The sequence below is a fragment of the Humulus lupulus genome, unplaced genomic scaffold, assembly GCF_963169125.1.
Source record: "Humulus lupulus unplaced genomic scaffold, drHumLupu1.1 SCAFFOLD_77, whole genome shotgun sequence".
Taxonomy (NCBI): Eukaryota; Viridiplantae; Streptophyta; class Magnoliopsida; order Rosales; family Cannabaceae; genus Humulus; species Humulus lupulus.
Window position 1 is genome coordinate 19,257 of NW_026908821.1, and position 61,014 is coordinate 80,270.

General features: G+C 33.8%; 5 protein-coding genes across 13 annotated transcripts; 2 read left to right on the forward strand and 3 right to left on the reverse strand.

Annotated features, from left to right (window-relative positions):
- Positions 1-5,884: 5,884 nt before the first annotated feature.
- LOC133811960 (putative phospholipid:diacylglycerol acyltransferase 2) lies at positions 5,885-9,331 on the forward strand. Its single transcript, XM_062246247.1, has 6 exons — positions 5,885-6,784; positions 6,977-7,199; positions 7,278-7,561; positions 7,717-8,059; positions 8,164-8,432; positions 8,506-9,331. Exons 1-6 carry the CDS (start codon positions 6,306-6,308, stop codon positions 8,987-8,989), a joined length of 2,082 nt encoding a protein of 693 aa, XP_062102231.1. The 5' UTR covers positions 5,885-6,305; the 3' UTR covers positions 8,990-9,331.
- Positions 9,332-12,119: 2,788 nt separating this feature from the next.
- LOC133811955 (patatin-like protein 2) lies at positions 12,120-17,826 on the reverse strand. Of its 3 annotated transcripts, none has more exons than XM_062246234.1 (7): positions 17,559-17,826; positions 17,270-17,460; positions 15,725-15,914; positions 14,855-15,016; positions 13,716-14,018; positions 13,050-13,225; positions 12,120-12,641 (listed from the first exon to the last, which is right to left on the reverse strand). In XM_062246234.1, exons 1-7 carry the CDS (start codon positions 17,688-17,690, stop codon positions 12,386-12,388), a joined length of 1,410 nt encoding a protein of 469 aa, XP_062102218.1. In that variant the 5' UTR covers positions 17,691-17,826; the 3' UTR covers positions 12,120-12,385. The 3 variants fall into 3 exon arrangements, with proteins under 3 accessions (XP_062102218.1, XP_062102219.1, XP_062102220.1); XM_062246235.1 differs by having other exon boundaries at positions 12,120-12,638; positions 17,559-17,823; XM_062246236.1 differs by having other exon boundaries at positions 17,270-17,426; positions 17,559-17,697.
- A 10,121-nt stretch (positions 17,827-27,947) lies between these two features.
- Positions 27,948-31,519, reverse strand: LOC133811959 (uncharacterized). 7 transcript variants are annotated; one of them, XM_062246241.1, is made up of 4 exons: positions 31,381-31,518; positions 31,226-31,300; positions 30,695-30,756; positions 27,948-29,438 (listed from the first exon to the last, which is right to left on the reverse strand). In XM_062246241.1, the coding sequence occupies exon 4, from the start codon at positions 29,436-29,438 to the stop codon at positions 27,963-27,965; it is 1,476 nt and encodes a 491-aa protein (XP_062102225.1). In that variant the 5' UTR covers positions 30,695-30,756; positions 31,226-31,300; positions 31,381-31,518; the 3' UTR covers positions 27,948-27,962. The 7 variants fall into 7 exon arrangements, with proteins under 7 accessions (XP_062102225.1, XP_062102223.1, XP_062102226.1 ...); XM_062246239.1 differs by having other exon boundaries at positions 27,948-29,454; XM_062246242.1 differs by lacking the exon at positions 31,226-31,300 and having other exon boundaries at positions 31,381-31,519.
- Positions 31,520-52,747: 21,228 nt separating this feature from the next.
- Positions 52,748-53,747, forward strand: LOC133811962 (putative phospholipid:diacylglycerol acyltransferase 2). Its single transcript, XM_062246249.1, has 2 exons — positions 52,748-52,848; positions 52,922-53,747. The coding sequence occupies exons 1-2, from the start codon at positions 52,748-52,750 to the stop codon at positions 53,403-53,405; spliced, it is 585 nt and encodes a 194-aa protein (XP_062102233.1). The 3' UTR covers positions 53,406-53,747.
- A 4,499-nt stretch (positions 53,748-58,246) lies between these two features.
- Positions 58,247-60,412, reverse strand: LOC133811957 (patatin-like protein 3). Its single transcript, XM_062246238.1, has 3 exons — positions 60,088-60,412; positions 59,401-59,576; positions 58,247-58,950 (listed from the first exon to the last, which is right to left on the reverse strand). Exons 1-3 carry the CDS (start codon positions 60,316-60,318, stop codon positions 58,512-58,514), a joined length of 846 nt encoding a protein of 281 aa, XP_062102222.1. The 5' UTR covers positions 60,319-60,412; the 3' UTR covers positions 58,247-58,511.
- Positions 60,413-61,014: the final 602 nt, after the last annotated feature.

Below are 61,014 nucleotides of genomic sequence, written 5' to 3' on the forward strand. Positions count from 1 at the left end.
AGGGCGGGAGGGCCATAATTGATTTATTATGCCATTAAATGATTATATGCATGTTTATGTGAATTATATTATAATATGATGATAAATGCATGCATATGGGTCCATTTTTAATTATAAGGACATTTTGGTAATTTGGCCCGTTGAGGGCGTGATTGTGTATTTTCATGCATGTGGGTGAATTATGATTAATACCACATTATATGTTGATTTGTTCGAGCCATTATGTAACGACCCAAAATCACTAATATGGCTTAATGGCCTTGATTAGTGTGCCGGGAGGGCATAAGTGGCTTATGTGTGTGTTTATTAATTTAATGCATGATTATATGATAAGCATGCTTGTATGGTTATATGAATGCAAATGTGATTATATGCTATAATTGTGAGAACCACATTATCATGTGGGTAAATCTGCAGCATGCGGCTTGAGGCGATCCTAGGGAGCTAGTTAGCAAGAAGTCACAACGGGGCCTAATATTTTACTTGGGGCAAGTCAAGGGGGTATTTCAGGTACTAGATGATTATTTGGGTTATCAGGTCATGGAAATAAATAATTGGAGATATATCTGAGGTTAGGAAGTTTAGGCGAGAATACTGGGGAATTTTACCATTTTTCCCTCGGGGACGTTTCCGGTACCCCGAGCCTTGGGATTGGTTTAATTGCTTGAGGATAGATAGATAAAACTTAGAAAACAGTGGAAACATTAGAAACCGGCCCTACTCTCTCTCTCTCTCTCTTTCTCTGATTAGTGCTCAAAAGATGTCATTTTATCAAGTTTAAGTTCAAATTAAATTAAGTTTTGAATAATATTTTCTTGAATTTATTATGATATATTCTTTAAATGGAAAATATTAGTTTTAATTTAATTTAAAAATATTTTATATGAATTATAATGCATTTGAGCCTAATTAAAAGAAAAAGAAAAGAAAAGAAAAGAATTAAACTTGAAAAATGAGAGCTGAAAAATAATATTATTGTAGTTAACTTCTCTTTTTCATTCCAGGCCCAACACAGGCCCATGATTCCTACAGCCACATGCATCCTCCTTGCACCACGTGTCCCTGCCAACCTTAAATTCCATTCAGCTTCCTTTCCACCTGCATTGACCCATATGCACATATATGCATATCCTTCAGCATGTTAACGTGACCATTCCACAAAGGCCCAAATGCATATGAAAGCCCAACACACCATGCACCCAAGCAGCAGCTCCAACGACAAGCTTCACTCCAACGTGAACGTGACCAGCCCAATTCTCTTCTCAACAACATCACATGCCCCTCATCATTCCATGTCCAAAGGCCCAAGGCACCCAACGACCCAATCAAGGCCCAAGGCATTTTCTTCAGCCAAGGCTGCCTACGTGGCACTCTCTCATTGGTTGAAAATGGGTCAAAACCCTCTTGTGTCACCAGCCATGTTTTGTGGGTATTGGGCTTTGTAAATTGCTATTTTGAGCTTTATAGATTATGTTTTTGTGGTATTTTAGAAAAAGAGCATTTTGACTATACACAAAAATAACTAGGGTAATATTAATAATAAGATTTGATTTTTCAAAATCATATTTTATTATTAATATTTCAGATTTATTTTGTAAACCTCATTTTGTTGTTTAATTTCTTTTTAGTCATTTTCCCCATCTATAAATAGGGACACTTTCTTCACATTTGGTATGTAATTTTTAGAGTAGATAAACTATAGCAAAATTTCCACTCACTTTCTTCTCATATTTTCTTCTTAGAATTTTGTGAGAATCATGAGCATAATGGCCTAATCTTCCTAGGAAGGTTAGGAATGATTCCATATGCAAGTGATGTTATTTTGCTACTTTGATTTACTATGTTCTTAATGTAATATATTTGAGTTATTTATGTTCTTTCATCTCTATCTTTATTTTGCTATCTTTATTTACTTATGCTAATAGTATATATGATTAGTCATGCTCTTTCTATGTGCTTCTAATTAGAAAAAGTAATATTGATACATAATTTTATGTCTAATCTTCTATTGCATTATTGCCCTTGGGTATTTTGTCATTTTTAGATTTTTCATAAGATTAACTTTGTGCTTTTAAAGTAAAGAACTTTATAACTCAAATGGACTTTTGTTAGAAAAGAATATGGACTTTAATGTTAGATTTTCCAAGTAAATGTTGGGATGTGAACTATTTACTTGTGTATTTTTGTAAATCAAGTAACCAAGTAACTAAGCAAGCATATGGATGATTCTTGAAACCTTTCATTTTCTCAAACTCTTGATTACATCTTACATTTATTTCACTTATCTCATTTCATCACTTTATAAAAAATACAATACCAAAATCTCAAACTTCTTTCCATTTACAATTTTATTTACTTCTTGTTACTAACTTTTTGTGTTATTTTCTACTAACCTTTTGATTTTAGGTTACCTCCTTGTGGATCGACCGCCCGATCTTACTACAACTACCGCTTAGTGTAGCACATTTTGGGCGTTAAACACTCTCCTTCTCTCTCAAGGAAATCACTAAAAACTAATGGGATTTGGCTGGGAATTCAGTGGAAGCTAGGGAATCAAACTAGAAGCTAAGGTAAGCACTGAATTTCATTTTTTATCAGTTGAATATGAGGTTTTTGGGCTGGAATCTAAGAGTTCTTAGGTTCTTAATTTCAAGGTTGAATTAAGGTAGGAAGCTTGGGAGTTAGCTCAGAATTTGCTTAGAGAAGTGGTTCTGCAGTGGAGGTAAGCTCGAATTTATGATCTAATGGTTGAATTATGGTGTTTCATGGCTGGTTTTTATGTTTTTAAGCTTCTGGGTTTCAAAAATTAAAATGGGATTTTAATGAGTTTCTAAGCTAGGTTTTTGCTGGATTATGTTGCTAGAATCATGTTAGAAGTTTTGTGATCAATGGGCTTTGGAATTAGGATGGTTTGGAGTGGTTTTGAGCAAGGTTGGGATGTTAAAAATTGTGGATTTTCTGGGCACGAGGGGCTGGGCCGCGGCTCTGTTCTAGAGTGTCGCGGCTCTGCGAAGCAAAGAAGAGCCAAGGAGGCTCTGCAGTAGGGAAGCACCGCGGCACCACAGGGCAGGGCCGTGGTGCGTGTCTGTGGTCAGAGAGGCCTAGCCTCTGTTTTAAGGGGCGGGCCACGGCGCAACCCTTAATGGAATTTTTGGTTATTTGAAGGTTTTAAGCGCGGAAATCTAACCTAGGGTTCTCGGGATCGATTCCACCACCGTGCTTGGTGGAATTCGATGTCCCGGAAGCTAGAACTTCACCCAGAAACCTTTATTCGAATATTAATTGAATCCCTTATCTTGGTTGTGACTAGGTAAAGGCTTGGGCTCGGGAGACAGATCGTGCTCAAAGGGAATTTCTCGTAATCGAAGCGTTTGGAAATTAAAGGTAAGAAAGCTGCACCTGATTGTGGATTCATAATGGGACTAAGGGTTCCTCTGTTTGTATGCTCTATAGATGATGGTATTATACCATATAAATAGTAGACAAACGACCTAAGAGTGTCGGAGTTTACATTAGCTCTCAGGGCGCGACTCGCCCACTGGTAGCTGAGGACAGGTTATTATGCACTGAGCTCGGTTTAAGCGGGCCGGAGTCAGTGGGGTAAACAGAGGGTGCGACCTAAGGGTGTCGACCCTATTTATTGTGTAATCTGGTTGTTGTGGTTGATTATTGAATATGATATGCTGAATGGCTAAGTGTTAGCTTGTGAGTTCATGTGTTATGTCAATGAGTTACATGTTTATTAGAGATTGCTAAATGTTTAGACATGCTTAAAGAGTTTACGATTATTATCAGTACCTGTGTTATGATATTACGCTTTCTTGCTGGGCCTTGGCTCACGGGTGCTTCGTGGTGTAGGTAAAGGCAAGGGCAAGCTTGACCAGCCTTGATTCGGAGAGCTCTGGGAGCATAATGTACATGAATAGCTGCTCAGCCGCCACAGTTGAGGGGAGACAGGGACAAGAGAACCATAAACATCTGTTTTTCCTTTAGAATGGCTAGTGGTTGTTATACACTGGAAATTTTGTAAACAGATTTTTTGATGTTGTCTCTTTTGGGATCCCATGTATAAAATGTTTAATTATATAAAAAAGTATCTTTTGAAACCAAAACCTTTTAACCCTAGCGCACTAATGACTTTAGCAAACACGTTTTTAACTAGTTAACTTGATTAGCAAGCCCTGCACCTTTATAAATACACAGTGTAACGGTCTTGGCTATCCAGGGCGTTACACATTCGGCATGAGACGATCATGAAATGCAAGTTTTCAATTTGGTCATAACAGAGTTAGTTTCGGGGCTCGAGGTGAGTCTCAGAGTAATTTGGTGATTACAACATTGCTGGGAATTAAAGGGTAATGGAATATGAGTTATTAACATTTAAGAATATTGAGAATAACAGGAATTGGATGATGTTAATTATGATTAACGAAATAGGCGGGAAATGATGGTTTTGCCCTTGGTGGCCTTAAGAGGATTTGAAATGACCTAAGAGTATTTTAGTCTTTTCACCCTAAAGGATATATATTAGCCATTAGATGGCTGTGGAAGTAACCAAAATAGAGCAAATGTTCCTCTTTTCCCGTGCACCATTTCTCCACCTTTTCTCCTTGAATTTTTGAGCTTAATTTGGGGAATCAAGCTAGAGAACCAAGCCTTGAGGGTTTTGGGTTATGCTCTACCATTGAAGAGGGTGGTAAGCTGAGATTGAGGTGAGTTTCTGGCTATTAAAATCTTAGTTCTTGCTCTGTTTTCATTTGAGTTTCAGTTGGGTTTTGGAGTTGGAATGTTGAGAATTTGATTGGAGTTTTGTCTATGGTTACTTGGGTTATGATGCCTAGGACATATGTAGATGGTTTTTGGGTTCAATTGGGACTTAAAATGAGGTTTGGAAGCTTTAATTTATTTATAATGTTTTACAAAATAATTTTCGTGACATACTCGACAAAGTGCTGAAAATTCTAATTTCTAAACACCATCTGAAAGGCTATTTGGCCAAAATTAAATATTTTTTTTGTTTTACAGAATAACAATAAAAATAAAAGAAAATATATTATTTAATAAAGTAACATTATAAAAAATTTAATTTCACTAGTTACTCCTTTTGATTCCATGTGTTCATATACCCAAAATGCCACATTTGGATTCTCTTTCCATCTCTGTTCCCACCTTTTACTAATACTATTTCTTAAAAGGGTCTATGTACTTTTAGACTTTGTATTTTGACTTATTATTTGTTTTGATATTGTATTTTGACAAATTACTTTTTGGATTCTGTGTTTTCTAAAATAATTCAAATAGACCTCTAAACTCGATTTTGATCAAAGTTTTTTGAACTAAAATCACAAATAATTCATCAAACTAACAACTCAGAACAAAAATATAATCATTCTGCCTAAGAACTGTGTTGTTATATTCAAATTTTTATTCATCAAAATCAGATTTATAAGTCTATTTGAATAATTTTACAAAACATAGAATACACAAAATAATTTGTCAAAACACAAAATCAAGACAAATAATGGCCAAAACACAAAGTCTTAAAATGGAATAAACCCTTCTTAAAATCGTTTTCGGCAAATAATTTTTTAAATATTATTTTGTAAAATAATTTATCTAAAATATTATTCGGGAAAATATTAAATCTCAAATGTTTCTAATTTGAATATGAGATCTCAATAATAAATTACACAAATCGTGATCATATGTAATGTCGAACAAGTTAAGGTAAATACTCTATTTATATATATATAGACAAATTGTTACCCTGTTTTACCGGGACTAAAACAGAGGTTTAATCAATGTAAAGGTTTTTACGATTGATCCACGTGAAGATCAAAGAACCACTCCACTCCAAATCAAAGCCATAACATTTTGGAAAAACCAGAGCCACACTGTCTCACTCTCTGCACCAAAACGAAACGGTGACACACACACCCAGCTTATAAAAAAGGAAACTTTGCATGTAAATGCCTAGACAAGTGTCGTTGCACAAAACCAAGGCATAGCTTAGGTGTGAGAGAGAGTCAGTGCTGTTGAATTTACTAGTCTTATTTGCTCCCACCACAACACCCACTTTCAGCAGAAGAAGCTAGGCTAGCCCAGCCTCAATCGGCTGCTCCTTCTCTCGATTCTTCTCTGCCTTTTTCCTGGGTTGTGATGATTCCTTACACCATTACATATCTTTTTACTGTTCCTATATTCTTCTTCTTCTTCTTTACCACGTGGTCTTGCTCTTCGTAACGCCTAGCTTAGCCTCTTAGTCTCGTATTTTGTCTTGATGGGTTGCTCTTGTTCTTCTCTATATGTGTAAAGTTCAAAGCTTTTGGGCCATGGGTTCCGTTCTTCGGTTTAGGAAGCTTTGCTTTGTGGAGCCAGTAGTAGGGTTTCATTGTACTACGACGACCCAAAAGAATGAAGAGAAAGATGAGAACGGTGTCGTTTTAAAAGATGAAGATAAGGAGAATAAGAAGAAGAGGAGCAAGAAGCAACCAAAGGAATGGAGGTGTGTAGATAGTTGTTGCTGGTTTATTGGGTATTTGTGTACCACTTGGTGGCTTCTGTTGTTTCTCTACCACAGTTTACCACCCACAATAACTGGTTTTCATGTACCGGAATCGCCCGGGGAGAGGCTCAGGCGAGAGGGCTTGACACCACTTCACCCTGTTGTTATGGTCCCTGGCATAGTCACTGGTGGGCTTGAGCTTTGGGAAGGCAGGCCTTGTTCTGAGGGACTTTTTCGTAAGAGGCTTTGGGGTGGTAGTTTCACTGAAATCTTCAAAAGGTTTGACATTTTTCTTTATACAAATTCTACTTGATATTGACTTTGATAGTGGTGGTTATTTTACTAGACTAGTACTGTCAACTAAGACTTGAATGAGTTACAATTTGATTGAAAATTACACTTTGTAAATGACTTTTTTTGTTAGTTTCAAATCGGACTGAATTTTTGAACCCTTTTGTGGAATTTTTTTAGGCCATTGTGTTGGTTGGAACACCTATCACTACACAACGAAACAGGGCTCGACCCGCCTGGGATTCGAGTCCGAGCGGTTTCAGGACTTGTTGCAGCTGACTATTTTGCTCCTGGCTACTTTGTTTGGGCAGTTCTTATCGAGAATTTAGCCAAAATTGGTTATGAAGGGAAGGACATGTATATGGCAGCCTATGATTGGAGACTATCTTTTCAGAATACAGAGGTATGTAACTCTGCTTCTCATATTCATTGTCAATACAAAGAATACTGATATGTGTTTTTTCAAACGGGAACAATGCAGATTAGGGACCAAGCTCTAAGTAGATTGAAGAGTAAAATTGAGCTCATGTATGTGACCAATGGCTATAAGAAAGTGGTGGTGGTGCCTCATTCTATGGGGGTCATTTATTTCCTTCACTTCATGAAATGGGTTGAATCACCTCCACCTATGGGAGGTGGTGGTGGTCCAGATTGGTGTGCCAAGCACATCAAAGCAATCATGAATATTGGTCCAGCTTTTCTTGGTGTTCCAAAGGCTGTAAGTAACCTATTTTCGGCCGAGGGTAAAGATGTGGCATTTCTCAGGTTTGTTTTTGCAATCCTTTTCTCATATTTTGAACTTTGGCTATATTGTTTTCAATACATCAGAAAAGTATAAGTAGCAGCAAAAGGACTTTGTGGGAGCAACTCATATTATTATCTTTAGTTTATAATGGAATTTGAACTCTTGGCCCTTGCAGGGCTATGGCTCCGGGAGTTTTAGACTATGACATTCTTGGCCTTCAAACACTTGAACATCTTATGCGAGTTTCTCGAACTTGGGATTCCACCATTTCATTATTGCCAAAAGGTGGAGATACTATTTGGGGCAATTTAGATTGGTCTCCTGAGGAAGGACTTAGTTGTGATTTGGATAAGAGAGGAAATACACAACAACTCTCTTCAAGTGACACTAATTTCAATCACAGTGATGGAGGTAGAGGTTTTCGAATAAAAGAGCCTGTTAAGTATGGAAGAATAATCTCTTTTGGAAAGGCAGCATCACAGATTCCTTCTTCTCATCTTCCTCCTCCTGATTTGAAGGTACATAGAATTGTTGAATTTGGTCACTTGCTCGAAAAATTAATTTACATTGTAACAGAAATGTGGCACTAGTATTAAGTATGATTCTAAAAATTTATTGGCAGGAACTTCTCCAAATGCGATCCTCAACTGGACTTAATTTATCATGTAGTGGTGAGGTTTGGACTGAATATGATGAAGTAAGCAGAGAAAACATCAGAAAATTAGCTGAAAACAAGGCCTACACAGCTGAAAATGCCTTTGATTTACTGCGTTTTGTGGCTCCGAAACTGATGCAACGGGCCGAGGCTCACTTCTCTCATGGAATAGCTGATAATCTTGATGATCCTAAGTACACACACTACAAGTACTGGTCAAATCCACTTGAAACCAAGTAAGTTTACATTGGCTATCATAACCATTTTGAAATCAATTGAAGCACAAAACCTTATAAATGTCTGTTACAGGCTACCTCATGCTCCTGATATGGAGATTTACTCTCTTTATGGAGTTGGAATCCCTACAGAAAGATCATATGTATATAAAATGTCTCCTTCAAGCAAGTGCAAGAGCATTCCCTTTCGAATAGATAGCTCGGCCGATGGCCAAGCAGACAGCTGCCTAAAGAATGGAGTATACTTTGTGGATGGTGATGAGAGTGTTCCGGTTTTGAGTGCAGGCTTCATGTGTGCCAAAGGGTGGCGAGGAAAGACTAGATTCAACCCGTCCGGCATAGCTACTTACATAAGAGAGTACCGACACAAAGCGCCATCGAGCCTGCTGCAGGGCAGGGGTTTGGAGAGTGGTGCACATGTTGACATCATGGGAAATGTTGCTTTGATTGAAGATGTTTTGAGGGTGGCTGCTGGAGCCAGTGGCAAAGATATTGGAGGCGACCGCATACATTCGGATATCATGAAAATGTCTCAGAGAATAAATCTTCAGCTGTGATTATTATGAATGATAATCATCACTAGAAGATGATGATGAAGTTTGAGGAGGGAGTGAAAGAAGTTCCAATGGACTTTGAGGCTGCTAATAATGAGGCTGCTGCTATGCTGCTCAGAAGAGAAAAAACAAGTGTTCAAAGTGATCAGAGTATGAGAATAGAAAGGCATAAGTATTTCACTCTAGCTAGCAATTCAGTTGGTTTTTTTTATTTGTAATTTTCTATATATGAACAAATTACCAATGTGCTGTTAGATTGGCTCAAGCTAACAAAGGATTTTATAACTGCTTGTGCATTTTAAGATTCTGCTTTTATTTTATTATTTTCCCCTAAAAATTTGTATATAAAAGAAAAAAAAGGTTAAAATTAGTATTAATTAATTATTGACACTATATTGTACAAGTGGTTTGAGTATTAATGATTATGATAGAGTTCATAAATGGAGAGACTGATATATTTTTATATATATATATATATATATTTATATACTCATTGCTCAATTTTGATATGTGGGCTTTGGATTGGGCTGTCTTATTGGCTGATCATGAATTAGCAGGCCAATTTGGGTCACATTGACAAAAATAAATTGCTCATTCCTCTTTGGGAAATTAACATAAATAGTATATTATGTGATAATCGTGGATTAATTTAGTAATAGAATAAATCTTAAAAAAATAATGAGTGCAATAAAGTTTACTACATGATAGGAAATTAAAAATGATAATAAGGGAGAATCCTCATAAATTATAATTAGTGAGAAATGAAATAAGTTGCTTTATTTTTGGTTTCAAACAATTTCCAAAATAATAGTTTGGCAACTTACTTTCTTATGAATTGACAAATAACTTGTGATTAAATGACAAATGGAAATAATATCTAACATTTTATAATCCAACAATGCCATATGGATCACCTACTGCAATGAAAAAAATTGAGACTTTTTTTTTTGGCTGAAGATAACTTGAGACTCGTTACATTACACCTTTTATATCACATGATAACACTCAACTACTCTTTAATATTAAATTCAAACAAATAGCATGTTAAGAAAAGTTTATAATAATTAATAAAAAGTCACCATCATTAATAATGAAAACTTAACCACTTAAAAACATAGTACATCGATCGATTATTATTTGGGATTTTTTCATTTATATATTTATGAAAAAAATTTCTTTCATTTATATATATATATAAATATATGTAGGGTTTATACTTTTTTAAACCCTGTGTTTTATCTCATTATCTATTTGGATCCTGTATTTTGACAAATTATTTTTTGGACCTTATGTTTTGTAAAATGGTTCAAATAGACCCATAAACCTGAATTTGATGAAAAAAAAATTGAGTATAACAACACAGTTCTTAGACAGAATGACTATATTTTTGTTTCGAGTTGTTAGTTTGATGAATTATTTGTGATTTTGGTCCAAAAAACTTTGATCAAAAATGGGTTTAGGGGTCTATTTGAACTATTTTATAAAATATAGAGTCCAAAAAATAATTTGTCAAAACATAGAGTTTAAATAAGTAATGAGACAAAAAAATAGAATCTAAAAATGTATAAACCTATATATATATATATATATATATATATACTAAAATTTATATTTTCAAAATTACGGTTTACATAAAAATCATTATGCATTTATGTTTTTTGCATGGCTTTGCTTCATTGTTCTTTGTGACCAGTCACAGTGTAACTTGTTATTTTATTTTCGATAAAATTTGAAGAAAAACTTGACAATTGAGAGTTGGTATAAAAACGCATAAACTGTCCATTTAGCAAGAAGAGAACGGTGTACATTTATCAATATATTGCCAGTAGTAAACTTCTTTCCATCCTTGTACAAATAAAAATTTAGTAAGATATATTTTTCAGTCTTGAATATAAATAAAGTGTAACAAAACATAAAATAAAGAAAGGATAAAATACGTTGACTACTAAGCATACCCATGCCATCAATTTACACGAGATAAATACTTTTCAATACTCTCATAAACAGTAATTGCAACTTATTATAAAAATAAACAATTTTTTAGGGATCGATTTTAAATGGTATTTATTACATAATATGATTTTTTTTTGTAATTACTAATTATTTTTCCAAACATGATAATAGTAATTCATAAATAATTACCATTTGACATTTAAACACACATTGTATTTTAATATATAGTGTAATTACTCAAATATATAATTACTACTCAGTAATTACACAATTACTTTTAAACACGCCCTTAATGTTAATACCATCTAGCAACGAACGCACCAGTTTCATTTACCATATATCTGTTGGGTGTAATTACTTTCAATAATCATTAAAATATTATTATAATCTTCTTCTTGTGTGTACTAGAAACGGCAACTCTAGTTAGTGGGGATTTAACATTGTTAGTTAATTAATGTATTATTATTACCTAAAGTTAGTTAAATAATTTGTATAGTGTCTTCCCAGTCAAGCTTAATTAGATTTACTACCTTCTTAATCACACTTCAAAACATGTAAAGCATAACGTGAAAATTTTATAATATTGTCCTTCATTCGAAGTATATAAAATTAAACGTTAAGGTCATTCATGGCAACAGGTAACATCGACGATTTTGTGGAGGATCTGGTAAGATGATGAGTGGGCTCTGAAATAATTTGTTTGAAATTGTCGCTGCAAAATAGTCATTTAAATGTTGAAAAAATAGCTTAACTTTTTTTGTTTTGAGGCGAGAATTCCGTGTTTTTTATAAAAATAAACAAAATAAATAATAATTTAATTAATAATAAGGGCATGTTTGAAAACAATTGTATAGTAATTACATATATGAGTAATTACACTGTATTTTAAAATGCAAGTTGTGTTTGGATGTCAAGTTATAATTATTTATGAATTTCTATTGTCATGTTTGATAAAACAGTTAATAATTACACATAAAAATAATATTATATAATAAATATTATTTAAAAATTGATAGTAAACACCAAATTCTCATGGGGGCTATGAAATTGGATAGTGTAATTGAGACCTCCAATTACATGATTATCATGTAATTATATGGTCATACAAACATGTCAAATTGAGCAATTACTCCAGATTACACTCAATTCCAATTACGTTGACTTTATTTCCAAACTCATATATCCAAAATAATATTTATCATAAATAAATAATAATATCCTTAAAGCACATACTTATTTACTAGTATTGTCAAATGAAAGACAATATATCTTACTAGGACTCTATATATCTTAGGTTGGTAGTACTGTCATCGATCGCCGTTGTCCTGATCATGTATAAAGTCTCTAAATGACAATGGCTGAGGTTGTGGTAGCCTAGTGCTAAGCATAATCTGTATCAGTTCTTGGATAGTTGCATGCCTTTGAGAATTATTAGGAGGCGCATTCCTATGATGATGATGATGATGATGATGATGATGATGATGATGATGATGATGATGATTGTTGAGACTGTGATTGATGATGATTCTTATTATAACAGCTGGGGGGGAATGATTTTGAGCCCTGATGAGCACCAACTTCCAGATTATATCTATTATCTCGTGGAATAGAAACTTCTACGGTAACGGTAGTCTTTGCCTCTTCTATAGTTGGTCTACTTTCACGAGTCTTTCTCTCCCGGGAAAGCATTTCAGCAAAACTGCTTAATTACAAACAAATTATATATATATATTAATATTATATAGTTATACACAATATATTTACCATATTATTAGAATATATAAATTTTTTAAAACTGTCTACCAATAATAATTTATAAGGATTAAATGATTTTTTTTTTATAAGATTGGGGGAAGAATAGAAACTGTTGAAGAAAAGATCAAAATATATAGAATTATAATATTTACACAAAAAATATACTAATAATCAAAATATATACACTAATTATTAAGACCATAATAAATATATGAAATTTAAAAATTAATTTTGCCAAAATAATAGTATCTATACATATTCACACAATTCACAACATGTCAAAACTTAATAAATATAACATCATATTTAGTGTAATATCTATTTTATTATATATGGATGGATATTTATTATATACCGTGTAAGAGCTTCTCCATTTGTCGTAGTTCCATGTTTAGGAGAATAGATACCAGTTTCTAAGTTAACCATTGAAACAGGTTTCTTCAACAGCTTTTCTCCAATTCCCACAAGGTTCTTTAGGTTTTCTTTAGTAGCAATATCCACCGAAGATTCTTTTTCACTTAATGTGTCATCCTACATAATCAAAATAATTAATATATATATATATATGAGACAATTCTTCACTTTAAGTACTATTGGCAGGACGACCTTTCAACAGTTTTCGGCGCGATTTTTTTTATGACTGTGTATATTGTAGCTATTTAGAACATTTGTGCGATTTTTAGAAAATTCTGAATAGTTTACACTGAAAACTAGGTTTAAACATATTGTTGCCCGAGTGACTAATTTTTTTTATGCGCGTGGAAAACAACATGTTTGAACCTAGTTTTCAGTACTATAAACTATTCGGAATTTTCTGAAAATTTGCAGGATGTTCTAAATAACTACAATATACACGATCACACAAAAAATCGCGCTAAAAACTGTTCACGAGTCGAGAACAATAAAGAGCTTTACCGGTATGACTTAAAGTGAATCCCCGTAAGAGAATGAATTCTGCTATATATATACATACTAACTTTATAATTTGACATTAAAAATATATCTATGTAAACAAAGTAACCTGGATTCGAAGGTAGTTTTTCTCGGAGTTGAGAGCTTGAAAAACAGTAGAGAGAAATAAATCAGTCATGTCACTACTAGCTTGAGTAAAAATATCAAGCAAGGGAACAGAGTTGTGACTTTTCAACCATCCCAACAGACCCCATTTTGCAGCCTCATCAGCACTATATTTGTCCTCTATTTTTACCGAACCAGTTCCTATCGATAGAACCAAGAAACGGCCGAACTCCATCGGCTTTATTTGAAAGAAGTCAGGATTGTTTTGGTGAATTTCTTTCGACACTTCATTTATAGCAACCAAAGCCTAAAATAATTGAAAATGAAATTAATATGGTTATAAAGTCATAACGCCTTTACACATTTACTAATACATAGTAAATATTATTTGAAAATTGCAAAAAATAATACTATATGTTACTGCAATGAAAACTACGTACAAAGAAGTATAACCCTTTGCTACACATATCTCGAAGAACATGCTAAATTTCACTCTAGAATTATCCTTATTAATACTATATATTAATACCTCTTAGAAGCCATCGATCTTAATTTAGATCCATAATTAAGAAATTACATGTTTCTACTATAGCTTATCCGTTATTTGGGTTCAAATTTGTGGTTTTACAAGTTCAAGCCCTTTTCAACCATTAATAATAACTCTTTCTTCAAAAAACGAGTTGGTATTGTTTTGGGATATTAAAGTTTTATTGTCTAACTTTATTGGACATCTTTAATTCACATTAGTCGCAAATGATAATAAAATAATAAAACGACTCATGGATTAGCCTAGCATGCTCTTAGGCTAAACACTAGACTTTTTTTTTTTTTTTGTCTTTTTGGATGAATGAGATTATTTCTTCATCTTAAGCTCATTCCATCACTTTTACAAAAAAAAAATATATATATCAAAATTATTATTTGAGACAATGATGATTTGTTCTCTTACGTATGTTATCGAATCTTTGAACTCACGTATACGTAATAATTCACTAACTAACATGAACAGTTTTTTATTTTTGTGAAGATATCCTTATTATAAACTGTTTTTAGTATTTATCTTCTTAACATGCATTATGACTATAAAAAGATTCACTATATATATATGCTAAATAATTATGAATAATGTTCTTAATTAATTACCGGATTATTGGCCACAACACCACCATCAATGAGATGGAATTCTTTAACTTGACCATTGGAGGCTTTGGTTTCAAAAGAATGAGGTGGGAGATAGGTTGGAGCAGCTGAGGTTCCAATACATACATCTGACAACAAAGCATTTAGGCTGGAGTTCCTTTTTCCCTAAACCAAATCATATATAATAGAGAAATTAACAAGCTAAATCACTTCCAAAAAGTAAAATTGTATATAAATTTTATAGATACTTTCTCAATTTACACACTCAAAATACACATTATGATCGATATGTAATTATTAATAATTATAAATATTTTTAATTAGGAATTACATCATATTTAATTGTATAATTAAGATTAATTACATATCATTTGAGCGTGTAGAATAAAAGTGTATAACAATAGTGTTGTTTGGTAACACTTAAAAAATAGTTTTTTATTTAATTAATTAAAAATTTGACAATTAAACAAAAAATGTGTTTGATAACTCTATTTTTATTTATTATCTTTATAAATTTTAATTAAAATTTATTAAATTTTGAAAATAGAATTTTTTTACTTTCAAATTTTTTTCAACAATTTTCAATTTTTGTTTCTTCTATTTTTTCAAATCAATATCTCGTATTGTTAAACAAAAAATAAAAATAAAAGTTATCAAACGCTTTTATTATTTTTTATTTTTAAAAACAAAAACAAAAAATAGTTACCAAACATATTTTTATTTTTTAAAAATAAAGAAATAAAAATAAAAAAATATTTCTATTTTTGTATTTAAAAAATTCAAAAACAATTTTTTTTACCAAACGGACCCAAAATTACTCAAAATTTAAATAAATAATGTTGTTATGTATTTACAATTAATTAATTAGTATACCTCATAGGTAGAGAAGACAGTAGGTTGGAGACGGTTGATGTCAAATGTTGGAATTATGACATTAGCAAGCGTTTGGTTCAACCTCACATCACCTAATTTTTCTCTCAGCAGATTATGCAAATACTTCCCGTCGTATTTTGGTCCACTCAGAGACTTAACCTTACTAATAAGATGACCTGTATGCTTATGCCTATACATATATTTATTTTACTGTTAGTCAATAAAGTTAGGTAGTTGGGCATTTATGACTTATGAGTAATATGAATGAGAATTGCCAAGGGCTGGAAAATGACGTATAGATATCATCCTTATTCATACAATTCAATATCAACTCACACATATTTAAATTAAATAAGATGCCACTTCAATATAGTGTTAGGTACCTCCAAATAGCAATATTCAATATATATATATATATAGAGAGAGAGAAATAATTGTTAAGGAGCAATATTTATGCTCAATACTACAAGGATGTGACATATCGCTATTGGTGTAATTCAATATGAGATTTTATATATTTGAAATTAGTAAATATTATGGGGTATTGCTAACTAATCGTGAAGTGCCACTTCATATGGTGTTGGAGACCTTAACGTGTCAAATAGCAACACTCATATATATATATATATATCTTCTATATAATGAGTGTGTAGATAACGGAAATTCTTAGTTTTAACGATTTTTTATTTTTTTAATGTTAACTTTAACAGAATATTCTTGTATTTAACAGAATATTCTTATATTTAAGGATAGTTTTAAACTTAAATAAAATAAAATAAATAATTAAAAAATGATATTTTTTGAGATATTTTAAAATGATAATTATTTTAAAATAATAATTAATTAAACAAATTAAAATACGATATTTTTTAGATATTTTAATAATAATTATTTAAAAATAATAAAATCATATATTTTATAACTTAAATAAAATTTTAAATAAATTTAAACTCACTTATTATAATAATATAATATTAAACATATCTACTGTGAATTAACAACAAATTGTTTTTTTTTTTAAAATTAGGAAGAAACTTAAATTTAAAATCCACGTATAATATTTAATATTACATTAAACATATAATATATAATCTGTTGTTGTCTTCAAAAACTACAACAAACATAAACTTAAACAAAAATAAATAAATTATTTAATTAAAATAAGATATTTATTTTAAAATTTATATGATATTAATATAAATTTAATAAAAATAATTAATAAATTTTATAAATAAAAGTAAGTAAATATTTATATCTAGTATATATATAAATATATGGCACAGATTTTGTTCTACTTGGGATAAGTCTCATTCCATCTACAACTGTCGGAACAATTATTAGTTTTATCGAATGATTTTTAATCATATAAAATTAAGACCATGAAACATTAAATTTAAATTAAAGTAGATAAAACTAAATTCAAATACATAATAAAATTTGTTTCTAATTAAATGAGATAAAATTCAAAGCATATTAGTTTAAGAGAAGATATGAGGACAGTGTTATGTATGTGTGTGTGTGTGTCTCTCTCTCTATATATTTAACCTGGTATGATGTTGTGGAAAGATAAGAGGACAGTGTTGGAGGTAGAAGTCGATGATATCTTTGGCAGCAAATAATGGCCTTTTGTTTTGGTCTGGGGCTGTAATCATGGCAGTAATGAGTCCACCTGTGCTTGTTCCCGCAATTACATCAAAATAGTCTGCAATTCTAGCATTCTTGTCATCCTCCACTTTCTGTACCAAATATCCATCTTTTATATAATTTGTACGTACGTACGTACGTAGCCATGCATAATGGTCTCTAATTAAATATATATATATATTTATACTACCTGAAGCTCAGATTCTAAGAAGGCAAGGATAGTCGCCGGAATAATTCCTCTTACTCCACCACCGTCGATGCTAAGAACAGTGATCACATTTCCATACAGCGGCGACGGTAGAAACGATTTGGTTCTCTTCATATCATATATATATGTGTGTGTTAGAAGAGAAAAAAATGGAATTGATTGGGGAATTGAAGAAATTAAAAGTGAAATATTTTTAGACAAATATAGTGAAAGAGCGAGAGAATATATAATGCTAGGAAAATTCCCAACTATTTTTATTCAACATTAGTACTATAAATTCAAAAGTAAATTTCTGAGTGTGAGAGTCTCTTGGAGTTGGATAATTTGGATTGGTCGCTCATTTATTTGGGTTGTTGGCTGGATTGGTCAATTCAAAATTAAAGTCTTCTGGAAACATTAAATGAGTTATGTACGTAATTTTACACTGATAGATACATAAAAGGGGTCATTGGCAAAATGGCCTATTTTTATAGTGCAATTTGCACTATGGCTTAGTTTCAATAGTTTTTAGCTAAATAGCCTCTTTTATTAATGAATTTTTTATATTACCTATTTTACCCTTAAAATAAAATAATAATAAATTAAAAACAAAAATCCTAATAATAACTATTATCTTCTTCCTCTCACCCATCCACCCACACCCATCCACAACTACCCACTATCATCCCCCACCCCCACCACCACCACCACCACCACCACCGGCGACCACCGCCCCCTACCGCCGACGAACACCGCTCATCACCGGCTGCCACCATTTCTCCACAAATCCGGCCACCACTCATTCAAAATATTGGTTTATAAAGCTTTTTTTATTTGTATAAAATATCAGATTTAAAATGCAAAATGATTGTTTTAGTATGTTGAAAGTATAAGTAAGAATTTAGGTTTATTTCTTGAGTTTTATGGAGGTTAAACCTTGAAAATCTGAAAAAATTAATGGTGGTTTCGGTTATTTTCGAGATTGAAAAATCCAGAATTTTTTGACAGCTTGTCTAATTTTTCGACAAGGAGTCTAAATTTTAGACCAGTAGTCGTAATTTTAGACCAGTAGTCGTATTTTTTCGACCACCTGTCTAAATTTTAGATCAGTTGTCTAAATTTTTAGACAGGTGGTCGAAAAAATACGACTACTGGTCTAAAATTACGACTACTGGTCTAAAATTTAGACTCCTTGTCGAAAAATTAGACAAGCTGTCAAAAAATTCTGGATTTTTCAATCTCGAAAATAACCGAAACCACCATTAATTTTTTCAGATTTTCAAGGTTTAATCTCCATAAACTCCAGAAATAAACCTAAATTCTTACTTATACTTTCAACATACTAAAACAATCATTTTGCATTTTAAATCTACAAAAACAATATAAAAAATCTCATATTTTATAAAAAAAAAAAAAGATTTATAAACCAACCTTTTGAATGAGTGGTGACCAGATTTGTGGAGAAATGGTGGCAGCCGGTGATGAGCAGTGTTCGCCGGCGGTAGGGGCTGGTGGTCGCCGGTGGTGGTGGTGGCGGTGGCGGCGGGGGATGATAGTGGGTGGTTGTGGATGGGTGTGGGTGGATGAGTGAGAGGAGGAAGATGATAGTTTAGAGTTTTTAATTTTAATTTATTATTATTTTATTTTAAGAGTAAGATGGGTAATATAAAAAATTCATTAATAAAAGAGGTCATTTAGCTAAAATGTTTTGAAAGTAGGTTATTGTGCAAAATGCACTATAAATGGGGTCTATTTCCACCAATTTCTCTACATAAAGCTACACTCATAATCTCCTTAAGTAGGAGACGTGGCATCATCCCTCGAAATAATTTCTAAAAGGCTTTGTAGAAAAAGTTTTAATGTCTTATGGCTATATTGTGATGCACCTATATATTACGACATTAAATAGGGACGTTTGTTTTCTCTATATTGTACACGAGAGAATAAAACAAAAGAGTGTTTGTTGTGATTGATTATTAAAGAATACAAGTTGAGCTTCTTATATAGAGAGCTGAGACTCAAAGGGTATAGTCGGTTACAAGTGCTAACATAATAAACTAACGAATAAAATTCAGCTGTCCTCTGAAAATGATGTCCCAAGCCCGTCCCACGTATAATATGTTAACATGTGGCAAAAAAATTTAATTAAAAGAGCTTATTAAAAAAAATTAACGGACGTTTGTTCGGTTGTTTTAGCTCCCTCTTTCTTTCTGTGTGTTTTTTGTTCCATAAATGTTTGATATCCCAACACTACAAGAATTTCATGTATTAGCGGCGAGGGACTCCGCCGCTAATACCCCGCGTCTAATTGTTTATCGCTAATAATCATTATTAGCGGTGGACTGACACACCCGCTGCTAATACATATGTCAGATTCAGTTTTATTAGCCGTGGGGTTCGCTGCTAATATTGTTTTTATAATATATTTTAAAATTTATTTGAAATAAATTAATATTTATTAAATTTAATTATTTATAAAAATAATTCATAATATAATTTAACAAAAATAAGCATTTAATTAATTTAAACATAACTAACATTAAAATTAATGTGAATAATTTTAATATTTATCAACCTAGCTAATATAGCTATTGTCATTAAAAATAAATACAGTATAATACAGTATTAATTCAGTCAAAATACATAAACTAGTAACTAAATAAAATCATTAAGATTAATATTGAAATTGTCCTCATCTTCAACATTTTGGTGTGGCTGTGAGGACGACGGCTGTGGTGGTGGCTGTGGCAGTGAGGGTGACGGCTGTGGCTGTGGCTGTGGCGGTGAAGGAATATAAGGTGCCTGTGATGATCGTCCGAGCGTGAGGTCCAAGTATCATACTGAGCTAATATCGCTGTGCCAGTGACACTGAGTATCATACTGTCCCTACTCCCTATTGAGTCCAAGATCAGATAACTAAGATACAAACAATGGCAAAGGTAATGTGGTTAATTAGGAAGCAAGATCTTGCCTCTGTGCATAATATGCTTCGATTAAAAAAAAAAACGTTTTAATGTGTTGTGCTTTAAACTCGCAGATATAAACAAATATAATTTTTCCTCTGACAAATATGATAAACAGATATTTAAATAAAAATCTTCAAATTTGATTAGAGGGAAAAAAGAAAAAAAAAAGAGCCCAAAGAGTTCTTCTATTTTCCTTGTTATGTAATATATACTAAAGTGAAAAGGCAACAACATTGGGCCCACCATTCTCAACATAAACGAAAGCTATTCTCAAACAAGAAAAAAAAAACCCAGAAAATTTCATTCTCTATAATCCACAAAACAAAAACAAAAACCCCAGAAAAAAATAATAAATATGAATACTAAAATATCTAATCAGTAGAATACCCAGTGCTCTGCTTCTTGGGCGGAGAAGAAATGAGCCAGACAAAGCCGTACGGGTCCGTGACCTTGCCCACGCTGCCACTGAATGCACCTTTGTCTTTACCCACGTTTCCATTGAGAGGCCGAGTTTGCGACGAACCTGATGTGGAGGAGACGACGAAGAAGACGATGGAGACGATGATGGAGGAGGAAAAATGGGTTTGTGGGAGTTCGGAGAAGGAGACGTTGCGGTTTTAATTTGCAAAAGTATTAGCGGCAGGCCCTGCTGCTATTTAATTGAGTCTGCCGCTAATAATAGTATTAGCGGCGGGTTGTCCGTTGCTAAATTAAGTTATTACCCGCCGCTAATACTATTAGCGGCGGGTAGTCCGCCGCTAATACCCCGCCTTTAATAAAACTTAAAAAGTTCCCGGGCTTTTTATTATGTGTATTTGCAACGGACTATCCGCCGTAAATAGTGGTAAAGTCTGCCGCTAATATATATTTTATTAATTGTTAAATACTCGAACCTTATTAGCGGCGGACCCCCGTAGTCTGCCGCTAATAGTATATGCAGTACAGGCAGACTTAGCCCGCCGCTAATAGACTCGCCGCTAATGCTTGTAATTGTTGTAGTGCATTAACAACTTTTAATAAATTAAATTCCATAAGTGGCTATGAATGTTAAGAGTGAAAAATAAAATAAATTAAATTTAGTGATATTTTGTATTGATAATACCAAAACGTTGACAATAGTATATTATTATTTTAAATGTGACAATAGTTTAGGATAATAATATACTATATTGAATCATTAAATTTGATTGTATTAAACTTCTCTCAATTTTGTGAGATATGTTGTACATTAGAACTATATTAAAATTTGTTAGTTATTATTAAAATTTGTTGGATTTTCCTCTGTATCAAATACATATATGTTATTAAGTGTTGTTTAAAAATTAGTAGAAAGTAACAAAATGACAAAAATCTCATATGAACTTAAAAAAGAAATATATATTAACTTTATTTAATTTAAAAAATATATAATATAATATAATATTATATTATAAAAAAGAGATATAAAAAAGTAAGGAAAAAGATAGAATAATATATATATATATTTATATTCAAATATGTATGCATAGAGATGGAGTATATATTTAAATATTATATATGATTAATGGATTATAGAGTTTTTTTTAAAAAAAAGAATGAGACTATTTAAACCAAGACATATAAATAATTAAAGTTTGTTAGTGGGGTATCAAGCATTTATGGAGCAAAGTAGAGAGAGAGAAAGATGGAGATAAAATATCCTAATAAATGTTTGTTAGCAAATTTTTAATAAGCTCTTTAATAACCTAACAAATGTCCGTTAATTTTTTTTAATAAGCTCTTTTAATTAATTTTTTTTGCCACATGTTAACATATTATACGTAGGATAGGCTTGGGACATCATTTTCGGGACAGCTGAATTTTATTCGTAAACTAACCATCTTAACCAAACTACCAAACTTATATTCCTAACATGGGTTTTTTATTTTCAACTTTAATTGAATTCTATATCCCCGTTTATTTTGTTTCCATATTTTAGTTGAGATATATATATGGGGACACTTTTAATGGTTACTACCTGTGGATGATTACTTTAATATTAACTATTAGATTACGATCAATAATCCATATTTATAGTTGTTAATTAATATTTTTAAAAATAAACTTTGATTTTTAAATTTTTTTAGAAATGCTACCTGATTACATAACGATCACATATTTATTAAATTAAATAATTTTAAAAAATATTATTTAAGCATCATATATGAAAATTCGAACTAATTGTAGAAAAAACATATTTACTTGTTGGTGACTTGCTATACCAAGTCACTATGTTGCCGTATCATCATAATTGTTAGTACCTGTAACACCCTCACTTATTTTAGTTAAAAACCATATTTGAGGTGTTACGTTTTAAAACTATATCATAATTTATTTCTGCGGAAGTCTGGACATTTTTTTTTTTTAAACTTGAAAACTTATTTCACCTTATTTACATTAAACATAAAGTGTGTCTCAAACATATTATACATAAGTATTAAATAACCCAATTTATTTTCAAAACATAACTTCACACTTTATTACAAACATCTCACTGATAACTGAAATAACCCACAAAAAGGTCGATGTGTTCATATGTACAAATCAGGGTCAGGACCATGCTTCAGTTCTCCTCATATCATTCACATATTTCTTTCTCTACCTGCAACACAAGACAACTGTGAGCCTAAAGCTCAGTAAGCAAAGTAATGCATGCAATGCTAATGATTACCCAATATCAATGGACATATACAACTTCTTTTTTTTAAATTTTGGGCCCCTTAATATTGTGCACACTGTTTGAATTGGTCAATGCCTGCAGGGCTTGTTACACATATAATACAAAATCCCATGGGTTCTCCTCCGGCTAGCCTTCACCACAGTAGGGCACATTAAAAACCTTATTCCATCGTTGCCCCGTCAGGCTCAAGAGTTAAGGCGGCCACACACTGTGGTGTCAATACATATAACAATAACTCATATGGAGGAGAATAAAAACGGAAATATGGCAAACAATATAATTGGTTCACTAAACCTAGCCCAAATTATTGGGCAGCCACTATAAGCCTACTATAGGCATCCGTTTACACTTATTAACACTTTCATTTGCCTTTTCAAAACAGTGGCACTGAACTTAAACTTCTTATTACAACTTTCTTTTATGTTGCACAAAACTTGCAAAGGCATTATATAATTAATCATCATAATATCATGCATGGTCTTATATCATATAATAATTTACCATATCACTATTATGCCATGCATACAAATTTATGATGAAGTGTCACTGTATGTTAATACCACTTACTCACAAAATATTCATATAATGCATACTTTCACATAACACATAATTCTTGTGTTGCAGTTGAGTACTTTACTTACCTTTTGTCCACAATATATTTCACCGTGTAACAAGTGATGTCTTAGGTATTGATGTGCTTATCCTGACAATAGCATGGATTTCTCATCATAATGATGGCAGTAATACATTGAACTCTCATTTAAAAAATACCCATAAGACTTCATATCAAATTTCATACCCAAAACATGCCTAAAATGCCTTAAACCACCTAGATCGAGCATTAGATTTATCTTAGACATTTGGGGAAATTTTGACAGAGTTTCCCCTTAATTTTAGCTATCCTCAAATATCAAAATACACCAATAATCAACATCAATTAACCTGCCATAACCATATATCCCAAATACCAACATGATTCATCATAAAGTTATCATATACCGATTTTGATAAAATTCTTATCTCCTAGATCATCACCCAAATTAAATGAGTCTCCACATATATTCAAACATTTATAAACATATATACTCTCTTATAAACTCAATCAAATAACCAAAAATCATCTTGTACTCCAAGAACCCCAAAAACCTCATAAAACACAAAATTTCACTTACCGAGCAACTTTTCGGCGAAAACAATCTCTTCAAGCTTTTCTAAACCTCAAACCACTTGGAAACCCCAAGAAATATCTTAAAAATGATAAAACACCATATATAAGTTCTCAGAAAAATTAAAAAACATAGTTTAACTTCCAAGTACAAGAACTTACCATAAAAAGGCTAGAACTAAGCTTAATCTACTTCTTTGGCTTTGCTTTCACTTGGATCTCCTTAGAATTTCTTCAAACCAGCCAAGAAATGGTTTTTGGTTTTCTTTTCTCTCTGTTTTTCAGAATAATGGTCGTGCAAAGTGATAAGGTTTGATGAAAATTCCTTATTTTCAATGATTTAGCCTTATTGTCAAAAGTTGACACCTTTCATCTCATCATTTCACCTTTTGACTTATGAAAACCTTATCACTTCAATAATTTCGACTTAATCATCTGCTAGGCCTATTATCCTTATGTGTAAAACACTCACACCAAACCTTAGGTCCATATGACTTCATACCCAATAGTTATGCTTACCCGATCGAGCGTAGCGCACTTATGCTAAGCTCGTTTTGACTTTGCATCCATACCACTGATTATGTATACCTCCCATCAAGAATTGATCTAATGGTTCTAAAACCATTTTTACATCATCAATGAGACCTTAATCCTACCTCGATTACATTTGGTAAATCCATAAATACTCAATTTTACACCGAAATACTAGTAATCGACATTGTACTATTTTCCACTACTTAACCTATTTTGCCTTCTATATCTCACTTTCAACACTTAATTCCATGCCTTGTCCATATTTTTCATACTTTCTTATATCTTGAGCACATCAAACACCCATAAAATACAACTCAAATGCCACAAGGTTAATAATATTGAGCATACATATAGACATCACATACACAACTTTTATACTTATACATGAAAACACTTATAAGAATATGCATATGCTCAAATTATACATATTGTATGATATGTAATGCAATGCAATCATGTGATTATTGGCTATATATATCAAAATAATGTGGGTGCTACAATCCTCTACACCTTATAAAAATTTCGTCCTCGAAATTTCTCTTACCCAAATATCTCTGGGTATTTAGATCTCATTTCATCTTCCCGTTCCCATGTCATTTCCTCAATGTTTGAACTTCTCCACAAGACCTTAACCAGTGAAATCTTCTTATTTCTCAACTCTTTCTCTTTTCTGTCAAGAATTTTCACTGGTTTTTCTTCATATGTTAGGTCTTGTTCAACTTCTATTGGCTCGTAGTTTAGCACATGTGAAGGATCTGGCACGTATTTTCTCAATAATGAGACATGAAAAACATCGTGGACATTTGACAGTGATGGCGGTAATGCCAGTCTATAGGCTACCTTTCCCACCTTTTCCAATACTTCAAAAGGTCCAATAAATCTTGGGCTTAATTTCCCTTTCTTTCCAAACCTCATTGCTCCTTTCATAGGGGCAATTTTCAGAAATACCTTGTCCCCAATGTTGAACTCCACATCTCTTCGCTTTCGATCAGCGTAACTCTTTTGCCTACTCTGAGCAGTTAACATTCTTTTTCTTATCTTCTCCACTGCTTCAGTTGTCCTTCTGACCAGATCTGGACCAAGATACTTTCTTTCTCCCATTTCATCCCAATGAATTGGTGATCTGCATTTTCTGCCATATAACATTTCATACGGTGCTACACCAATCGTTGCATGAAAGCTATTGTTATAAGAAAACTCTATCAGACACAAATACTTCTCCCATGATCCTTGAAAATCTAGGACACAAGCTCGAAGCATATCTTCAAGAGTTTGAATGGTCCTTTCAGATTGTCCATCAGATTGGGGGTGATATGCCGTAGTAAACTTCAATTTTGTGCCCAATGCTCTCTGCAAACTTTCCCAAAACAATGAAGTAAATCGAGCATCCCGGTCTGAAATTATAGATACTGGCACTCCATGAAGTCTAACAACCTCTTGAACATATAATTCAGCCCACTGATCCATAGTATAAGTCATGCGTACCGGAAGAAAGTGTGCTGATTTGGTATATCGGTCTACTATAACCCAGATAGCATCATGTTGTTTAGAAGTCTTTGGCAATCCAACTACAAAATCCATAGTAATCTCTTCCCATTTCCACTCTGGTATCCGTATTGGTTGTAGTAAACCAGCAGGTTTCTGATGTTCAGCTTTCACTTGTTGACAGGTTAAACACTTGGCTACAAACTCGACCACATCCTTTCTCATGTTGGGCCACCAGTAGTGTCTTTTCAAGTCATTAAACATCTTGGTCGTCCCCGGATGTACTGAATACAAGGTATTGTGAGCTTCGGTAAGGATTTCTCTCTTCAACTCCTCATTATTAGGGACACAAACTCTTTCCTTGAACTTTAGCATCCCATTACATGACACACTAAACTCATTGACCTTCCCACTTTCCAATTCACCTTTTTGTTCCACCAAGTAAGGATCCTCACATTGACCTTGTTTGATTCTCTCTAACAAGGTAGACTGAATAGTCATCACTGATAATCTTCCTGTGATCACCTCAATCTCCGCTCTGCACATGTCCTCCTGAAGTGGTCTTGTCAGTTTCCTCAAAAATGACACATTACCATGAGACTTTCTACTCAGTGCGTCTGCAACTACATTTGCTTTTCCAGGATGATAAAGTATTTGACAGTCATAATCCTTCACTAGCTCCAACCATCTCCTTTGTCTCATATTTAATTCCTTCTGAGTGAAGAAATACTTGAGACTTTTATGATCGGTATATATTTCGCACTTCTCACCATACAGATAATGTCTCCAAATCTTTAGTGCAAAAACAACTGCTGCCAACTCCAGATCATGTGTTGGATACTTCTGTTCATAGTCCTTCAATTGTCTAGAAGCATAAGCTATGACTTTGCCATTCTGCATCAACACACACCCTAAACCTTGCTTTGAAGCGTCACTATAAATCACAAGTCCTCCTGATCCAGATGGAATAGTAAGTACTGGAGCAGAAACCAATCTTTGCTTCAAATCTTGAAAACTTTTCTCACAAGCTTCAGTCCATTCAAACTTATGATTCTTCCTCGTGAGTTGTGTCAATGGCATTGCTATCTTGGAAAATCCTTCAACAAATCTTCGGTAATAGCCTGCTAATCCCAGAAAACTCCTTACTTCTGAAACATTTGTTGGTCTATTCCACTTACTAACAGCTTCAATCTTTGATGGATCCACCGCAATACCATCTTTTGAGACTATATGGCCCAAAAATGCCACCTTCTCTAGCCAAAATTCACATTTCTTAAATTTGGCATAGAGTTGTTTTTCTTTTAATTTCTCCAACGTCAACCTCAAATGTTCCTCATGTTCTTCTTGGGATCGAGAATACACCAAGATATCATCAATAAACACTATTACAAACTTATCAAGGTAGTCCTTAAACACCCTGTTCATCAAGTCCATGAATGCAGCTGGAGCATTAGTTAATCCAAATGGCATCACAAGGAACTCATAATGGCCATACCGAGTTCGAAATGCGGTCTTTGGTACATCCTCTTCTCTAATCTTTAATTGATGATACCCAGATCTCAAATCAATCTTTGAAAACACTCCTCTTCCTCCGAAGGCTTAAATATCACTGTTTTCCTTCTACAATCAATAGTGGCATTATACTTTGAAAGCCAATCCATACCCAAAATCACCTCATAATCGGCCATCTCTAACATTATTAGATCAGCATATAATTCCCTACCATCAATGCAAATAGGAACCCCCCTCAACCAATGAGTAGAATACAGAATCTCTCCAGATGGTAACATTGTACTAAAAACTTCTGACAATTTTTCACACGATCCACCCAACCTTTTTACATATGTCAATGATGCAAATGAATGCGTGGCACCTGAATCTATTAATGCATGAGTGAGAATACCAGATGCAAAAATATCACCTGACACAACAGAGTTGTTGGTATCAGCATCAGCCTGAGTAATCGTGAACACCCTAGCATTTGTCCTCTGAGGTTCATCCTTCATTTGTTGGTTCTTCATCAATGGACAATCTTTGATAAAATGATCCCCCTTGCCACATTTGAAGCAGCTCTTAGTTAGAAGCCTGCACTCCCCGAAATGATTCTTTCCACAAGTTTGACATCGTGGCATTTGTTGGAATCCAGGTTGCCTGTTTTGCTGACCTCCTTTAAATTTCTTATTCTGTCCTTGTCTAAATTGGAAATTCTGGGCCCCTCTTTTGTTGTCATTGTGAAAGCGGCTTTGTTCTTTGTTGAATGGAGTGTCTCTACGAGGCGTGCTAGTAGCAGCTTTAGCTTTTGTTATTTTTTCTTCTCTATGTTCAGCTCTCAAAGCTTTCTCCACAGCCTGAGCATAAGAAAGAGGCCCTGTACGTCCCATATCTACATCTCTAGCCAATTCTGGTTGTAGACCCTCCAGGAAGCGATTCACTCTACTAGTTTCAGTGTTAACCAAGTCTGGTGCAAACTTGGCTAACCGGTCAAATGTCCTGGCGTACTCAGCCACTGATAGATTCCCCTGTTGCAATCTAGTGAACTCACTTACTTTGGCAGTCAACACAGCTTCATTATAAAACTTCTCATTGAAGACCAGTTCAAATTCTGCCCAAGTCATCTGATTCACTTCTCTAGTCTGCTTAACCACTTCCCACCAGATCTTAGCATCCTTTTTAAGTGTATGTGCAGCACAAGAAACTTTTTCCCTGTCACTTAGTTGCATGAACTCAAAGATGTCTTCTAAAGAACTCTTCCAGTCTTGTGCGTCAAGTGGGTCAGTGCTACCTTCAAATACTGGTGGGCGTTGTTTTCGGAACCGTTCATATAATGGTTCCATGGGGTGCACTGCAGGTGGAGCTTGTGGAGGTGTTGGAGTTTCAGTAGGTGGTGTTGGTGCTTTCCTTTGTCGTTGTTCTGCTAACAACTTCTCAATTTGTTCAGCCTGTCTATTCACCACCGCTCGAAGTTGAGCCATTTCTTGTTCATATTTATTGCTGCAAGAGCCTTCAGTAGCCCCCATACCATGTTCATGATCCATCTGTGTTATTATATATCTTTTAAGACAAAATGTCCATAACTTATGTCATTTAGCCAATAAAGCACATGATGCATGCAACCAGCACATAATAAATGCACACATAAAACTTACAGATGAACTGAGCATTATCCTTTCCTCAATGTGTACATATGAACGGTCTACAAGAACATTTTAACCATGGCGCTCTGATACCAACTTGTAACACCCTCACTTATTTTAGTTAAAAACCATATTTGAGGTGTTACGTTTTAAAACTATATCATAATTTATTTCTGCGGAAGTCTGGACATTTTTTTTTTTTAAACTTGAAAACTTATTTCACCTTATTTACATTAAACATAAAGTGTGTCTCAAACATATTATACATAAGTATTAAATAACCCAATTTATTTTCAAAACATAACTTCACACTTTATTACAAACATCTCACTGATAACTGAAATAACCCACAAAAAGGTCGATGTGTTCATATGTACAAATCAGGGTCAGGACCATGCTTCAGTTCTCCTCATATCATTCACATATTTCTTTCTCTACCTGCAACACAAGACAACTGTGAGCCTAAAGCTCAGTAAGCAAAGTAATGCATGCAATGCTAATGATTACCCAATATCAATGGACATATACAACTTCTTTTTTTTAAATTTTGGGCCCCTTAATATTGTGCACACTGTTTGAATTGGTCAATGCCTGCAGGGCTTGTTACACATATAATACAAAATCCCATGGGTTCTCCTCCGGCTAGCCTTCACCACAGTAGGGCACATTAAAAACCTTATTCCATCGTTGCCCCGTCAGGCTCAAGAGTTAAGGCGGCCACACACTGTGGTGTCAATACATATAACAATAACTCATATGGAGGAGAATAAAAACGGAAATATGGCAAACAATATAATTGGTTCACTAAACCTAGCCCAAATTATTGGGCAGCCACTATAAGCCTACTATAGGCATCCGTTTACACTTATTAACACTTTCATTTGCCTTTTCAAAACAGTGGCACTGAACTTAAACTTCTTATTACAACTTTCTTTTATGTTGCACAAAACTTGCAAAGGCATTATATAATTAATCATCATAATATCATGCATGGTCTTATATCATATAATAATTTACCATATCACTATTATGCCATGCATACAAATTTATGATGAAGTGTCACTGTATGTTAATACCACTTACTCACAAAATATTCATATAATGCATACTTTCACATAACACATAATTCTTGTGTTGCAGTTGAGTACTTTACTTACCTTTTGTCCACAATATATTTCACCGTGTAACAAGTGATGTCTTAGGTATTGATGTGCTTATCCTGACAATAGCATGGATTTCTCATCATAATGATGGCAGTAATACATTGAACTCTCATTTAAAAAATACCCATAAGACTTCATATCAAATTTCATACCCAAAACATGCCTAAAATGCCTTAAACCACCTAGATCGAGCATTAGATTTATCTTAGACATTTGGGGAAATTTTGACAGAGTTTCCCCTTAATTTTAGCTATCCTCAAATATCAAAATACACCAATAATCAACATCAATTAACCTGCCATAACCATATATCCCAAATACCAACATGATTCATCATAAAGTTATCATATACCGATTTTGATAAAATTCTTATCTCCTAGATCATCACCCAAATTAAATGAGTCTCCACATATATTCAAACATTTATAAACATATATACTCTCTTATAAACTCAATCAAATAACCAAAAATCATCTTGTACTCCAAGAACCCCAAAAACCTCATAAAACACAAAATTTCACTTACCGAGCAACTTTTCGGCGAAAACAATCTCTTCAAGCTTTTCTAAACCTCAAACCACTTGGAAACCCCAAGAAATATCTTAAAAATGATAAAACACCATATATAAGTTCTCAGAAAAATTAAAAAACATAGTTTAACTTCCAAGTACAAGAACTTACCATAAAAAGGCTAGAACTAAGCTTAATCTACTTCTTTGGCTTTGCTTTCACTTGGATCTCCTTAGAATTTCTTCAAACCAGCCAAGAAATGGTTTTTGGTTTTCTTTTCTCTCTGTTTTTCAGAATAATGGTCGTGCAAAGTGATAAGGTTTGATGAAAATTCCTTATTTTCAATGATTTAGCCTTATTGTCAAAAGTTGACACCTTTCATCTCATCATTTCACCTTTTGACTTATGAAAACCTTATCACTTCAATAATTTCGACTTAATCATCTGCTAGGCCTATTATCCTTATGTGTAAAACACTCACACCAAACCTTAGGTCCATATGACTTCATACCCAATAGTTATGCTTACCCGATCGAGCGTAGCGCACTTATGCTAAGCTCGTTTTGACTTTGCATCCATACCACTGATTATGTATACCTCCCATCAAGAATTGATCTAATGGTTCTAAAACCATTTTTACATCATCAATGAGACCTTAATCCTACCTCGATTACATTTGGTAAATCCATAAATACTCAATTTTACACCGAAATACTAGTAATCGACATTGTACTATTTTCCACTACTTAACCTATTTTGCCTTCTATATCTCACTTTCAACACTTAATTCCATGCCTTGTCCATATTTTTCATACTTTCTTATATCTTGAGCACATCAAACACCCATAAAAGACAACTCAAATGCCACAAGGTTAATAATATTGAGCATACATATAGACATCACATACACAACTTTTATACTTATACATGAAAACACTTATAAGAATATGCATATGCTCAAATTATACATATTGTATGATATGTAATGCAATGCAATCATGTGATTATTGGCTATATATATCAAAATAATGTGGGTGCTACAGTACCCATCTATAGATAGTAACCATTAAAAAGTCTTCCATATATATATATATATATAATAAGATTTAGTTCCCAATAAGCAATAGTGACAATTATAGAGACACTACAAAAAACTTGGCAAAAGTCAGGTTTTGCGTTGCAAAAGTCATATGGTTTTTACCGATGTGCTTTTGCGTCGGCAAAAAGTGACGACGTACATCCGTCGATAATGGCACTTTTGCTGATGCAAAATGTACTGCACCAGCAATTGTATCTTTTGGCGACGAAAAAATGCGCTGGGAAAAATAAGGATGCGCTGGGGAAAAAATTTGTCGCGGGATTGTGGAAAACACTTTTAGCGACACAAAATTGCGCTGGCAAAGATGTTTCTTTTTAGTGGCGCTATATTGTGCCGGCAAAAGATGAATATCTGTAGTGGCGCATTTTTGCGTCGGCAAAGGTTGAAGCTTTTACAAACATAATTTTGTGTCAGTAAAAGTATTTTTTAAATAAATTTTTTTGATAACACACTACAAGAAAGAAGGCTTTTGCCGGCGCAATTCAGAATTGCGTTGGCAAAAAAAACCTTTACCGGCACATTTAGTGATACGCGCCGGCAAAAACAAGGCCTTTTGTCGACATTAATTTTCGCCGGCAAAGATCTATGGAATTTAATAAATAAAATATCATACACTTTTGCCACGTGCATTTCACCTAATGCGCCGTCAAAAGACAAAACTTGTATATTAACTTAGTGCACGTTTACAACAAGGTAGGCAGCTAGACTTTTGCCGGCGCGTTTCGTTGCGCCAGCAAAAGTCTAATTTGTGTCGGCAAAAGGTAGACTTATTAAAATAGTGCCGTTTTGAACTAGGTTTTAATATTGACTTTTGCCGGCGCAACGAAACACGTCGGCAAAAGTCATAGCGATTTACACTAGCCATGAGCCCTTCTTCCCCATTTTTAGACTTTTTCTCTCTTTCTTCTTTCTTCTCTTTGGTTTGATGTCCGACCACCCCAGCCCATAGTTCCACTGTGGTTGAGCAGCTCAGTTAGTAAATCTCTTCTCTCTCAAGGTTAGTAAATCCCAATGCCTCTCTCTTTCTTTCTCTCTATCTCGGTTTCTAATTGTATTTTTTTTATTGTTCTCTCTCTATAAACAGGTCCACCAAAGTGTGTGCAACTCCAATCTCTCGGTAGAACAACTCCAAGGGTTAGTTTTTTTTTAGGTAATTAAATTAATTTTTATTGTTTAAGAAATTTTATTCTTAAATATGTGAATGTGTGTGTACATATGTTTATTTAATGTTAATTTTTTTTAGAAAATTGATTAATTAATTGTGAACTATTAATATATATGTTCGTGTGTGATATTTTGTATTATAGTTATATTTTTGTGTTAAAAAAAAACAAATGAATCTGTGTAGTTTTAGAAAAATGAGATTAATAATGAAAAAGAAAAAAGAAATATGTTTTCAGTATTTATTAAAAAATTAAAAAAAACTGATTTGAGTATGTATTTTTTTTTTAAATTTTAATGCTTTATATGTATATTAAAAAAATATATTAGATTATTATATTATATTATATATTTGCATTATACTTTATTTTTTTAGATTAAAGATTGATTTGATGTTACTGGTATAAAAATATTTGATATATGTTATTAATCTTGGTTTATGTTGTGCATGCTTTGGGAATATTCTGTATATTGCTCTAGTAATATTATGTATATTTTTGTGTGTAGTTTGAAGGTTTTATAAAATTTTGGGATAGTTTAAAATATAGTTGTTATACTGCCCAAATTTTGTAGTCTTAGGAAAATTAACATTAATTACAAAAAATATAGCTGTTAACATTAATTTTTATTGTAATGCTTTATATGTATTTGTTTATATCTTAATAATAACTAATTTTAAGTTTTTTTTTATAATATATGTTTTTTGTATTTATTAATTATTTTTTATAAAATTAAAAAACAGATTTGAATATGTATTTTATTTTATTTTAATGCTTTATATGTATTTGCTTATTTTTTCTTGTTAATATTTATTGTTAGAGCAACAATTTGTCTTTCTATATCTGGAGGCTTCTCCCAACAATAGACGATGCTCGGTCACTATTCCGGTGATGAAATTTGCCTTTGACTCGTCGAGATCACCTGCAAGAAAGACACTCTGATGCTTAAGTCAGTTCAAAATTCGATCCCATTTCCCTTCTATGAATCTTATATTTATAGGACAAAATATGTAAAGCAGTTAGTTGGTTCAAGCGAACCCTGGAATTGGGGGGGGGGGGGGGGAAGAAATAACTGAATTTCCCTCCAAAAATACCGACTTTGAATGTCTCGCTCAGGGGTCAGAGGCGAGGATCGCCTCTGATCCACATCTTCTGCCTTCGGAACTTCTACATGCCAAAACGTTCCGTTTTGAATATTTGATAAATGAGGAAAGGGTTTTTGGGCTGAATATTTTGGGCCCAACAGATGCCCCCTGGCCCAAGCTTCGGACAGGCGAGGCGTGCTAATCTGTTAGAATCTTTGGCCGACTCTTCAACACCAAAAAGTTCACCTAGAGCCGTCATTCTCCGTAAACCGAGGTAATCCGTAGGTGCATGATCATTTGATTACCTGAAAAGTTACACTTAATGTAAACACAGTTATCGAGTGAAGCGTTTGGTTTTGAATTTTACCATTCATTTAAATAGTTTTTATTTTATAATAATTCTCATTCAAATCTCCAAACTTTATTCCAATTTCCAGAGAGAAGCTCCGAAGAAACCCTAGAGATTTCCTTCAGTTCAACCCTTCGACAATCGTCTCATTCTGCGTAATAATGTCTTCTCGTTCATCTCCCAAGCCTCTGGATCGCGATGGATACAAGAATGCGTTCGAACGCATGCGCAAATCGTTCGACATTCCTGACAATGTCACGGTGAGGATGCTGAGCTTCAAGAATGGCGATTTAAGGACGTAGTGAAGCCTTCCGAGATCGTCATGAGTCTGAGACATGTCGAATGGCTCCGCTTCCCTCTCCCGGCTCTGCTTGTTCAGATAATTTCAAACTCCGGGGCTCACATTTCGCAATTTCTCCCAAATGCTATTCAGTCTATAGTTGGGGCTCAGATGATAGGGAGCCTCAAGAATGTCAACATCCAATCGGACGACATTTACGCGTGCTTCACCAAGTCTACGAACAAGGTGATAGAGGGAAAGCCTTGGAAAACCTTCTACCTCTCTCCCAAAAAGGATCGGACAATCTTCACCGATTTTGATAGCTCCCATCGAAATTGGGATAAATACTTCTTTGCTGTTGGAGGAGCGTGGTATCCTGAATTCCTGCCTCAGGAAATTTTTCCTTTGGCCAGGGTGTTTATAAAAGGTGAGTCACATTTTTCATTTTGTTCCTTATTGATTTTAATGTGAACTAATCATATCTGGATGATTATCTGCTAGTTTAACTCTGTGTATTACTGTTTTGGTTCTTTGCATCAGATTTTTCTTGGCCTCAGGTTAGTATGAGTCCTGAACGGCAGAGAATGCTGACAGAGAAGGGGCTTCTGCATGAATATAAGGAGAACGCCATTAGTATCAGGGGTGTGCTGAACCCCTACTGCATGCAAATTATGACTCGGCTTTGCTTCGTGGATCGAGTTGATCCTGGCGCTGTGCGAGTTAGATCGCAAAAGGGGGATATGACCCTTAGCAAAATCACAACAGCATGTGCGAAGCAGTGGGGGCTTTTATGAAGAAATCTCCTCCCACTCCCTCAACTCTGTCTCTGTCGAAGACCGAGTGTGAAAGGGCGTGTTCTGAGACTTACGCCGCATGCACCAAACGTCAAGGGGTCCCAGAAGGCAAAAACAAAGAGGGTTCTGGTCTAGCTCCTGCTGCAGAGTCATCCCCTGATAAGTCCAGCTTATCGTGTAGATCTTCTTGCATTCAAGGGCGATCGTCCACGCCTTCTGATGCTCTCCCAATTCAGCCTCTCCAACAAGTGCCTTTGCCTGTAGAGGCTTTAGGAAAAAGAAAGGAGCGTGAGGAATCCTCTGGCGAAGATTCAGACGACGCGAAGTGCATTTCGTCCAAGCTTCGGATCCCGAAAGGTTCTGTCTCCATTGCTCAAGGATCTCCCTTTCCAATCCCCAAACTTACCCCAGGTAAATTACCAACGGGCCAGGCTCTCTCGTTGTGCAAGAAGCCACGAGGATCTGCCCGCGTTGGGCATTTACCTAGGGCGTCTCCTACTTCACACGCAATTGGGTCTTCCTTGGCGGTAGGCTCAGAAGGGGTGGCTCATGCAGAGGGCGTTTCCTCTTCTCCGTCCGAATTATCAGGAGTGGTGACTGGAGATGGAGTGCAGGGTGGCTTACTAGTTGCGGTGAAGTCTCCTGTTGTCTGTATGAATCCGTCAGAGGCATTACCCACTGCTTCTGCTTTGGCTGAACGGTCTGACATTGGTCATAAGCGTGGCTGAGAGGGGAGACACCCTTCTTTTGCCTCTCGTAAGAACAAGCTTCTAGAGGATTCCTTCGGAGAGGGTTTTGAGTCTGCGGATACCCATCCTCTGCCAGTTGAGCCAAGTAAGACCGTTGTATTAGAAACTACCCCTGGGTGTCAGGAATCAGGGGCTGTCGAAGTAACAGGTGTTGACACTCTCAGTGTTGATGTTTCCTTATTACCGCCTGCCGCTTCTGAGTCTCATTCAGGAGATGTCATTGTTGTATCCCCGAAGGGTACTAGCACTTTTGAATCTCCTAGCGCTTTCTTGGAGCAGCTAACGTCTTCTGCCGTGCAGACGCCGGTGTACCTCCCAAGTGATTTGGGTGAAGATGATAACTTATTTATATGCCCTTCGAAGACGTATTCTTCTAGCGTGGGGACAATTGTGCTGGCGTCTGATAGCATTATGGTATCGACGTTAGCAGAAGGTGGGAAGCCAGCTGCCCCCGTTGCTTCTGCGGCTGCATCTGCAGGGGGAGAAGCAAGTGACAGAGCAGGAGTAGTGTCGGAATATGGCCCTTCTGCGTCTATTGAAGTTATGGAGGAAATGCTACGCATAAGCAGACCCCATCTACCTACAGAAGCAGTTGGATCCTTGAGCGGGCAAGGTGATTTGCTGCAGTAGGTATCAGACCACATCTGGATGGTAAGTTGGTAAAAAAAATCAGGCCTTGTTATATCTCGTGATATATGTATGATGTTATATTTAATAAGTGTTTTGTCACAGAGCTATGTATGCGCGTTTGCTGCAAGGCGGGAATATGCGGCAGCTATACAGAATGGCTCTAAACTAGCGGAGCAGATGGCGAAATTAGAAGAAGAGCGGGCAGGGAGAATGATGGCCGAGGCAAATCGGGACGTGCTTGTGGAAGCCATCAAGAAGTTGGAGGCAGAGATGGCAGAGGCAAAAAGGAGGGTGACTGCCACAGAGGAGAAGCTGGTGGGCACTGTTAGACTCGAAGTAGAGCGAGACAAACTGAAAGCTGACTTGGTGGATATGACCAATAAGTGGATGGAGAAAAATCAAGTCTGCGTTCAGCATGAAGCCCGCATGGAGAAGCTTAGCAGTATGATGAACGACCTTGAAGATGATATAGTGTCGTTGCAGACTGATAAGGAGATCTTATAAAAAGAGAAAAAAAGAGCTGGAGCGAAAGTCAAATGAGCTTGAGGCCAGCGCAGCGGACGCCAGGAAGCAGAAATTGGAGGCTGAACTTCATCTAGGGAAGAAGTTGAAGAAAGCAGAAGAGGCGGTGACCGAAGCCAAGAAGCAGTTGGAGGAGATGGCAGAGGTATGCGACTCTTCTTTTGTTATTGATGTATTAGAAAATTAATGGGCCCATAAAACACGTGTGTTGATTTCATAATGTTTTTGGTTTTACAGAGGGCAGCAGAGGCGGCGATTGAAGCCACAAAGGGCTGAGCCACCTGTGCCTCTGCGGCTATCCTTGCCAATTCCTCATTCTGTTTGTTGGCCTCTGCCAATTGTTGCTTCAATTGCCGGTTCTCAAGTTCCACAATAGGAACATACCGCTCAGGATTGTAATACATATCCTCATCCCTTGGTGGAGGAGGTGGTCCCCGGGAATCAGAAGACCCACTTCTCTCTTCAACATCCGGGTTCTCCATTGGCTGTTTTCCAGGACGTCTTGGGTAATTTTCTTCAGGTGTGTTCTGATTGTTAGTGGCAATGACTTTTCAGGGATGAATGCTTAAGGCTCTCAATGAAAGCACCAAACTGTTGACGCCGTTTTTCGTCAACAGTGAAAGAAGAGCACGTAAACAACAAACAGTAATGACCAAGTAAATTATAACAACACAAAACACGATTTTTACGTGGTTTAGCAGTTAAATCTGCCTAGTCCACGAGTCTCTGTTATTAAACTCAAGATTATCTCTAAAAATTCTTAAGAATGAATTCTTCAGAGTTTTTTCTCAAGGTTCAGAATTTCGGTCCATTACAATGGTGCATGACCTCTCTATTTATAGAGAAGGATGCAGAATACTCTCCCACATATTTTGGGTAGTTACTCTTTTTGATGTAAATAAAATAAAATGGCTTTAAATGCCTGCTATCCGATATAAAAAGGAAACGTCCTCTGAAGACCAGGGGCTAATAACTAATCGAATAATATCCCATGATTTTATGGGTTTTACAATAATAAACGCAGAACACGCCCCTTATAATCAACACTTATAGATATTCTAAGTCGTTATCATATATCTCCAAGGCCTTAATCTCCCAGATTTCTCATAAGCTTTCGAGCCAATGACATCTCCCGAGGTCACATGGCTTCGAGATCGTACGTATGTCAGGCTCGGAGCCCCTGATCCGAGGTCATTCCTGAGGAGAGATGCATCTCGGGAGCTACCCTTCGAGATCGTGAATATTTCGAGGCCATATCGAGTCTTGCAGGCTCGGTACTTAGTCCTGGAGCATACTTCAAACTTTACGAGTCCATTCGTTGCGAATCCAACTTTCGAGGTCATATTTAACATAGCTCGAAATCTGGGTATAACAATGAACTATGTGGTAGATTTTCCTTGCTGGACATTAGGCTCATTCCTTTTTGTTTATATGTGCAGGAAAATAGCTATAGTGGCGGGTAAGATTCATGGATGCTTGGGGAATGTGTATCGGTAATGAATGGATTCAAGGAGTCGAGAGTTCGATTTCGAGGATGTAGTCTTTTATTTATGGTTTATGTGTATTTTTCCGCACCTATTTATGTAATCTCTTTTCATTTCAATTAAGATATGTTTTCTTTTTAAAACAATGGGATCCCATATCCTGCTTTGAGTTTATGTAAGTTTATACATTGCTTTTTACAAGTTTTTAATAAAGTATGATCTTTTTCACTTGTAAGTTCTATTAAAGATTAGGGTCTATGTATAGTTTTCGTTATAGGGACTGTGACACTATAAAAGAGGTAATCATGAAGTACTATTTTCAAAGTATGGGGAAGTATAATAGCCATGAGACAAGTTTTTGGGAAACCGAAAAGACTTGATTGGACATGATTGGTTACTTTTTTCGAAGAGGCATGACGACTCTGACAAGTTTTATGGGGCATGCGAAGGGTTAGACACCTAAGTTTACTTTATGCTGGTCGCAGTAAAGTAAACTTGGGGGGCAAATGTTTACCCAAAAACGACTGCTGATGACGTGGCAATTATTTCTTGCATGTGATTGACGCGTGGCAGAGTCAAATAAGGAACTGCTGTTCGATGATTGACCAACTACGTATTGCTTCTCCCTATCTCACGTTTAGGTATGACCAGTCTGGTCATATAGTTCGAATTATTCCCTTATGGGATTGTATCTTGTAATAATTATATTATTTATTTCCTCTTTATTACCTTGATACACAGATATTAAGGAGGATTAAAGCCCAATGGCCCATGTAACCTCCCTTGAGCCTATACATATGCGTGAGATAGCTCAAGGAAGGGACTTTTGGTTTTTTGATTTATGATCTTGGCATCTTTTTCCCGAATATTGAGAGAGAACTGTAGTGTGATTATTGATCATCTTATTGTATTTCTCCCAAGGTTTATGAAACTCAAGAACCCGAGTTCTTTGATCACGGCATTAAGACTCAATATTAATAATAGCACTAAGTGGAAGTAGGTCATTACCGTTCTTTGGGGCCGAACCACTATAAATCGTTGTTGTCTTCTTCTTCTTCTCCATTAAATTAAACTCTTAATCATCATCTCATTTCTTATCGTATCTTTGACTCCGTGTCGTTGGCCAAATCGAGGGTCAACAAAATTATTTAATTAGATAATATTATATCAAACTTTTATTATTTAATTAATTAAATTAATAAAAAATAAATGATTATTTATTTAATTATTTATTCATAATTTTTTAATTTGTAATAATAATAATAATAATTTTACAAATGAATTATTATTTGACTTTTAGACTAATTTTTTTTTAAATAATTAGATAAATTTTATTAATCTTTATCATTCATTATTTTATTAATAATATTTTAAACTTATCATTTCTGTGTCGATATCCCTATAATTGATGGTTGTAGTCAACAACCATCAATCATAAGCATACCGGGAAAAAGAAAATAAATTAACTTCTAATTAATTTTTTTGTTCTATTTTTACAAATTATAATTATAATAATTTAAAAAATTAATTATTGTTCTATTTTTGTGAAGCATGTTCAATGCAAGAGGTTTTTTTTTTTTTTTTTTTTTTTTTCAGGTAGTAGAGGACAAAATCTAAAATCTTTGTGTCAATCCTCTCAAATATTAGTCTTTTTGCTAAAGTTTTTATTTCAAAAGCAAAAAAGTTTTTTAAAAAAAAAATAATGATGGACTTTAAACATTAATCACAAGAAATGTGACATAATTTTTTTTCGATTTTAAAATGTTGTAAATAAAATACCAAATTTTAAAAAGAAAATGTTTTAGAAATATGTGACATTGTTTTTGTAAAGAAGCCTTCTAAATTTTCAATAAATCCAAACAAACAGAGATCATTATCAGCATTAAAAAAACTATTCCAAATAAATAGAGACTAAGAACACAAAGCCAAAACAGAGAATTGTCCACATGATGCAAAAAAGACAAATTCATCATTAAAAAATACTAACAAGTAACAATAATTCAGCAACAAAGTACCAAATATAAAATCTAAAATCAAAATACATCAACAATCAGTGACAGTAGTCCGAAATATCGATATCAACATAAATCATAAAAAATACCTCTGAGCCACCAAGCCAATAGTCCGAAATTTCTAATGCCACCAAGTGTAATCCGAAAATGATAGCCACCAGGACCAATCACAAAAGAGTCACTGCCAAAACCAAAGTTATATATGTCACTGATTTCTTATTTCAAGATACATTGGGAATAAGAAAATCAGTAACTCAAAGCGCAGAACATGATTAGTGTAGGCCATCAAAATGGAGGAAAAATAATTGTTGCTGATGAGCAAAGAAAAATCAGTTTGAAGGAAATAAATCAAGACATAAGAAGACCAGAAAACACACAATTAAAGGTCCAAAGTAATTCCAATATCGTTTATCAACTTTAATGCTTCTCTTTCTCCAATGTAATTACCAAAAGTTCCAAGCAAACTTAGCCAAGTGATAAGCCATATAGATATAGTATTAGCAATCAGCATATAGATGAGAAGCTATAGTACATTTCTCTGTTATTTTTACTTGTCTATAGTTCCTACATTAGGAACAAGAATCTATTAGAAAAGTGAGTTGTTAAGATAGATAATGGTGGTGCTTAATTTAAATGGTATGCAAATCTAAACAGTTCAATTAGGTAGACTTTATTAAAACCGAACTCCTGAATTCACAAGTTCCAATGTATTTATTAGAAATTATGGACTATATTTACAAACAAATGAGGAAAAATTTTGGTGGTCTTTGCATATATTTATCAACATATATATTCTTCAGTTTGACTCAGTACATCTCTAAATCCATTTGCTTGCCAGGGATTCTCCTAACCTCAAAATAAATCTCTGAATAGCTTAAAACCAATTATGCTACATGACTCAAAGAATCAGAAAAATATCATCATACATATCAAATGATATGAATTGGTAATTTGGGGTTATAGCCTATAATCTTCTGTAACCTCCAAGCACAGAAATGAAAAAATCACTACTGGTTTGGGTTCTTTTCTTATTAGTCTAAGCACAATATATTTCTAATGCATGAAGAATTATAATTGCTTACTAGTTTTCAGTTTTCACTACTTTAAGAAATAGAATTAAATATAATAATAATAATAATAATAATAATAATATATACTCGGCAGGCAATAGAATTTGATATCTTTGAAGAAAATAAGAAATCAGTGACTCTTTTGTGACATTAATTTATTAAACATACGATACATTCAGAATTTTCTTCCCCAATCCCGACTGATAATAAAACCGCTCTAAGATATATATATATATATACATATATATAACCAAAAACAAACATGTGGAATGGAGAAGAGACAGAGGTTTGCTGTGCAGTCGAAGGTTTACTGTGTAGAAGAGAAGACAGAGAAGAAAAGAACAGAATAGACGCGAAGAAGAAAGGTGCGGTGCCAAGTTTTAACCTCTGCATAAGCATTAGCGGCGGGACCCGCCGATAATAATATTATTAGTGTTAGAATTTTATATGGACTAATATAATTACAAACATAATTCCATTATCACAATCATTTTCTAGAGTGCCTACGAATAGTTAAAGACCATAATGGGATGGTTAATATTAATCTAATTGCAATTGAGGCACATGGTAGCACCCTAAAGACTATAGGTTGGCCCATTAAATCATAGTCCACCATATCTGATAATATAAGCCCAATAGGCCCAATATACCCCTTAGGGTAAGAAGGCATATGAGACATATATATTGAATATATATGTTGTTGGGAAAAAATACTGTGGCATATGGTTTGGTAAGGGTTGCTCTCCATAAGATCTCTCTTGTATTGTTTTCTAATATTGTCTTGTGTAGATCGTGAGAGATTCAAGGATGAACATTGGAGACTCAATGTCAGGTATGTTTCATCTCTATATATTCAATTCAATGCTCTAAATAAAAAGTGTTCCTGGATTATTGTATGAGCATGCTATGTTGATTTAAATCAGATTTATGAATTTATGCTCATAATATTATTTATAAATAACAATTGGTATCAAGAGCCAGGTCTTTTGATTTTAGAGCTTATTGTCAAATACCCCAATTTTTTGTCAATTTTTTTTTACAATGAAATTTTGAATTGGGCTGTGAAGAAAATTAGTATATTAATCATCAATGGGTTCAGACTATTTTTTTACAAAATTTTGGGGAAATTTTTTGAGTGTTTTCGGCCATGGATAACAATTTTTTCCAAAAAAAAAAAAAAAATTTCATAGATAAAAGTATATATAATTGTTGATTTTGAGAGTTTTTTAACCCAAATGGAGGCCGGAAATTGAAAGAGGATGAGATGTGGAGCAAAACCCCTAAAAAAGAGTCGGATTTGGTGGCCGGAGATGGTCTATACGACCGGGTCACGAACCGGGTCGCGTAGACCCGAGATGCAGACCCACGGGTCAAAACTGGGTGACAGGGACGATAAAAACGACATGTCGTTTTGCCTCTGTCAGGCAAAAACGACATGTCGTTCGTACGGACGACACGTCGTTTTGACGTGCGAAGGTCGATTTTTATAGTGACAAACGACAAGTCGTTTTTGGTAAACTACAAGTCGTTTTTGGTAAACTACATGTCGTTTTTGTTAAACTACATGTCGTTTTTTGTTAAACTACATGTCGTTTTTTGGTAAACTACATGTCGTTTTTCGAAATTAAAAAAAAAAAAAAATTGGGGCGCGTGGGGGCGCGTGAGGTGTCCTTTTTGGCCAAATTTTTACCATTTCACTCCTATTCTTACACCCTATTTTATATATGTTTATGCACAAGATTAACCCATGAATTCTATTCATAATTGTATTTGTATTTAATCTTTTGTGGCATAAATCTTATTATATATTGTCAACAATTATTATTTATTTTCTTGCCTGTCGTAAGAATAAGCATGTGAATTGTTTGGTAATGAGGAACATTTAAATATTAATTTATTTAAATTTTGTATCATCCTCCAAATTTGCATTAAGATCCATACAAGTAATTACTTATCCTATCGATAATAATTGCTTGCTAAGGATGCTTAATATGGTGAATAAAATTTATTAAATATTATGAATCACCATTTATCTATCCTTTCGATAGTAAATTAATGTATTTGATTATAATGTTTAATAGATTGTTCTTACCTGTGTATGAGTTCTATTTTGTGTGTTTGTCTAAGAACTCTAGCATACATAATGATCATTTGTTATTTTGCGATCATATATTGATGAGAAAAGAGCACAAATGACATGGTTTATCATAACATGTATTTAATAGTTATTGCTCTTGTTTCTCATTCAGCTGTAAGCATTCCTAGATCTCCTGCCGTCTTGACGCTGAATGCAACCAACCACAAGCAGTGGATTGAAAATATCACGATGAACTTGACCTTCATGAAAGTGGACTTGGTCTTGAGAATTGATGCACCATCTAAGCCTGCTGATGATGCTACTGAGAAGGATAAGAAATCTTACGAGGACTGGGAACACTCCAATCGTTGTTGCTTGATGCTTATGAGATATCACATGGAAGAATCCATTCGTGATAGTATTCCCAAGTCTGAGAATGCAAAGGATTTTCTTGCTGCCATTAAGGAAAAGTATAAGAAATTCTCAAAGAATGAGAAGAGTGAACACTTGAACATGCTGCATCACACTGTTTACGATGGTTCAGGTGACATCAGGGCTCACATTGACAAGCTCATGGGCCACTATCATAAACTTAAGGCCATGGATATGGACCTTGGTGAGGATTACATGGTGTGGTTAGTGATGGAGAGTATTCCATCTCAGTTTGATTCAATCAGATCAAGCTACAATGCTCAGAAGGAGCAATGGACTGTTGGGGAGATGTCTGCTATTCTTGCCAAGGAAGAGGAGGACATGAGAAAAGGTAGGGCAAGAAGTATCTCCATGGTGACGAACCCAAACAATCCTCACAAGAGAAAGTTCACTTCCAACAACTCTAGTGACCAAAAGCATCCTAAGAAGAAAGCCAACCATCCTAAGGGAAATGGGCAAGCTAGCTCATCTTCAACTGGTCATAAGAATGGGTTTTTCAAAGGGAAGTGCAACTTTTGTCAATGCTTTGGGCATAAGAAAGCTGATTGTCGAAAGCTCAAAGGTCACTTAGAGAAGAAAGGTAATTGTCTTGTGATGGTTTGTTTAGAGTCCAATATTATTGATGTGCCCTCAAACACTTGGTGGTTAGATACTGGAGCTACAATTCATGTTACTAATTCCTTGCAAGCAGTGACAAACCAAAGAAGACTGAGTAGGTTGGAGGAGCATGTATACATGGGAGACGATACTAAAGTCAGAGTTGAATTTTTTGGGACTGTCAGACTGCAGCTAAATACTGGGCATTTTTTGGAGTTGCATGATGTTGCTTATTTACCCTCTATTAGGAGGAATTTGATTTCTGTATCTATTTTGGATAGACTAGGTTATAGTCTTCATTTTGGATCTGGAAAACTGACTTTGTATTGTGACTCTATGTTGGTTGGAAATGGAACTTTATGTGGAAACTTATATAAGCTTGATTTACATGATGTTGTTCCCGTTACTTCTACTTCTTCTTGTTCTTCTTCTCTTAATGCTATTGTTGGGTCAAAACGTGCAAGATCAGATTTGAAATCTTCTATGCTTTGGCATAAACGTTTAGGCCATATTTCTAGAGATAGAATGGAGAGATTGGTGAAGGATGGTGTACTTCAGGATCTTGATTTCTCTGATTTCACTGCCTGTGTTGATTGTATAAAAGGAAAGTTGACTGCCAAGGTTAGAAAGAGCAAGTCAGACAGGTGCACAGATGTATTGGACACTATTCATACTGATATTTGTGGGCCTTTTGTTCCACCTGCTATGGGTGGTTATAGATACTTTATCACCTTCATTGATGATTTTTCCCGGTATGGTCATGTTGAGCTCATTCGTGAAAAATCTGAATCTTTGGATGCTTTTAAGATTTTCAAGACGAATGTTGAGCTTCAAAAGGGAAAGAAGATTAAAATTGTCAACTCTGATAGAGGTGGAGAGTATTATGGACGTTATGATGAAACTGGAAGGAACCCCGGGCCTTTTGCCAAATACTTGCAGGAATGTGGTATTGATGCAAGATATACAATGCCAGGGACATCCCAACAGAATGGAATTGCTGAAAGGAGAAATCGCACTCTTCTTGACATGGTGCGATGTATGTTGATTCATTCTAGCTTGCCAGATTTTTTATGGGGTGAGGCATTAAAAACTGCAGCTTATATCTTGAATCAAGTGCTTAGCAAGTCTGTCCCAAAGACGCCTTATGAGCTATGGTCAAGTAAGAAACCAAGCTTGCGTCATTTTCATGTTTGGGGTTGCAAAGTAGAAGTGAGGCCCTATAATCCACAATCTAAGAAACTTGATCCGAAGACCATTAGTGGATATTTTGTGGGCTACACCATTGGATCAAGGGGTTCCAGATTTTATTGCCCATCTCACACCACCAGGGTTATAGAATCAGATAGGGCTGTCTATTTTGAGGATGAATTTGGTTCAAGTCAGGGGTCAAGAGAAATTGTTTTCAGGGAAGAACGTATTTTTGTCCCTGTACCTGTCGCTTCCGCTTCTATTGATGACCCTGTGATTGAACAGATTCCGGCAGAAACTCATGATGAACCTCAAAATCAAGAACAAGGTGAAAATCTTGATATTGGGGATGATGAAGCTATGATGAGAAGATCACAGAGAACCCGCAGGTCTGCTATTCCTAATGACTACCTTGTCTATTTACAGGAACACGAGTTTGATGTCGGAGACACTTTTGAGCCAGTCACCTATCAAGAAGCTATGAATAGTCCTCAATCTGTGTTGTGGATGGATGCAATGAAAGATGAGTTGAATTCTATGTCACAAAATGAAGTTTGGGAGTTGGTTGAATTACCCAAAGGTTGCAGACCCATTGGATGCAAATGGGTGTATAAGATTAAACGTGACTCCAATGGGCAAGTGGAAAGGTATAAGGCTAGGCTTGTGGCTAAGGGCTATAGCCAGAGAGAAGGTATTGATTTCAAAGAAACATTTTCACCTGTTTCCACCAAAGATTCGTTGCGAATCATTATGGCTATAGTTGCTTATTTTGATCTAGAACTCAATCAAATGGATGTGAGGACTGCCTTCTTGAATTGAGATTTATTTGAAGATGTTTACATGACTCAACCTATTGGTTTTGAGAAGTCTGGCAAAAAACACATGGTTTGCAAGCTCAAAAAGTCTATCTATGGGCTTAAACAAGCATCAAGGCAGTGGTATCTCAAGTTCGATATGATTGTCTCTGCAAATGGCTTCAAGGAGAATGTAGTAGATCAATGTATATACATGAAGGTCAGTGGGAGCAGCTATATTTTTCTAGTATTGTATGTTGATGACATCCTGCTTGCATCTAATAATTCTTATCTGTTGTCTGAGACAAAACAACTTTTGTCTAGCCATTTTGATATGAAGGATCTTGGCGAGGCTTCCTATGTGCTTGGGATTCAGATTCTTCGAGATAGGGCTAATGGTATTCTTCGTTTGTCTCAGAAGACTTACATTGATCGGATCTTGAAAAGATTCAATATGCATACATGTTCTCCTGGGAAGGCACCGATAGTGAAGGGTGATAAGTTCTCAAAGGCCCAATGTCCACAAAATGATAAAGAGAGAGATGAAATGAAAGTCATTCCTTATGCGTCATTGGTTGGTAGCTTGATGTATGCTCAAGTATGCACACGCCCTGATATTGCTTTTGTTGTCAGCGTGTTGGGTAGATACTTGAGTGATCCTGGTCTTAGCCATTGGAAAGCGGCTAAGAAAGTCATGAGGTATCTTCAGGGTACAAAGGATCATATGTTGACTTATCGGCGAGCTGACACTCTTGATATAGTTGGGTTCAGTGACGCCGATTATGCTGGATGCGTGGATGATAAAAAGTCCACTTCAGGCTACATTTATATGATGGCTGGAGGAGCTGTTTCAGGGAAAAGTGTCAAGCAGACACTCACAGCTTCTTCTACGATGGAGGCTGAATATATGGCGTGTTATGAGGCTACTTGTCAAGCAATATGGCTGCGGAATTTCATTTCAGCTTTGAATGTTGTAGACTCTATTTCGAGGCCACTGAAATTGTATTGTGACAACTCCGCAGCAGTAGCTTTCTCTAAGAACACTAGGAGTACTTCTCGCTCAAAGCATATTGATATAAAGTACTATTTTGTTAAAGAGAAAGTCGCTGAGTCTCTTATTTCTATTGAGTACACGCCTACCACTAGCATGTTGGCAGACCCACTAACGAAAGGCTTACCCATATGTGTTTTTTTGGAGCATGTTGCTCGGATGGGATTGTTAGGAGCCTAGCTTGTTGAGCTCGGTGGGAGTTTTGTTATTATGTATCAAACATGCTAGTATTTTGTATGGATTGCTTATAGCTTGTGTTTTGTTATGAACATGCATAATGATAATTGAAGTCACTTCTTATTGTTGCTGTTACGTATATATGTTTATATAAATATATACTATTGTTCACCGAAGTGACAGGTACAAAAGGAGATGAATGCGCATAGTCTCAAAATTAATGTACCACATGCATGTTTGGTTTAATGATTGTTATTGTTCTTTGAATGTCTTCAAGACCGAATCATAAATAATATATGTATCCTATCGATATGATATTATATATGATTTATTAGACTGTCTTTTGTAATGGACAACATTATGGTGGTTTGATTATATTGTCCAAGTGGGAGAATGTTAGAATTTTATATGGACTAATATAATTACAAACATAATTCCATTATCACAATCATTTTCTAGAGTGCCTACGAATAGTTAAAGACCATAATGGGATGGTTAAATATTAATCTAATTGCAATTGAGGCACATGGTAGCACCCTAAAGACTATAGGTTGGCCCATTAAATCATAGTCCACCATATCTGATAATATAAGCCCAATAGGCCCAATATACCCCTTAGGGTAAGAAGGCATATGAGACATATATATTGAATATATATGTTGTTGGGAAAAAATACTGTGGCATATGGTTTGGTAAGGGTTGCTCTCCATAAGATCTCTCTTGTATTGTTTTCTAATATTGTCTTGTGTAGATCGTGAGAGATTCAAGGATGAACATTGGAGACTCAATGTCAGGTATGTTTCATCTCTATATATTCAATTCAATGCTCTAAATAAAAAGTGTTCCTGGATTATTGTATGAGCATGCTATGTTGATTTAAATCAGATTTATGAATTTATGCTCATAATATTATTTATAAATAACAATTAGCAGCTGGTAGCCCACCTTTAATAAAGGCAATTACCCGCCGCTAACACTATTAGCGGCGGATAGTCTGCCTCTAATACAGGTGATTATCCGTTGCTAATAAATCTTAAAAACTTTTCCCGGGCATTTAATTTGGTATATTTGCGGCGGAGTACGCCACTAATAGTGGTAAAGTCCGTTGCTAATATATTTTTTTTATATTTTTTTAAATACTCACTCATTATTAGTGGCGGACTCCCAAGTCCGCCTCTAATAGACTGTACAATACAGGCGGACTTGGTCCGGCGCTAATACTTATGCCGCTAATAGTCTTCATTCTTGTAGTCCTTTGACCAAAATTTTTAACCCTAAATTATTAATCACACTTATGCCTCAATAAACTCATGTCTAACACTGTATAGTCCTTAACCATTCCAGCTAGGACATCCCTTTTACTTTTTCCAACTGTGGGTCACTCAACTGTTTTTTTCGTTGATTCTCTCTAAAAGAGTAAACTGTTTGGGATGAAGAAGGATACGAAGATACTTATATATATCACAAAGGGCAAATAATATTATAGTAAATTACACAAAGTACGTTGCTCAAGTAAGGACTTTTTCTTTTTGAAAATCATACTAAGGACTCTTGATTATCTTCTCATCACTATGCATAACATATTTTAAGTTTTATTGTTTCCTTCTGCATTTTTATTGGCTGACAAATGAGAAATTGATTATTAAAGAATTATATCTTATTAGTTTTCCTTGTCCTTACTCTTTCGTTTGAGTATGTTATAATCAAATGAAAGCTGTAAAACGTTTTGTTTTGTATTCATTTGATCCCCATATCTAGAGATTAATTACTCATCTTTTGAACAAACCTAACCACCGGATTATATTTTAAAGGAATATAATTTAGACATCTAACATCATTATAAACTAACACAACTATTTATTATTATTTGACAAAACTTATATATATATATATATATATGGAAGACTTCTCAATGGTTGGTATAACAAGTCACCAATAGATACATATTTTTTTCTACATTAATTTCGAATTTAGTTATTTTTTTTGCCATAATTAATGTTGTTTTGCAACCAATGAGAGATAATATCTCAAGGACTACTTCGATGGATAGACAGGTCCAGGAGAAGCAGATTTCAGAAGAAAGTTCTGGCTGCCTCAGTTGCCTCGTTGGTTTATCACTTATGGCAGGCTAGAAATTCCAAACTCTGGCATTCAAGCATTATTTCCCCCACGTTGTTAGTTCAGGAAGCCAAATGGCAACTTAAAACTAGGATAACATGTATAATGCCTAAGCAAATAGATCAAGTTGATAGGGAATGGTTTGAATTTTTATAGCTTTGAGTTTTTATAGATTTGTTTCTACATTGTATAGAGAACGGGCCTTATTTCAATAGGTGCCTTTAGGTTGTAAATTTGTAATGGAGTAATGAATAGCTGCTGATTCATAAAAAAAAAAAAGAGATATAATATCTATATTTAGAAATTGACATGCATTTGAAAAATAAAAAGTTTACAATATTATATTTTCATAATAAATGCACGTTTTCTATCAGGTAACCCTTTAAAAAACTTGAAAAAAGTCAAAATTTATTTTTAGAAATATTAATTAACAACTATAAATATGGACCATATTGATCTTAATCTAATGATTAATATTAAAGTAACCATTCATGGGTAGTAACCATTAAGAGTGCACCCATATATGTATATATATATTTGGAAAAAGGCAAGTTTAGTCTTGTATTTTTTTTTTGAATATGTATCCCCTGTATTGTATTATTATTAAATGACAATTCAAACATAGTGTTTTACAAAATGGATAAAAATAATACCCTAAACCAAATTTTAGTAAAAATATCTTCAATTACAAAGATCAATTCTTAGGTTCAGAGAAGCGGGGAAGGTGGTCGAGGAGTTGAGAAATAAATACTATATTTGAAAATATTTTGACCAAAATTGGGTCCATGATACTATTTTGATTAATTTTACTTGTCATTTAACAAAACACAAAAGACGATTGCATATTCGAAAAAAAACACAGGAGCCAAGCTTGTATTTTTTATACAATAAGGATTTAACCACTCACTCTCTCAGACACTTACACCCAGCCACTTGAGTTTGCCTCAAGTTCATATATATAAATATATTATTATTGTTATTAGTTACACATATATATGGTTAATTTCATCTAATTGCCAAAGAAATCATTGATGAATGATCAATAATTTAACTATAAATTTGGCTAAAATTATACTTAGTTGATATATATTGACACAAATAAGATGGACTATAAATTATTAGTATAACCCAAAATTAAAAATAATAGTGCAAAGTTATTGTGTGCATATATATATATATACATATTTGTGATTTGTATATGTCTCTTATTACGAGTATTTCTATGAGTTGCCATATGGTGTCCAATACTATTTTAATAAATTAATTGGTGCAGTTTAATATTTCATCCCATATATATTTAAGTGATATTTGACATTATTGGTGCCCTATTTAATAATATTCTAATATTATATATCAAACATTCAACATTGGCCTAGCTTTGAATTTTTGCGCATTTTTGTACCTTAATACCAATTACATGATTTAGATTGATAATTATATTCTTAAACTTGATAGTAATGTCACCTTAATTGACCTATACAATTACTTCTTCATTATTCATACCTTAGATAAGATGCAAACCTCTTACGAATCAAATTATTTACAACTATAATATTGTGTATTACATTGTTTATCTTCTAAAATTAGAGTTAAGTTAGGCATCTCTTTCATCATGTCATTTCAGTTTATTATGTCGCCTTATACAAGTTTCGATTATTAATTAATTAATTAACATAATAAAGAGACTGTATACACAGGCCCCACTTGAAGAAGAAGTCACAAAGTTAATTATGATCTTAATTAGGGTTTTCACCTAACTAGCTATATAAAACACACGTGGTAGTCTTCATGGTTTCACCAAGTAATATTGTCAATTATATATAGTTGGTGTTAAATAAAGAAGGCAAAACATGGTCTGGTCCTCAATATTATGCAACGGGCCGAGGCTCACTTCTCTCATGGAATAGCTGATAATCTTGATGATCCTAAGTACACACACTACAAGTACTGGTCAAATCCACTTGAAACCAAGTAAGTTCACATTACCTATCATAACCATTTTGAAATCAATTGAAGCACAAAACCTTATAAATGTCTGTTACAGGTTACCTCATGCTCCTGATATGGAGATTTACTCTCTCTATGGAGTTGGAATCCCTACAGAAAGATCATACGTGTATAAAATGTCTCCTTCAAGCAAGTGCAAGAGCATTCCATTTCGAATAGATAGCTCGGCCGATGGCCAAGCAGACAGCTGCCTAAAGAATGGAGTATACTTTGTGGATGGCGATGAGAGTGTTCCGGTTTTGAGTGCAGGCTTCATGTGTGCCAAAGGGTGGCGAGGAAAGACTAGATTCAACCCGTCCGGCATAGCTACTTACATAAGAGAGTACCGACACAAAGCGCCATCGAGCCTGCTGCAGGGCAGGGGTTTGGAGAGTGGTGCACATGTTGACATCATGGGAAATGTTGCTTTGATTGAAGATGTTTTGAGGGTGGCTGCTGGAGCCAGTGGCAAAGATATTGGAGGCGACCGCATACATTCGGATATCATGAAAATGTCTCAGAGAATAAATCTTCAGCTGTGATTATTATGAATGATAATCATCACTAGAAGATGATGATGAAGTTTGAGGAGGGAGTGAAAGAAGTTCCAATGGACTTTGAGGCTGCTAATAATGAGGCTGCTGCTATGCTGCTCAGAAGAGAAAAAACAAGTGTTCAAAGTGATCAGAGTATGAGAATAGAAAGGCATAAGTATTTCACTCTAGCTAGCAATTCAGTTGGTTTTTTTTATTTGTAATTTTCTATATATGAACAAATTACCAATGTGCTGTTAGATTGGCTCAAGCTAACAAAGGATTTTATAACTGCTTGTGCATTTTAAGATTCTGCTTTTATTTTATTATTTCCCCCTAAAAATTTGTATATAAAAGAAAAAAAAAGATAAAAAGTAGTATCAATTAATTATTGATACTATATTGTACAAGTGATTTGAGAATTAATGCTTATGATATAGTTCAGCATAAATGGTGAGACTGATATATATATACTAGATAGTCTGCTCATGCTCAATTTTGACATGTGGGCTTTGAATTGGGCTGTCTTATTGGCTGATCATGAATTAGCAGGCCCATTTGGGCCACACTATAATGATATTAAAAACTATTGACAAAAATAAATTGCTCATTGAATATGGAGGAGATACTATCTTTCTAATGGGGATCGATGAACGAACTTTTAATTTTTTTGGGAAATTAACATAAAGAATATTTAATGTGATAATTGTGGATTAATTTAGTAATAGAATAAATCTTAAAAAAATAATGATAATAAGGGAGAATCCTCTAAATTATAATTAGTTACTTTATTTTGGGTTTCAAACAATTTCCAAAAGGGTTTATATTTGTTTGGACTCTGTATTTTTTTTCCATTACCTGTTTTAGACCCTGTGTTTTGATAAATTATTTTTTAGACCCTATATTTTGTAAAATGGTTAAAATAGAACCCTAAACTCGATTTTGGTCAATGTTTTTTCAACTAAAATCACAAATAATTTACCAAACTAACAATTCAGAACAAAAATAAAACCATTATGCTTAAAAACTGTATTGTTATATTCAATTTTTTTCTTTATCAAAATTGAGTTTAGGGTTCTATTTTAACAATTTTACGAAATATAGGATCTAAAAAATAATTTGTCAAAACACAGAGTTCAAACAGATAATAGAAAAAAACACAAAGTCTAAAAAGGTATAAACCCAAAATAATTGTTTGGCAACTTACTTTCTTATGAATTGACAAATAACTTGTGATTAAATGAAAAATGGAAATAATATCTAACATTTTATAATCCAACATGCCATATGGATCACCTACTGCAATGAAAAAAATTGAGACTTTTTTTTTTTTTGGCTGAAGATGTAAAACTTGAGACTCGTTACATTACACCTTTTAAATCACATGATAACACTCAACTACTCTTTAATATTAAATTCAAACAAATAGCATGTTAAGAAAAGTTTATAATAGTTAATCCTAATTTTGTATTTTATCAAGTGAATCAACAATTTGCAATGATTAATAAAAAGTCACCATCATTAATAATGAAAACTTAACCCACTTAAAAACACAGTACATCGATCAATTATTATTTTTACAACAAATTGTGAGTGGATGAAAAACCATTGATAATAATAATAATACTAATTTTTTTTATTATAAATAAGTTTTAGTAGTATTAGTAAGTTAAATATTTAGCAGCTTTTATTGGTATTTTTTTTAAACATTACTTATATATATAATTAGATACATTTCAATTCACTACTAATTATATTATGTTGACACTCCAAGTCAAGCACCGCCCACCTGTAGAGAGACTTTAAGAGACTACTTATTTGATATTTGCACTTCTATGCTAATTGCACATAGTTGACTCGATTTTTCGTCAACTATTATCAAAATAATTAAGGAGTTTTATGTCCGTAAAACAAATGGGATATTACCATAACTATTGCGAATGACTGGTAAATAAGTAAATAAAGACAATAATTATAGTGGTTTGACTTTAATGAGACCTACGTTCACTACAATTGATTTTATGTTGAAGAACACACAAGAACAGTTACACAGAGAGCTCGATGCTTTTTCCGATCTTGAGATTACAGAGATTACTCAAAAAATGCTTATGCTCTCTCTCAAATGGCTAAAATTCGAACCCTTGTCCAGAGTTGGATCGTCCCCTTTTATAGCTAGGGGATAGCTACTCCCTCAAGCTGTTGTGAGATTTTCAATGTGCAAGTATACACAATTGTAGACAAGTAATAATATAGTTAATAAATATAGTATCGTCCCACATAGATTGTTTATTAATTACCAATAATTAACTTCCTAATTTTATTTAGCCACTAAAACTTGGATTCAAGAATATCAAGAACAAAAGAAAGAATTAACAAAAAACTAGCAATTAAAAAATAACAAAAACCAATAAAAGCGAATTAATTCAATGGATGTAAAGTTAGGATATTTAATTTCATCATCTTTCCAATACAATTTCCATTGTTCTTTCTTGTATTGTGATAGCGGAACACAAAAACAATTTATATTCGTATTAGGATATATAAATCTCTAAACCTATATACGAACTTTCTACATCGATCTTTGGGATAAATTCCAAACATAAAACAAACATTAAGAATATAAATCCTAAAAACTACACAAACTATACAGGGACTCTCGTCCTATATCGAAATTTATGTGTATTAAATTATATCATATTTAACTCTCACCTCTCAGATTTTAAATTAATTAATAAATAATGCAAATAACGACGTCAAATTATTCACATCTATTAAACACAAATTAAATAGATCACAATGAAGAAAAAAAAAAGAAATCATCGAAATTGCATTAACTAATAATAAAGTTTCAAGATACTACATTAAAAACCCTAGAAACTAACTTGGTTCATAATCATAATGTTAACATCCATTAAACTAAAATCAAACATAATTAAAAAATGAACGAAGAAAGAAAAAAAACTCTAAAAAGCGATCCAATCCTCACCAATGAGATTCCAGCCGTCCTCTCCAAGTCTAGGGCTCTGATAATCTTGGTTATTTTAATGAAAATCACAATCAAATATAAAACCCTACGTTTCCCAAGGTGAAATGACAAAAATGCCCTTATTGAACATTTTGCAGAAATCCTTTTTTAGCATAGTAATGCGATCACGCTACCTCATTGCAAAGCCAGTTTTCGCCTGAATTTTATCATTTTGTTGATTTTTCATCTTTTTTGTTCCAAAGCGTCATGAGTCCTTCAAAACAAGCATAAAATAGAACACAATAACTCTAATTAACTAAAATACTACCTAAAAATACACACTAAAACGAGTCTAAAACTCGTTTATCACATGCCGACTCGAAAACTCTTCAGGAAATCCAAAGTAGAGATGGGTGGTCAGCGTGGGATATTCTACTTTGGGAAGAGAAGCAATTTAGTAATGCAATATGGTCTCTGGGTGCATTTGGAAAGTCACCCTGTAATTGGAATTGGGTGTAACTCGAAATAATTACTTAATTTGGCGTATTTGTTTGACCATGTAATTACACAGTAATCATGTAATTTGAGGTAATTGAAGAATCTCAATTACATTAATTCTCCAATTCTCATAGCCCCACATGAGAATTGGGTGAAATTACACTGTATAATTACTTATTACTGTCGTTTTAAAATAATATTTATTACATAATATGCTTTTTTTGTGTAATTACTAACTATTTTGCTAAATATAACAATAGTAATTCATAAATAATTACCATTTGACATCCAAACACATATTGTATTTTAATATATGAAGTAATTACTCAAATATATAATTACTACTCTAGTAATTACACAATTATTTCTAAACACGCTCTCAATGTTAATACCATCTAGCAGCTATGATTCTTTTCATGAAGACGAACACAACAGTTACCATATAAATATTGGGTACGTAATTACTTTCAATAATCATTCAAATATTATTATTATATTATTCTTCTTCTTGTGTGTACTAGAAACGGCAACTCTGGTTAGTGGGGATTTACCATTGTTAATTAATTAATATATAATTTATTATTATTACCTAAAGTTAGTTAAATAATTTGTCTACAACATCTTGTAAATTATTTATTATACTTTATAGTGTCTTCCCAGTCAAGCTTAATTAGATTTACTACCTTCTTAATCACACTTCAAAACATGTAAAGCATAAAGTGAAAATTTTATAATATTGTCCTTCATTCGAAGTATATATATTAAACGTTAAGGTCATGGCAACAGGTAACATCGACGATTTTGTGGAGGATCTGGTAAGATGATGAGTGGGCTCTGAAATAATTTGTTTGAAATTGTCGCTGCAAAATAGTACTTTAAATGTTGAAAAAATAGCTTAACTTTTTTTTTAGGCGAGAATTCCGTGATTTATTATAAAAATAAACAAAATAGATTATAATTTAATTAATAAGGGCGTGTTTGAAAACAACCGTGGTAGTAATTACATATGAGTAATTACACTGTATTTTAAAATGCAAATTGTGTTTGGATGTCAAGTGATAATTATTTATGAATTTCTATTGTCATGTTTGATAAAACAGTTAATAATTACATATAAAAATAATATTATATAATAAATACTATTTAAAATGAGTAATGAGATATGCACTCAAAATATACACCCAAAAGTTACACACAGTGACGTGCCAGTTTAACCTAACCAATCACATTTATTAAGACTGGGACCCACTATTTTAAAAAGCAGTGACACGTCACTGTGTGTAATGTTTGGGTGCACATATCATTAATCATTTAAAAATTGATAGTAATTAGTAATTACGCAGTGTAATTACACTCTCATGGGAAGTTATAGAATTAGAGAGTGTAATTGAGACCACAAACATGTCATATTGAGCGATTACCCCGAATTACACTCAATTCCAATTACAGAGTGACTTTATTTCCAAACGCATCCTAAATAATATTTATCACAAATAAATAATAATATCCTTAAAGCACATACTTATTTACTAATATTGTCAAATGAAAATACTAGAAATAAGTGATTATTTTAGATATATATATATCTAAAATATTATGAAAGACAATATATCTTACTACGACACTCTAGCTATCTTAGGTTGGTAGTACTGTCATCGATCGCCGTTGTCCTGATCATGTATAAAGTCTCTAAATGACAATGGCTGAGGTTGTGGTAGCCTAGTGCTAAGCATAATCTGTATCAGTTCTTGGATAGTTGCATGCCTTTGAGAATTATTAGGAGGCGCATTCCTAAAGTCTGCTTCATAAGACTTGATAAGCGTGACCATTTTTTCTACCATTACATTGAACTCGCTCATTGAAACTGATGATGATGATGATGATGATGATGATTGTTGAGACTGTGATTGATGATGATTCTTATTATAACAGCTGGGGGGGAATGATTTTGAGCCCTGATGAGCACCAACTTCCAGATTATATCTATTATCTCGTGGAATAGAAACTTCTACAGTAACGGTAGTCTTTGCCTCTTCTATAGTTGGTCTACTTTCACGAGTCTTTCTCTCCAGGGAAAGCATTTCAGCAAAACTGCTTAATTACAAACAAATTATATATATTAATATTATATAGTTATACACAATATATTAACCATATTATTAGAGTATATATATATATAATTTTTAAAACTGTCTATCAATAATAATTAATAAGGATTAAATGAAAAAAAAAATTATAAGGTTGGGGGAAGAATAGAAACTGTTGAAGAAAAGATCAAAATGTATAGAATTATAATATTTACACCAAAATAATACTAATAATCAAAATATATATACTAATTATTAAGACCATAATAAATATATGAAATTTAAAAATGAATTATGCCAAAATAATAGTATCTATACATATTCACACAATTTATTAAAACATGTCAAAACTTAATAAATTAATATACTTATAAAAAAAAAACTTAATAAATATAACATCATATTTAGTGTAATTTTCTATTTTATTATATATGGATGGATATTTATTATATACCGTGTAAGAGCTTCTCCATTTGTCGTAGTTCCATGTTTAGGAGAATAGATACCAGTTTCTAAGTTAACCATTGAAACAGGTTTCTTCAACAGCTTTTCTCCAATTCCCACAAGGTTGTTTAGGTTTTCTTTAGTAGCAATATCCACCGAAGATTCTTTATCACTTAATGTGTCATCCTACATAATCAAAATAATTAATATATATACATACATATTAACTTTATAATTTGGCATTAAAAATATGGGACAATTCTTCTATAGGGGCTTCACTTTAAGCCCTATCAGTGGGGCTCTCAGTGTTTCTCGACTCGTGAACAGTTTTCGGAGCGATTTTTTTTATGACCGTGTATATTGTAGCTATTTAGAGCATCCTGCAAATTTTCAGAAAATTCCGAATAGTTTACAGTACTGAAAACTAGGTTCAAACATGTTGATTTTCATGTGGATAAAAAAAATTAGTCACGCGTGCAACAACATGTTTGAATTTAGTTTTCGGTACTGTAAACTATTCAGAATTTTCTGAAAATTTGCAAGATGCTCTAAATAGCTACAATATACACAGTCATAAAAAAAATCGCGCCGAAAACTATTCACGAGTCAAGAACACTGAGAGCCCCACTGGTAGAGTTTAAAGTGAAGCCCCTACAAGAGAATTCCCCTAAAATTATATATATGTAAACAAAGTAACCTGGATTCGAAGGTAGTTTTTGTCGGAGTTGAGAGCTTGAAAAACAGTAGAGAGAAATAAATCAGTCATGTCACTACTAGCTTGAGTAAAAATATCAAGCAAGGGAACAGAGTTGTGACTTTTCAACCATCCCAACAGACCCCATTTTGCAGCCTCATCAGCTCTATATTTGTCCTCTATTTTTACCGAACCAGTTCCTATCGATAGAACCAAGAAACGGCCGAACTCCATCGGCTTTATTTGAAAGAAGTCAGGATTGTTTTGGTGAATTTCTTTCGACACTTCATTTATAGCAACCAAAGCCTAAAATAATTGAAGATGAAATTAATATGGTTATAAAGTCATAACGCCTTTACACATTTACTAATACATGGTAAATATTATTTGAAAATTGCAAAAAAATAATACTATATGTTACTGCAATGAAAACTACGTATAAAGAAGTATAAACCTTTGCTACACATATCTCGAAGAACATGCTAAATTTCACTCTAGAGTTATCCTTATTAATACTATCTATTAATACCTCTTAGAAGCCATCGATCTTAATTTAGATCCATAATTAAGAAATTACCTGTTTCTACTATAGCTTATCCATTATTTGGGTTCAAATTTGTGGTTTTACAAGTTCAAGCCCTTTTCAACCATTAATAATAACTCTTTCTTCAAAAAACGAGTTGGTATTGTTTTGGGTTATTAAAGCTTTATTGTTTAACTTTATTGGACATCTTTAATTCACATTATTCGCAAATGATAATAAAATAATAATTTTTTTTTTGGATGAAAGAGATTATTTCTTCATCTTAAGCTCATTCAATCACTTTTCCAAAAAAAAAATATATATATATCAAAATTATTATTTGAGACAATGATTTGTTCTCTTACGTATGTTATCGAATCTTTGAACTCAGGTATACGTAATAATTC

Excerpts from the sequence above, each read along its gene's own strand:
- LOC133811962 (XM_062246249.1), top strand. The coding sequence starts at position 52,748 with ATGCAACGGGCCGAGGCTCACTTCTCTCATGGAATAGCTGATAATCTT. Across the intron at positions 52,849-52,921 it reads TCAAATCCACTTGAAACCAA|GTTACCTCATGCTCCTGATA; the intron begins GTAAGTTCACAT and ends TGTCTGTTACAG.
- LOC133811959 (XM_062246245.1), bottom strand. The coding sequence starts at position 29,438 with ATGGATCATGAACATGGTATGGGGGCTACTGAAGGCTCTTGCAGCAAT.
- LOC133811955 (XM_062246234.1), bottom strand. The coding sequence starts at position 17,690 with ATGAAGAGAACCAAATCGTTTCTACCGTCGCCGCTGTATGGAAATGTG. Across the intron at positions 14,019-14,854 it reads GTGTTGTGGCCAATAATCCG|GCTTTGGTTGCTATAAATGA; the intron begins GTAATTAATTAA and ends CAATTATTTTAG. Across the intron at positions 13,226-13,715 it reads AAAACTACCTTCGAATCCAG|GATGACACATTAAGTGAAAA; the intron begins GTTACTTTGTTT and ends TTGATTATGTAG.
- LOC133811960 (XM_062246247.1), top strand. The coding sequence starts at position 6,306 with ATGTGTAAAGTTCAAAGCTTTTGGGCCATGGGTTCCGTTCTTCGGTTT. Across the intron at positions 6,785-6,976 it reads TTCACTGAAATCTTCAAAAG|GCCATTGTGTTGGTTGGAAC; the intron begins GTTTGACATTTT and ends GAATTTTTTTAG. Across the intron at positions 8,060-8,163 it reads TTCCTCCTCCTGATTTGAAG|GAACTTCTCCAAATGCGATC; the intron begins GTACATAGAATT and ends ATTTATTGGCAG.
- LOC133811957 (XM_062246238.1), bottom strand. The coding sequence starts at position 60,318 with ATGGAGTTCGGCCGTTTCTTGGTTCTATCGATAGGAACTGGTTCGGTA. Across the intron at positions 59,577-60,087 it reads AAAACTACCTTCGAATCCAG|GATGACACATTAAGTGATAA; the intron begins GTTACTTTGTTT and ends TTGATTATGTAG. Across the intron at positions 58,951-59,400 it reads AATGGAGAAGCTCTTACACG|TTTTGCTGAAATGCTTTCCC; the intron begins GTATATAATAAA and ends GTAATTAAGCAG.